The sequence below is a fragment of the Dendrobium catenatum genome, unplaced genomic scaffold (genome assembly GCF_001605985.2).
Source record: "Dendrobium catenatum unplaced genomic scaffold, ASM160598v2 original_scaffold_275918, whole genome shotgun sequence".
Classification (NCBI taxonomy): Eukaryota; Viridiplantae; Streptophyta; class Magnoliopsida; order Asparagales; family Orchidaceae; genus Dendrobium; species Dendrobium catenatum.
The window spans coordinates 298,829-367,725 of record NW_021594313.1 but is presented as its reverse complement, the minus strand read 5'-3'; the positions used below and the strand labels follow the sequence as shown (position 1 = coordinate 367,725).

Genomic DNA, 68,897 nt, shown 5'->3' with positions numbered 1-68,897 from the left:
AAATCGCCAATACCTGTTGTAATTCAACCAAAAGGACTTGGGCCACACAAACTTTTAAGAGCAATGTACTCCGCTTCAGCAGTAGAAAGTGCAACTGAGTTTCTTCCTGCCTAGACCATGAGAAACCAAAGACTTCCCAATGAAATTGACATGTTCCTGAAGTGCTTTTCCCTGTCCACCCTTGCATCCTACATAAATCAAGAGTCAGAAAAATCCAATAATTTCAAAAAGTGTCTGTGTCTCAAGGTGACCAATCCCTAAGCCTTGTGTCCCCAAAAGGTATCTAAAAATTCTCTTAACTGTAGTCAGGTGGGACTCCTTAGGTGTCAGCTTTGAAAATCTAGCACAAAGGCAAACACTAACATATGTCAGTCGGCTTGGCAGTCAAGTAAAAGAAGGATTACATGTAAACACCATCTCAATCTTTTGTGATAACACTAGTGCCATATGCATCTCTAAGAATCTTATCCAACATTCAAGGACTAAAGATATTGATATTAGGCATCACTTTATTAGAGATCATGTGACTAAGGGAGACATTGAGTTACACCATGTAACAACTGAAAACCAACTGACGGACATCTTTATTAAACCACTGGCCTTCGACACTTTCAGTTCTTTAAGGACCAGATTGGGTGTGATTGACATAAATGCATGAAACTTTTTTCTTTTGCTTTTTGTTTTCTTTTTTAATTTTTTGTTGTTTTGACTTTTTAGTGTGTTTTATTTTTCTTTTGTCTCTTTTTACTTAGTTTTCAAAATCATCGCTGATATGGTATTATATTCCTTGTCTTTGTTTTTTTGAAAATTTGTAGTCAATATGTTTTCAATATGACTTTTGATATGGTATTATATTCCTTAATCTCTTAGATGGTAGGAATATTTTGTGATTGTGTCTCTTTCTCTAACCTATTTTAGCGGCATAGTTTTCTTTTCTAATCAAAAGTCTATCTCAAATTAAAAATTGTTTATGAAAGTGAGATCTTTTCTTAAGCTTGCTTAAGCAAATCTATCTTGTATTTATAATGATTAAAGTCTTTTTGTCACATCAAGATCCCTCATTACTCTTGTCTTTAATTATTAATTCTGCTTGTGGTAATTCTTCCTTATGTTAGAGAGAGAGCTCCTATTCTCTAATATCTGAGAAGATATATTCACAACTAAGTTTTTTTTAAAAGATTATAAAAGAGAATATAGCTTGCAAAAATAACAAAATTTGGCCAATGATGCCAACAAAAGAAGCGTAAAGACACCAAAAATTGAAAAATCTATAAAAATATATGCAAAGCGCCACTAAGTTGACAAGAGGCATAAAATGAGCCCACTCAAAAGCAAGTTATTCTCCCTTTTTAAATCTTTTAGAACTTAGAAGTTTTGGTTCTCTAATGCTTGATTTCGATTATCTTGCGATCGTGACAAATTTACTTTACTTCATTATTTTATAAAGATTTTTTTTCTTAAGACAAGTTATGGGTGGATTCTCTCTCTCATATACAATTAATTATTTGAGTTAGGTCATTGATTTCAAAAGACGATTCTACACTAAGAAAATATTTGAGCTAAGGGTAAACCATGAACGGATATTCTACTATTCTATAGATTAATGAGATTGTTAACTCATTAACTAACAAATTTTTTAAATCAATCATATGGAATACTATATCCTTTTCATGCCTTGGTTAAAAAAAAATCATTTGTTATTTGTCTTGTGTTCTCTCCTTTTTGATATGTCAAAAGGGGGAGAAGTTTATGAGGATGCTTTTTTCATCAATCCTGAACTTTTACTGCTAACTGCTTTCGTAGTGTTTTGCCATCATCAAAAAGGGGGAGATTGTTGCAAACCTATTTTCATGGATTATGTTTTGATGATTGACAAACACCATTTCTCTTGGACTGCTTGTTGCTTCTAACTTTTCAGGAATCAAAGATCGGACAATCAAGACGAAGCCGGTTCAGGATTGCATAGGTTTAGGGTTGAGTCAGTCTGTACTTTTGTTTTTCTCTTCTTGAGTCAGTTTGTAATGTTCAAAAGACTGATACTAAGTAACCCTACACACACACACACACTTGAGAGATTTAGAATCTCTATTTTTGCTCACATCGGCTAGGCCGATCCCTTGGATCGTCCAGGCTGATCCCTTGGATCGTCCAGGACGATCTAGTTCAAAACAGAGACTCTAATCAGGATTCTTAATTAAGGCAGCCGACATTAACATATCGGCCTGGACGATACGTGTATCGGCCAGGACGATAAGCTCAAAACAGAAAGAAGTTGCCGCCATAGACAATTAGGTTATACTGCTATTTTTAAATTATCGCCGACCAATCGCTGACGATATTTAACAAATTATGCCTTATTTGATCAGGAAATCAAGAGTAATTAGGATGATTATACGATCATTCATCCTGATGACACGCAGGATCGGCCAGGACGACCAGTAAAAACTTAAGTTACTTCAGGACTGTAAATGTCGGCCAGCTCATATCCAGGCTATGTAGGACCAATTTTCCCATGTTTGAACTAATCGGTCAGACGATGTAGATCGCCTGGGACGATCTAGTCAATCTGTTTGCATCCAGGGCGATGCTCTGGCCCGATCTTCTGATTTGTACTGATCGGCCAGGCCGTTGGGGTCATATTTTAATGGGGCCCCTGGGATCGATTTAAGTCGGCAAACTTGCATTAATGAGCTCCTTTTGAAGCTCTCTATTTTAAGAGCTCTTGTTCTACGTATTTTTAGAACCTTGGCTTGGTGCCTTGACCTGAGAAGACCTGTTGAGGAAGAGAGGAGAGAAGAGAGAGGATTTTTGTTGAGGGGGAGCTTGTGAGGGGATTCTACAAGGGTTGCTCAAGAGGATCGCTCTGCTTCTTTTTTTGTCTAGAGTTTCTCCGTCCGTGGAAGGGTCGTAGAAGGTAAGGGAGTTAGCTTTTGGTTGTGGTCTCTGCCAGCTCAGAGGAATGCAAAAGGAGGTAGGTTCTCTGCCTTGCCGGGGTGGCAAAAAGGAGTTTATTGTATGGGCTGCTCCGCGTAGCCGTGGGGGCTAAAGGAGAGTCACTTTTTGTAGTGCAATACTTGGAGGGTGCCTCCAAGGAGTGGACGTAGGTCGAGTTGACCGAACCACTATAAATTTCTGTGTTCTTATTTTTGCTTTCGCATTTTTTTTTTCCGTATTTATTTTTGTGTTGTGATTTTGGTTTATGCAATTTTTATTATTTGTGAAAAGAAATTTTAAAATACCAATTCACCCCCCCCTCTTGGTTAGCTTGGGACTAAGTTCATAAGGGATTAACATCCCTAACGAACTTTCAGAATCCTCTTTGTTAAATTAGTGCTTTGAGATTTCTTACACTCTCCTTAGGGCTAACTTAATAGCATTATAAACCTGGGTTATCCAGCAATTACCTTAGTTAATTATGCTTGATTGTTGGTTAATTTTTAAAATTATTTGGATTCATTAGAAATGTCTTCAAAGCTTTATTATCTTCCTAAAGGAGGTGAATGTATTGTATGAAAGCCTTTAGTGATTCCCTAAATCCAATGCATATGTATCTTCCAAAATGGAGTTAAAAACAATATATAAGGGTCATTTATTATTTAAAATCAATTAAGGATTCTTAAAATCCAATGCTAATATGTCATCCAAAGAGTCAAATATAAAGCACAAAAGGTCCTTTAATTAATTGTTTAATATTTAATTATAAATTCATTTAATTATATTGAGTTTAATTGTATAAATTAGAAAATCTTGTTTTGTTTGAGATGATTAAAATTTGATTATTGTTCCCTAATTTTTATATACTTTATTTGAATTTTTAACAATTTTTTTAGGTTTTTTTAATTATTTTTTTAATTATTATGTTAGAATTATTTAAGTTTAATTGTCTGGTATTATTTTAATTTCATTTAATTATTAAAGATTTTTTATTTGATTTTTACTTATTTAGATTTTATTATTAATTTATTTAATTAATATTCTTTATTTATTAAAGATTGACAAAATTCAACACATTCATATTTGATTACCTTTTACTATTGTTATGAATATACATTATGATTGTTAATGTGAAAAATTCTAAATGTGGATAATAATCAATAATATACATCCCTAAGCTTGTCACTAACAAAAAATACTACTCACTAACGGGTCAGTCGGTTTGAAAAATTAAATGCAAGGTTTCTATAAGAACTTAAAGTTTAGGGGATCCTAGTCACATGCATGGCTTAAGAGGTCTAGGGGCTCTAAGTTTTAGGTGGTTTACCTCACCGAAGTAAGTCAACGGTTCAACCTACCATAGCATCTCCATTTAAAAGAAATGAATGCCACTGAATGTTTCATAGCTTTGTTATCTAAATTATCTCCAATGTACCTCATAAATAACACGAAGAGAGAAGTATGTGTCATAATACATGTAAACGTAAATGGACTAATTGATACAAGAAACAACCTTGCATATGGTCAATTGATGATGAAATGACTATTCAAACATGTGTATAACTTTCCAATAAATTTATAAACTTTTTAATTTAAATGCATATAAAGTGTGATTGTGTAAAAACATAGGTTTATAATAAACTCTTCATTATAATTATTCACCTTAACATTAAAATGTACTAGTAACTTTACAATATAAAGCATATGGAGTAGTTCAAATGTCATCATAAACTTTTGTAGGCTAACCTATAGAGATCGATTATGGGTTCTTGGAAATATAGTCTTAAGGTAAGAGATATTGCATAAGGCACATTATTTTTTATATATGATTGACCCAGGGAGTAGAAAAGTGTATCATAATTTGAAGCTGATATTTTGATTGCCTGAAATGAAAAGACATGTGTCCAAATTTATTTCAAGATGTTAAGCTTGTTAGATAGTTAAAGCAAAACATCAACAACCTAGTGGTTTACTATAACCTTTGCCCATTCCTAAGTGGAAGTAGGAAGAGGTCACGATTGATTTATCATAGAATTCTTATGGTTTAGGTATGAACATGGTCTAGGCATGGACATAATGTAGTTTGGGTCGTGGTTGATCGATTGAAAAAGTATGTATATTTTCTTCCTATAAGGTCGATAGATCCAGTAGAGAAGTTAGCACAATTATAAGTACATGAGATTGCCTGATTACATGAGATTTGAAGGTTATTATTTATAATCATGATGGTATGTTTACTTCCAAATTATGGAGTGGTATATAGAAGAATATGGGGACTAGAATAAACTTAATTACTACTTTTCACCCAAAGACATGGTCTATTCGAAAGGAATACTCAAGTACTTGAAGATTTACTAAGATTATAATTACTTGATTTTAAAGGAAGTTAGGAGGATCACAAACCTTTGATTCAGTTTAGTTGTTATAATAGCTTCAAGTCATGCATTAGAATGATGTCATATTAGGCTTTAAATGGTCGTAAGTATAAGATGTCTTAGTTTTGGATAGAGGTAGAATAAATAAAACTATTAAGGACAACCTTAATGGATGATGCTACTACAAATATTAGATTTATCAAAGATAGATTGAAAGAAAAATAAGAAGTATTAAGATTCAAAGAAAAAATTGAATTTCAATTTAGTGTTATTCATTTTTGGAAGTTATCTCATTCAAGCGTGCGAGTATATTTGGTAAAGAAGGATGATGAGCCCAAGGTATATTAATTCATTTAAGGTAATAGGCATAATTAGGAAGTTTGCTTATGGATTGCTATTGTGAGGTTATTTGTCAAATATTCAATATGTATTTTATATTTCTTCATCAAGAAAATAGGTTAAATATTTGTAAATACGATCGCATATGATGAATTAGAAGTGCAACCTAATTATACTTATATAAAAGATCTTGAATATATTTCAGCTTATAATGTTAAGAATTTGAAAAAAAAAAAAGCTAAATTCTTATGATGAAAATAAGTTAGAAGCATATTTTTTGATAGAGAAGCCACTTGTGAGAAAGAATTTGAGATGAGACAGCTTTATCCTGACCTGTTTGATTGAATGATTTAAATATTGAAATGTCAAATTTTTCATTTTCTAAGTAGGAGATATAATGACTACTTGTATAGTAATTAAACTTCTTGTAGTGAAAAATTTTGGATCTGGTAAGACTAACATATTTATTTAGTACTTTTTTAAACTTTTATAAATTATCAGAGATATTTTTATATCTAATCACTAAAGAATCTATAATTAAATTTTGGGGAAATTTGTCAAGTGGAAAGAATCCCTTGGTAGCACTTTGGCACAATCTTATTAGTGTTGTAGTACTCATGTCTCAATTTTCGGGTAGAACAAATCCCTTAGGGCATTGTCATATTTGCGTTAGAGTGAAAAGCTCTCTATTTTTAGAAATTAATAAGTGGAAATTATCACATAGGAGCATTGGGAATAATATTATATTAGGCACTACGGTGCTAAGTTCTCTAGTTTCCAGAATAGTGGTCGTCCCTTAGTGGCACTGCGACATTAAAGTATTCGGCATCATGATGCTAAGGAAAATAATTTTTCTATAAATATCCAAATCCACTAATTGTAAGTTATTGATCCCATTACCAGACCTTTAGAGAAACTGGAGAGAGAAAGGGAGAGAAAAAAAATATTATAAAGAGAGAAATTTTTGTTTTAGGGACCTTTGGCCTATATTTATTTGTTGGGCCAATTAGGAAAGTTATTCAACTCGAGATAGGTGATATTTTTACTTCCATTATTTTAATATTTTTTTATTTATGAAATTTTTTGTAATAATTTGTGTAAACTTCACAAAAATCAATATATCTTTATATCCAAAATAATTGTTGTTGAACTTTAGTCTAGCAACCCCACATAGAGGCTTGATGTTGTTGTTGTTGTTGTTGTTGAAATTTTAGTATGTTGTGTTCTAATCATTATGCACATGTGGGTATAATTATTTCAATTTTTCATCAGGTATTTTTGGTTGTGTGGTATTTCAAGTACTTTGACAAGTTTCTAGAAATTTGATAAATATCTATACAATATAGTGATAGCACCTTCACTAAACTATAAATATTATAAATAGTCATATGTAAATCTTGTAAGCTTTAATGTTTTTTTATGCACTATCTCATCCGAAAGCAAAATACTTTGATTCAATTAAATGCTAATTTAGTTTAATGATGTCTTACAAGGCATTTATGCAAGAATTTTTATTGGAATTATAAGTTATTATGAAGTATGTGTACATGTAAAATGCTTGAGAGGCATAAGAGCTTGACATTGTACATGCGAAGCACCTCGAAGGTGTAAGAGCCTAATAATATACACATGAAACGCTTGGGATTGATTCTTTACATGTGAGTTACCTAGGAGGAAAAGGGCTTAATATTGTATATATTATGTAGTAGGGGTCTATAAAGACCTTATATTATATTTACATGTGAAATACTTAAGAGGTATAAATATCTGATACTATATATGTGAAGCATTTGGGACTTATATTATACATGTAAAATACTTGAGAGGTATAAGGGCTTGAGAAAAAAATTTAATTTTTATGTTGACAATTGGCCTGATATATTAGAAAATTTATCATTTTTATATGGTGTTTGCATTTTAGTTATGAGCATGATTATGAAATTTCTACATCTATAACATGTTGTATTGTTTCAATCGTGGTGATAAAATAACTTGTTTATTTATTATATTTTCACATATTAAAATTTTAGATAGGTTTTGGATTACCTATTGAGCGGTTGATGCTCATTCATGCTTATTCTACATGTGCAAATTTTAAGATAGGAAAAGGAAAAGGACATGATAAGTAGAGATAAAAGTGATAGATTCCAGCTTATAAGTATATCTTTTTTCAATTATCATTTTTTCAGTCATGGTGATGTTGTATGATGATGGATAGTCATTGATGTATCATGATTGTTGTAAATATATATTTTGATAATATGGTCACGAGATCTAAATTGATTTGAAGTTGATGATTTTGAATATTATATTTTAATGATATTTATGGCAATGTATTATAAATATTATTAAAATATATGAAAATAAAAAAGATAAGAGAAAAGAATTCCTTTCAATTAGATTTTGGGTATTATTGGTCACCCATCCAACATGAAATAACCCATCTGATATAAGGTTTATGTCATATTGGGTCATGATAATAATCACTATCACTAGTAAATGAGTGAACCACCTTATTGCCAACTCATTGAAGGTTGTGAAAAATAAGGGCATTTTATATTGCTTTCAATATCTAGGAGGGAAGTCATGGATTTAAATGTGAAAACATGGTCCACAAGGTTGGTCCTAACTCTATATGACTCCAAGTGTGGCACTTTGAACCAGGGAGAAGTCTAACCTCTACGATCTCCCATGTAAATGTATTGGTGAGCTTAGTTTCAGTCCATCTAGCTCACTCGGTTAGTGGGTTATAGTCTTCATCACTCATCAGCATACAAGTGGGATCAGGTACTATTGTTAAAGTCATTGCTTGATCATATGTTCTGCTACAATGTACTGTCTAGCTAGACAAACCCTAGGGGGCACTATCCCTTAGTGCTACCTTTGGTAGCCCTTGTAGGGCATCCTAGATTATCTTTGTTATCCTCTTTTTCATCTCTAGTATCTTAGCAAGTCATTTAATTGGTGTTCTCCATGTTCACAGATGGTTGCGAGCACTCAGCACATTTAGACAGCTTGTCTTCTTGCCACTAGCATTAACCCACACTCACCGCACCTTGGAGAATATTGGATTCAAATTTATATATGGATGAAAAACATTATCGGTATACCAACTCTATGAGTGAGTGACATGGAGCCTATATGAGAATGGAGAGAAAGGGGTATGTTAGAGAAAAATTATAATAAAAGTGCTCAAAAGTTTGATTAGTCCAAGATTAATCAACTAATGATCCAAAAGGCGTGAAATGCTCATCTTCACCTTTTATTTATAGGGTTCTGAGGGCTACAAGAATACACATAAAAAGTAAAATCTATAATATCACTCAGACTACTCTAAACACATGACTTCTAATTGGCTGAGAGGGAGCTAGGAGTTGCAGAGCTCTTATGACTTGGCTCTAGACGAGCTCCATAGTGTCAAGCGTCCATTAGGCGAGTTCAATATGTACTGACAAGTTTAGTAGTGATGAATAAAAAGAGAGAGTCTGCGAGCACATACTGAGCAAAGGGCATTCGATGACAAAGCAACGTCAAGGAGTCGGTGGTGACCTATGTTGAGCCTTAGATCAAGAGCCTTAGATCAAAAAACAAATGAACTGAGAGTGCAAAAAAGATGAACTCAATAGCGATTAGTCACGATAGGTCAAGATGAGGGCTCTCTAGGAGGATGCTTTTCTAAGTTGGACTAGGATGTTTTGTGACAAGGCCGGGGAGGGGGTGGGTGATGGAGCGTACCCTCAATGATGGCAAGCCATTGCAATTGCTACCTCCCCTCCATGAGACGAGTGGTGACTTATTTGGCTTACAATCCTCTATGCCTTCGAAGAGGGGCGACCTCTTTCATAGGCCTGAGCTTAAGACGAGTACCTCCATGAGGCCCATTGATGGGAATCAACTTCTCATAACTCATCGACTACCCACTAAATACATATGAGACATATATGACCATACAAATATACTTAAAATAATCTAGTAAAATCACAAAAACTTCCCCCCTAACATCTCAATTCTTCAATTCGACTATTTTTTTAATATTTACGTTGTAAGACTTATTAATAAGATTTTCTTTTTCCCACTGAGAAATTGGATTGACAGTCCAAACTTAATTTCGTGTAACAAGTGATTCTCTTATTCTGTAACGCAAGCTTTCTAGTTTCTTGAGAGAAAAAATTTGCCGGCTTTTTTTTTTTTTAACATGACATTATTCTCGTAGAAAAAAAAAATGAAGACTTACGATATAAAAACATCTGGTGTCAACTAAGAAGCTCGCTCAAAAATTAGCGTATCATGATTAATGTACCCTGAATACAGGTAAACATCGCTGCATAGTATGGAAAAAATAGTTACCTATTTTGAGTACCATCGCAGCAAATCATGAACGGATGAATTCATAATGCCCATAGTACAACTCAAGTGATTATGATGCTAAAATCATGTGCAATGCTGAATTTAAGTTTACTTACCATCGTACACAGCTTAAAGCCTTCACTAACCAGAAAGCATCAGATGCTTTCCTGAAGGGCTAAACACTAACTTAAAGCCTTATAAATGCAAGGAAAGAGGCTCTGCATTCACGTGATGAGTTGAGGGTAAATAGATTAGTTTATTCCTAATGGGATCGAAGCATCTTAACCTTGGGCATTAGCTTCTTCATTTGCCTGGAGCGTTCTTTCTCTTCCTTCTTGCGAATGGCCTCAGCACTCAGCTTGGCTTCAGCCTCCTCAACAATTTTCTTCTTTTCAGCTTTCTTTTTCTGCAGTGTTTCTTGCCTCACACCTTGCATTTCTTTAAATGCCTCTTGTGCCGCTTTTGCTCTGGCAGCTTCAGTTTTTGCACGGGCCTGCAACACATTTAAGAAAAAAAACTTGATCTCCCACTTGACTCGATAGAATAAAAATCTTCATAAAACAATGATTAGCAGATCAATTAAGCATTGAAACATGAGAAGGATGAAAATTGATAAACCTGAGCACTTGGCTTGTAACGTCCAATTAAATCAATGTAGTAAGGTACAAGGTTAACCAATCTTGTCATGTCACTCATGTTATTTGCACCTGGAAGTACGAATTTGAGAACTAGAAGCTTCTTATGAGTGCCTGGGTGTTGATCGGAGAAGTGCAATGAAATGAAACCCTTCCCAATCTTCTCAAATGCCTTCTCACCAAATACCTGTGAGAAAGAGAACCAAACACTACAGGAAGTATCATGATCATATACAAGAAATCTTCACAGGCATTATGAGTGAAATTAAGTGAAGATGAAAGTAGAAAATATAAATGATTCAGTGGCAAACAGGAACATCAATTAAACATTTCGGGAGTAAAACTATAGGCAACAGTATATGGGAAGATCAAGTTTATTTAAGACATGCATTACACACTTAAACATGTGAAACACAAAATGTTTGTATCTATATATCAGACAGCAGGTTCATCCAGTACTTATACAATGAAATGGACATGAATTGAACGCCATGAAAGGTTTTGAAGGTATACAGAAGTTCAACTTCTGTTACTTAAACATAATAACAGTAGAAAATTTCAAATCTATATCATTGCTTGTGAGTCGAAGACTCATCTAGCAAACAAATATAAAAGGACCTTCAGCCACTACCTCTTATATGGCAGTTGCAAATAACTAACAAACCAATATATACCATCAACTCATAACAAACCCATTGCATCTTGATCATACACTTCTAAAGCTATACACTTATATACATACAAATGTATATCATCAAACATTGGAATAAATACATAACAAGAAAAAGGTCAATTACCGTCGGAGATTCTGGCGGATCTATATACGCCGGTAACTACGGCGTTTTTAAGGGCGTCGTATGCAACAGAAATATTACGGCGGAGTTACCGGTGGAAATGGCGCCGTTAAATTTCCGATGCCGATTATGCCGGTTTATATGTTGTAATCTGTAAGCATATTGTATAATGCGGCGCATTTTACGCCGGAAATTTCCGGCGTATTTACCGACGAATAGGACGCTGGTCATTTTAAACAAAACAAAATATTATTGTTGTAATAAACGAAGGAAAGACTTCCAGCGTCTTATCCGCCAAAAAATCCGTCAGTGGAAGCCCTATTTCAAACCCGAGGCCGTCTGGCTTATTATTTCATTCTGTCATTTCGTTTGGGTCTCCGCTCGCCTCCGTCCCCCCAGTGTCACCCCATCGAACCTCACCGCTGCCAAGACGTCCAGACTTCCATGAAGTTCGCCGATGCTCACCGCCTCTGTCGCCGGCGAAACACAATAGTTTTTAGGAAAATCCACCGTAAGTTTTTTATTTTTTCGCTGATTTTCTTAGAAGAAATTTGAATAGAATGGTGAGGACCTTGTTTTATACGTGATAAGCCTGGAGTAGCTCCACCGCTGCGAAGATCGTTCAACCTAGTTTGCCGACGTTCGCCACCTCAATCGCCGACTTCGTCTACTGTAAGATTTTATTTTTTTTTCTTGTATTTTTTCATCAGACATTTGCAAGAGGATGTGCCTTGGTGTATAATTTTTTATGATCATATTATTCATGTTGATACGACTAGAGAGAGATGAAGTACTAGACCTAGTGAGAGGATTGTGACTTTGGGCGAGCAAGTCGTTAATAAGAGTACATGTTTTAGATATCTTGGATCTATTGTTCATAGTGTTGTAGAGATGAGGATACTCAGGTGGATGAGTGGTTTTACCCTTAGAGATATTTCCGAAATGAGCATATACATGATAAGGTTGGATTAGCTCCATTGGAAGATAAAATTAGAGGAAAAACATTTTAGATATTAAAAAAATATTTATAACGATGAAGGAAATGTCTGAAGATATGATGTGATGTTTGGAGCCTCGTATTTGGGCACATAAAAAGACAATAATTATAGGAAAAACATAATTAAGCGTTTGTGTTTAGAAGGAGAGTAGACGGGCGATGGAAGTCGGAAGGATCGTAGTCAAGTTGTCAAGTTGCCAACTATTGTCATCTCCTTATATACATTATATAACATACATTGCTCGACTTATGTCTACCAATAATCTTTATCTGACAATTGTCACAAAATCATTATAATCTATTAATTATCTGCTCCATATTATATGTAGGTTATGGATATTAGAAATCAAAGAAGATGGATGTATAACCAATAGGCGCAAGGACGAAAGACATTAATAAATAAATTCATTAATGGGGTGACTATTTTCATTCAGACAACGAAACAACTATCTATCTTCATATCAGATGGAATGTTTCGATGACCATGTTCTAAACATAAAAATCAAGTGCACCTAAAATCAGATGATGTAATTGTTGATCTATATCGCAGAGGGTTTATGCCATAATATTGGTGTTGGACTTCTCATGGTGAGTACGAGCCACATTTTAATTCTCGATATGGTACATCTACAAATAGTAATATAGCTGAGGATGAAAATATCTGAACAAATCTTGAGGAATTAGTTCATGCTACAACTGGAATATAATCTGAATAATACACAGAAGAGTTACCAAATAAGGAGGCACAGAATTTTTATGATTTGTTGCATGCTACCCAACAACCAATATGAAAGGGGTACACCACTCACTCAGAGTTATCTGTTGTTATGAAAATGTTAAGCATCAAGGCAGAATATAATGTTGCTCGTGAATGTTTTAATCAATTCATTGGGCTGCTTAAGAAAACCAACCCAACATATAATATAATTCCTACAGATCTATATCGGATAAAGAAGATAGTTTCCAAACTTGGTTTGACATACATAAAGATAGATTGTAGTGTTAATGAATGCATGTTATACTTTAAAGAAGATTTATCAGATATTGCATGCCGTCATTGCAATGCATAAAGAATTAAACCAAAGTCTAGAAATAAAAGAAAGCTGAAGGAAGTACATGTCAGTATGATGTTTTACTTGCTAATAATTTCTAGACTATAATGGCTATATGCATCCATGAGATCTACTGCACATATAAGATGGCATAATGATCACATTCTGCAAGGTGTTATTACACATCCATCAGAACCAGAGGCTTAGAGACACTTTGATCGTACACATCACACATTCGCGACAGAAACAAGAAATATATGATTAGATTTATGCGCAGATAGTTTTACTCTGTTAAGTTAGTCTACTTCATCTTACTCATATTGGCCCATGATACTCACCCCTTACAATCTTCCTCTAGAGTTGTGTATGACTACTTCTTATATGTTTTTGACACTTATCATTCCAGGGTCACATAATCCAAAAGTAAAGATTGATGTATTATTATAACCGTTAATTGATGATTTAAGTTTATTATGGGAAGAGAGAATAAGTACATATAATATTTCCACCAAACAGAACTTCATAATGAGAGCAGCATTATTTTGAACAATTGGTGACTTTCCTGCATATGATATGCTCTCAGGTTGGAACACTTCCGGCAAGTTAGCTTGTCCATATTGTATGGAATATACAAAATCACTCACTTAAATGTATGAAAGGAAGAACACTTTGTTCGATTGTCATCACATGTTTTTACATCCAAGTCATTCTTTTAGGTGAAATAAAGATGCCTTTATTAAAAAAAATGATGATGTTGCAACCTCCTCCAAGATTAAGTAGTAAGGAAATATTTGAAAGAATAAGTTTCATGCCCATAATAATTGATTTACCAACATTACCTGAGTATAGATTGTCAGGATATGGTGTCAACCATAATTGGACCAAGAAAAGTATTTTTTTGTCATTGTTATATTGGAGAATAAATCTGATTTGACATAATTTGGATGTCATGCATATAAAGAAAAATATTTTTGATAACATTTTCAATACAGTCATAGACATCAAAGATAAATTTAAAAATAATATAAAAGCAATGATGAAATTAAAGAAGATTTGTATATGGAAAGCATTAGAATTAAAGGATGGTGGAGGTGAAAAACTTCTCAAACCAAAAACTCCATTCACATTAACTTTAGAGCAAAGATGAGTAATTTGTGAATGGGTAAAGACCCTACGGGTACCAGATGGATATTCTTCCAATCTAAGTAGGTGTGTTGACATAAGATCAGGGAGATTGTTTGGATTGAAAAATCATGATTATCATTTTTTCATACAATGTCTACTACCAACTGCTTTTAGTTATCTATAAGATCAAATTTTAAAGCCCTTGATCGAGCTAAGTGTCTTCTTCAAAGATTCATGCTCCTCTAAACTAAATGTAGAGAATTTGATTCTTATGGAGCAGCAAATTCCTTTTTTCTGTGTCAACTTGAGAAAATATTTCCTCTAGGATTTTTTGACTCTATGGAGCATCTACTAGTGCATTTACCATATGAGGCTATAGTCGGTGGACCTGTTCAGTATCTGTTGATGTATCCTTTTGAGAGATATTTAAATAAATTTAAGAAGACAGCTAAGAATAAAGCACATCCCAAATGTTTTATATGTGAAGCATATTTAATGTACGAGACAACTCAGTTTTGCTCGTATTACTTTGAAACAACGTCACAATCATGTAGAAGTATTGCACCTCAAAATGTGGATAAATCCTCTAATATATCTGTATTCAGTGGAAGTGGTGAACTTGTAGGCGCTAATACCGTGCGTTATTTGACCGATAAGAAGATGAGAGTTGTTACACTGTATATCTTGTTTAACTGTGATGAAGTTGAGCAGTATCTCGAGTAAGTACGAGTTAGTTTGTTCATATATTTATTATTCATAACTTTGTTTTAAACCCTAAAGTTTGTAGGAGGTTCATTGATGGTTTAAGTACATCAGAACCAGGAAAAGTCTAGAAGATAGTGGAGAAAGAATTTACTACTTGGTTTAAAAATATGGTGTATTTCTCGACTATTCATTTTGAATAATTTGTCTTAATTAGTTAACATAGCATGCAATAAATATGCTAATAATATAATCTAATTCATTGAAAGATTCACATTGAAGACAGTGATTCGCAGTATCAAGGGCCACTTGACCTAGCTTGGGGACCAAATAGATTAGTTAAATGTTATCAAATATTTTTTGTTAATGGTTATAAATTCCAAACAAAAAATTGATGTGAAGATAGGAAGACAGAAAATTCTGGTATATGTGTATGACGGAAAACACATATATGGGATGATTCTGAATACTACGGGGTATTTACAAGAAATATTAGAGGTGGAATATCCCGATCACGGGAATATTATGTATCTATTCAATTGTGAATTGTTTGATTCAGTACAAAACAGAGACACAATAGTACATCTGATTTACAGTATAACAGAAGTAAAGCGGGGTAGGAGATATGGAAAGTTTGATCCATTTGTCATTGCTAGTGCGGCAAGTCAAGTCTATTATGCTAACTATCCAAGCATATTACGAGACAAACAAGATTGGCTTGTACTTATGAAGACAAAACCAAGAGGAGTATTTGAGAAAACCACTTCACTGTCATCAGCACATCAAGAAGAGTTTATGTCAAATTTAAAAAATCTTCCAATCGATGTGAATGAACAAATTCGACTTAATGAGAGCGACTTGCAATTAGAGGAAGTAGATTTAAACATAGAGGAAAGTCATGAGGAATCTGATATTGCTGGAAATATATCATCATATGAAAGTGAATGAACAAATGATGAGTTAATATAAGATTTTTTTTTTACTTTTTTTTGACATTTTTATTTTATTGTTGTTGCACTACATTTATTTAATTGTTGAATTATTTTATATTAAATTTTTATTAAAATTCATGTTTCTAATATTTCTTATTTTCTGTGCATAGGGCTTCAGGTGAAGAGCCTAACAAAGGATTGATCAAAAATATTTTTAATATGCGCAGCAAAAAAATCACTACAGCTAGACCACTAGGCCTGTACATATGGAGGGGACCACTTCATCTCAACCTGCCACTCATAATTAGCCTACCACTCATAGTCAGCCTACCATACCTTTATCCACTCTTGGAGCCAGTAGCCCACAGTTCTACTCACCAGACCCCCGATTTCCTTCACCAGACCCCCGCTTTCCTTCACCAGACCCCACCTAGAGTACCCCCTTCTACCCTTACTACCCACCCCCACCTTATGGTGCCCGTCCTACTTATCCATATCCACCAAATTTTCTGTCATACTATCCCCCACCACCCCATCAATTCGCTACAGGTGGACCTTCAACCTCAGCTGTACCAGAGTAGGCGACAGATGGTCGAATATTGATTGCATCTAATTGTGACACGTACATACATTCTCTTTTACTTAAGCTAACAAACATATTTATTCTATATTGTATGTTTTTCTCGCCTAACATATTTTTTGTAGGTTTCACCCATCAAAATAACTGACACATAAAATGCAACACATAATACAAAACAAGTATGATGCTCCTTTGGTTTCTTGGAAGAAAGTCCTGAAATAAGTTTGGGAAATATGGTTTAGAGAGTTTGAGGTATGTGTTCAATATTTTATGATATGTCTAAATAAATGGTATATTTTTTTTTACTTAAGCTAACAAACATATATATTCTATATTGTATGTTTTTAAATGTATAGAGATTTTTGTTGGCTGCCCCAGTACAATGATAAAATTAGAATGAATTTTGAGAAGCGTGGGTCCACTCGGATGTGTAACATGTTTACATACATTAGAAAAACTGGCGAGCGGCCATTATGGATTGGAGAGACTGTATGGGCTGAGTTGAACACTGCTTGAGGAAGCGTAGAGTAGAGCATGAGAGATCAAAATTGACAGAACAGAGCTTCTAATGTTGGGGGCATAGGTAGTTCCCTTTATACTGGGGCTCAGTTCCACATACTGAGCACAGACGACATTTGGTAATAAATTTTAAAAGTTTTTTAAAAATTTTCTTTATGAGAAATATTAATAGAATTCTAGTACAGAAAGAGATGTTGGGTAGAGAACCAACTCCTATGGAATTGCATAGTCATACCCATAAACGATAGGACTAACAATGGGTTGATGAGCGAGCAAGAAAAGCCCATGTAAGTATATGTGTTTAATAATTTTTATTTTATGTATAAATAAATTGCTTAAATTTTTATTAACTTTCATAGGAGTATACACGGCTTCGAGAGAGTCAAGCCGCAACAGGTGAGGGTTCTTCTAGCGGCTCTGTAGTGTATTCTAAGTACCGCCTCTGGTCGCAAGCCGTAGGAGGAATACAATATGGCAGGGTTTATGGTTTAGGTTCGCAAGCCCAGGCATATGAGGGGATGACCTCTAGTGGATCCAACTTCGCATCAAGTTCACAGGAGTCCTTACAAAGTCAACAGATAAATGCCCTTCAAGCAGAGTTAGAACAAGTAAGAAAATCACAAGCTAATTGGCAAGTGCGGTTGCAGGCACAAATATAGATGCATATGCATGAGCAACACAATCATATGTTGGATAAAATGCGAAAAATGAGAGAGCAGTTGAGTGGAAAAGAGGTAGCTCCAACGGAGGAGGAGTCGATCGATTCAGAGTAATTTAATTTTTTCAATTTCATATGAACTTTTATCAGTTTTTGAATATTTGATGAATTTTATGAATATTTGTTGATATTAATGAATAATTTGTGATGTTTTTGAATATTTGGTGATGTTTTTTATTATTTTGTAATATTTATGTTTATGTTTATATTTGCTTTGAGTATTTGGTGAAGTTGTTGAAATCTATGCTGTGAAAATCTGTGTTGTTGAGTAATTATTCTTGTATAATTATAATTGTAAATTGCATGTGTGAAAATCTGATTGCTGCCTGGAAAGGTTATTTTTTTATTTCTGCTATAGGTTTTCGGCGGATAAAACGCCGGTAATCTGTCGGAAATGACAATACAACGAATTCAGTATCGATTTCTGACATCTTTGATACGCCGGTATTTCAGGCAGAAACTACGCCGGTAATCTCTGTCGTTTTGTTTCCGGCATATTTAGCGATGTTTGTTCCGCTGGTATTACCGACTGATATGTACACCGATAATTCTGGCTTATTTAGCGCCGGAATAAGCAACTATAAAACGACATTACTTGTACCCAATTTTTCGTCGGTTCAGCGCCGGAAAGGTTTCCGTTGTATTATTTAAGTCGGAAACTTTTTTCTGACGCGCGAATTACCTTCGTATGAATATCAAACGAAAATTCAACGGAAAAATGCTCTTTCCATCGAAATTTTCATGTTACATGCAAATTCTATCCACCGGTAATACTGGGTTTTCTTGTAGTGATGCAAGCTTTACATCTATGCAGAAACTTTCTGCTCTATTCTTATTCTTCTTTACAATACTCTGTATCGTTGCTTGAAGTATTTTTACGTCTCTATATGCTTCTTGCCTTCATGGTATCAAAGTAGGTGCAGTAAGCAAGTGTACTCTCCTCAATGGCTCAATCATCGGCCTCCAAATTGCCAAACACACCACCGAAACCCCCTCTAAGCTCCAACAAATTCCCTCCTCCCTCAAACTAGTCCTCTCCAACATAAAGACCATTATTCCCTTACAGCTCTCCAACGACAACTATCCTTACGGAGATCCTAAATCCTCAAACTTTTCTAGGTGAATGGCTTCGTCAAATACTTAGACAGCTCCACTGCAAAAACCTCTCTGCCTCATCCCGTAATTTGATAACACCACCATACCAAACCCTAGCTACAACCAGTGGCTCTTTGTGGATATGAATCTTGTTGTCGCTCTCTGTTTGACAATCTCGGCATCCATTCTCCCCTACGTCCTCCACCTCGACTGCTGCTTCGACATATGGCACACTCAATAACAGCGACTACAAGCATCAAACCGCTCCCGAGTCATACAATAGAAGAATGACCTTCACAACATCTCTATGAAAAATCTCAGCATGACACAGTACCCCAGCGCCATTAAAACCCTCATCGACAACATTGTTGCAGCTAGTTTCCAAGTCGACCTTGAGGACATAATATTGTACATACTCAATAGCCTACGACAATCATATCAAGCCTTCAAGACCTCCATCCGCACAAAGCTCTCACCAATCAGTCTAAACAACCTGTACTCCCTCCTCATCAGTGAGGAAATCAACATAGCATTAGAATCATCCAAAGAATACCACTCTGCTGACTCTCACAAAGCACTGTACTCCTACCACGGTCGAGGTCGGCACCGTCGTGGTTACTTCACACCTGGATCACCCACACTCTCATCTACCGCATGTTAGATCTGCAACAAACGTGGGCACTCCGCAGCTCAATGTTGGCACTATCTCAACATTCACTACACACCCTCACCATCCACAACATCATCCAAGGAAATGGTGGCGGAAACTTCCTCTCCATCGATCATTGGTACATCGACTCGGGCGAGTCGTCACATCTCATACCCAACCTGGACAACTTAGTGCAACCCATCTTGTATAAGGGAACGGATAAAATCACAGTTGGCGACAGAGAGACTCTTCCTATTGTCCACTCAGGTGCCGGACTCCTTCCCACTCCAACCCATAAGCTATCACTTCCTCAAATATATCAAGTTCCAAATCTTTCCCACAACCTCTTATCCATTTCTAACCTAACTAATGACAACAATGTTTCAATCTCATTTTCCTCCTATGGCTTCTCCATCACGGATCTGCAGACAAACCAACTTCTCCTCCAGGGCCCTGCCGAAATGGCCTCTACACCATTAAAATTCCACCTCTAGCTCATCAACCAAAAAGCCCTCTCAACTACCTCCTCTATCTCTCTCCACTGGCACAACAGATTAGGCCACCCGCATCATCAAGTTCTCACAACTATATCAAGACATAGCAAGGATTTAGTTATTCCCACTTCTATACTTTTTTGTTAAAATTCTAAGGTCTCTAAAGGCCACAAAGTAGTTTTCATTCGCCCTACTAACTCTATATCTACTCCCTTAGCTTTAATCCATTCAGATGTATGGGGACCCTCCCCAGTTATATCTAATCAAGGATATAAATACTATCTTTTGTTCATCGATGATTTCACAAAGTTTACTTGGATATTTCCCATGCTATTTAAAAATGAAGTGTCCACAACGTTCATTAAATTTAAAACATTCATCGAACAACAGCTTTCTCACAAAATCAAATGTCTTCACACTGATGGTGGCACATAATACCTTAACCACGAACTCACCTCCTTCCTTCAGCATCGTGGCAATCAATATTAGATCACTTTCCCATATTCACCCGAGCAAAATAGAACGGTCGAGCGCAAACACCGACACAACATAGAAACTACACGAATGCTCCTACACACCGCCCAACTACCGTACACCTCAAAGAAACTACATGAACGCTCCTTTCTCACAACAATCTCAAAGAAACAACCCCATGGCTTCGAAAACACACTATATCTGAACCATGTGTGCCTTCTCCATAAGGCCATTTACGGCCTCAAACAGGAACCCCGACAATAGTTCACACATTTTCCAACCACCTCCAATCTCTCGGCTTCCTTCACAGCAAAGCTAATCACTCACTCCTCATCTTCTCCAAAGACCACATCCAAATATATCTCCTCATCTAAGCCAATGACATACTTCTCACAGCAACAATCCCACGGCTCTTAACAAACTAATCCAACTACTCAGCCAAAAATTTACCATGAAACATCTCAAATCAGCCCACAACTTCCTTGGCATCCAAATACAAACCTGCTCCAACATCTATTTATTCTCCCAAGCCTCCTATGCCACCTCCATAATCACGCAAGCAAGTCTACAACACTGCAATCCTCTATCAACTCCCACATCCACAAAACTTATAACAGCACCCTTCAACGATATGATCCAATCCTCACACCTATCACCAAATAAGTGGCTCTTTGGAGTATCTCATGATCAAAATACCCGACATTGCATACTTCATCAACATTCTCAGCCATCATATACATGATCCCCAACCTCCAAAGTTCCATCAACTCAAATGCCTCCTACGTTACCTCAAAGGCACTATCAGCTATGGCCTTTCCATTTCACCCAGCCCACTACACCTCACCTCTCTCTCTCCGATGCCGACAAGGTCAATGATACAACCTCTCACCAATCTACATCAAGTTATTGATCTTTCCTCAGCAACACCCTCATATCCTGGAGCATCAAGAAACAACACACAATTGCACGCTCAATCGAAGTAGAATACAAAGCTCTGGCAACAGCTACAGCCGAAGTCATCTGGCTTCGTTGACTTTTGACCGACTTTAAGTTGTCTCTCTCAACTAAACACCATATACTGTAACAACATCTCCACCATTGCTCTTGCCAATAACCCAGTTTTTCAAGTAATAACAAAGCACATAGAGATTGACTATCACTTCATCATAGATCACATACAAGAAAACACCATTCAAATTGCCCCAATCAGCATCACCAATCAAGTAGCAGATATCCTAACCAAATTGTTATCCACCAAACGGTTTCAAACACTCAAATTCAAATTGACAGTTCAACAAGCACCACCAATTTTCGAGGGAGTAAAATGACCTTCAGCCACTAACTCTGACATGGAAGCTGCAAATAACTAACAAACCAATATCCACCATCAACTCATAACAAACACATTGCATCTTGATCATACACGTGTAAAGTTAAACACTTATATACATACAAATGTATATCATCAAACAATGGAATGAATACAAGCTTTACATCTATGCAGAAACTTTCTGCTATGTTCTTATTCTTCTTTATTATACTCAGTATCACTGCTTGAAGTACTATTACGTCTCTGTATCAAAGCCCTGCATTGGGTATCCATACCCATGGTTTAAAATTACGCAATATGAGGCTCGCCTTGAGGCCCGCCTTTGTGCAATTTTAGTAAAAAGCGCCTCAATGCTTATGCCTCGAGTTTTTTTTATGAGGCTTGCGCCTCAACTTGGTTGAGGCTCGCCTTGTGGCCCGCCTCGCCTCACTGGCATGAGGCTTACGCCTCATGCTATATATATTAAAACTTACATATATCTTGAAGTAAATGCCTGACGTTTGACTCTATAGGAGAGGAGGAAGGGGAGAGAGCAGTTCATCATAATGACGATTCAAATGAAAAACCCCTTAGTGATGACAGTGCTGATGACTTATGAGTTCTTAAGTGATATGTCATTGTTATTTATTTTTGGAAATTGGAATTATATGTTAATGAAAAGAATACTAGGATTTGAGAAAGATAGAATTTTGAGTTGAACAATATTTCATGATCTTATTATTGGGATATTTTGATTTCACTTCATATCTTATGCTTTTTTATGTTTTATATTGTTCACTCATTAGTATATAAAAAATTTATCATTTTATGTTTACGCAATCTTTTGATTTTGAGGCTTATGCCTCACCTCACGAATGAAAAACGCCTCAATACCCAAATACGCAATTTTAAACATTGCCCATACTCTACGCAATTTTAAACATTGCCCATACCCAATGGGTATGGGTGGGTATGGGTACGCCCATGGTCTTGTGGATGGGTATGGGTGGGTACTCAACTTCGAGGGATAAACTGATTTACATTGCTAATCATCGTATGTCTTATATTATTGCAATCCTTACTACGTAGTGTGCGTCACTTAACCACGCTGCGATTACGGATAATTCTGATATGCGGCTTGAAAGTTTGCAATCAGAGCAAAGGGAAACAAGCCTCAAGGCCATCAGTCCATGGTAGACTGCGTTCAAAAAGCATAGAAAGTTGGTGGGTATAGGTGGGTACGGCATCCCGAAAGTCACCATGGGTGGGCATGGGTAGGCGAAGCCCATCCGAGTAAAGCATGGGTACCCAATGGGTACTCAACTAGGACCCCATGTAGGGCTTTGCTCTGTATGCTTCTTGTCTTCAAAATACTATACCAAATGCCACAATCTGTACAACTTCATAATTAAAAACTGAGAGAGAACTACGTAATGGGTAGTTCCCAATCAAACAAGGTTAGCATTGATCCTCTGTTTCACATCTTACAATCTCTTCTAGCGCCACTCTTTATAAAAGAAAACTAGAGAAAGATATTACCAAAATTAAGTGAGGGAGTTTTCTAATATAACTAAAGAAAGGTGTTACAATCTCTTCGAAGCACCACTGTCAAGACGTGAGTGTCCCGAATACCAGAGCAAATGAAAGATATTATCAAGTATTTTGTTTTCATTACAAGAGGGTATATAATATATAATAATTTTTAAATTAACTATTATTATCTCTAGATTTTTTTACCAAAATCATTACAAATAAGGTTGCGTAAGACTCACATTGTCAATCTAGAAAACTTAAAACCTCCTACATTCTTTTGTCAAATTCTCCCGAGATAAAAAAATTCACAAACCAACTTTTATTTTTAATATTTCTAATAATTTGATCACAACTGTTGTAAAATGCATGGGTTAACTATCATACAAAAATCATTATAAGAAAATATACAAAAAACATGGCAACAAAGGAATTTTGATCTTTCAGCAACTAAGAACTAAATTTTATATGTAAGTTCTTATTCCCGATTGAAAGGAATAAATACCCTTCGAGGGTCTCAAGCATAATTAAAGTTGATTATCATCATAATCTACTTCTGCATTCGAAGCACAATGAGCAAGGTAAGAAATTATATATAGATATACACTTATGCAGAAAATTAAGAAAAAATAAATTAAATAAATAAATAATCTTAACCATTAAGTATGTATATTGACAGCAAACCTAATATTTTTTAGGTAAGTCTTTTGTTTTCACAACATATTGGCAAATAGTTATGATAAAGATTGAATGATGAAATTTAAGTGCCAAAAACATATAATCCTTTTTCCCAGACAATATGTATAATCTTAGAATAAAATAAAATAAATGTATTAAATTAGAAATTATGATTACTATCCCTCCATTTTTTAACTCATCGAAGGAGATTATCATATGATATTAGCTTTTTTTTCTAGTTCTTCAAAATGGGGCCCTGAGAGAGCTGAGGGTTCCTAGGGTTCACAGATTATTACATAAGATTTGTGAGAGGATACAATATCATAGCCTGACCACTGACGGAGCAGTTGAAAAAGAATAATTTCTTGTGGGAAGAGGCAGCTACCCGAGCCTTTGAGAGATTGAAGTAGGCCATGACCATAGTCCAAGTGTTGGCCCTACCAGATTTAAGGCAAGTTTTTTTGTAGTAGAGGCTGATGCCTTAGGGTATGGATTAGGGGAAGTACTTATGCAGAATCACAGACCCATAGCCTACTTAATCCAAGTATTGACAGCCAGAGAGAAGCTGAAGTCAATCTATGAGAGAGAGAGAGAGAGAGTTGATGGCCATAGTTTTAACAATTAAAAAGTGGTGACCTTCCTTATTGGGCCGACATTTTATCGTCAGGACGGATCAAAGTAGCTTGAAATACTTGTTAGAGCAGAGAATAGTGACCAAGGAGCATCAGTGGTAGCTGTCCAAACTGCTGGGCTATGACTTTGAGATCCAATACATGCCAGGATTGGAGAATAAGGCGGTTGATTCCTTATCTAGATGTGCGGTGGAGCTCCAGAAGATGGCCATTTTGGTACCCTTCATAAAAAATTAGGGGGGGGGGGGTATCAAAGAAGAAAGTGTCTAAGATGAGGAGCTGAGGAAGATTAGGATTAATCTACAAAAGGATGAGAGCAGCCACCCAGGCTATTCTCTAAAGCGAGAGAGAGACTATACCAAGTGAGCTTTATGATGCCACAGACCTCAGTTCATATTTCCCACTTCCTACAGGCATTCCATGGGAACGCGGTAGAAGGTCATTCAGGTGTGCAGAATACAAACATAAGGTTGGAAGCATAATTGCATTGGAAGGGTATGCATAAGGATGTGGAGGAGATGGTGGCTAGTGTGAGGTATGCTAGAGAAAAAAGTACATGGCTATGGTTCAAAGGAGATTACTTCAACCCTTGGGTCTTCCAGACAGTGTGGGAAGAGGTTACCATGGATTTCATAAATGGGTTACCATAATCTGAGGGGTTCATAGTGTTTCTAATGGTGGTTAACAGGTTCAGTAAGTATGCTCACTTCATCCCTTTAGGACATCCCTACACAGTAGTCACAATAGCAACAGCACTCATCAAATAGGTGGTTAGATTGCACGGAATCATGGAGTCGATAGTATTTGATAGAGATAAGGTGTTTCTTAGTCAGCTCTGGAGGGAGACGTTCAGGCTATAAGGAACAGTTCTCAAGAGAAGTGCCGCTTATCATCGTTAGACAGATGGGCAGACAGAGGTAGTCAACAAAAGCCTGGAGACTTGCCTGTGGTTTTTCTTCTTCAGAGACACCTCGGTTGTTGGCCAAGTGACTAGCGTGGGCAGAGTAATGGTACAATACTTCATATCCCTCAGCTTCTAAGATGACCCCTTTTAAAGTGTAAAACCCGAAAACATCGTTTTAGGCTTCGCACGCTTTTCAAAGCGCGTCGACGAGTTTTAAGTGAAAATTTCAATGTTGTCGGATTTTGACGGGATTATTGGTGCACTTTGGGGAAGGGAGCACACTAGTCTCTTCAGTAGAGCATTACTTGGAGGATAGAGATAAGGTGTTAGAGGATTACCAATTGAGGGCTCAGAAAATTATGAAGAAATAGGAGGATGGATATAAGAAGAACATCCAAATCGCAGTTGGGGATAGAGTAATCTTGAAGCTCCTCCCTTACAGATAGACGATAGTAGCAAATATGAGGAATGAAAAACTGGCATCAAGGTACTTTGGCCCATACGAGATATTGGAGAGAATCGGAGTTGTGGCTTACCGATTGAGATTACCCCCGACCGCTACCATACACTTGATGTTCTACGTTTCTCAGTTTCCATCCTTCCACCTTGAGGACAAGTTAAGTCTTTGGGAGGGAAGTATCGATGGATCGATCATTAAACCACTTCAGCCGATCCGCACGGGACCGGCCCTGATCTACCCGAGGCGGAACAAAGTTCCTCCTCCTGCATGTGTCGCTCAAACTGTGGGCTCCAATAGCGCCGATTAGGAAGGTTAGAGATTTAGGAGGGAAATTTGAAAGTAGGGGTTATTTAGAGATCTTCTTTTAGATTGTATGCATTGAGTAGGTTTTCCGGAGGATTAAGGCCTCGGGAATTTGGTAGAGTATTGTTGTTCTTGTTGTTTTTGGGCTCTAAGAGCGACTAGAGAGTTGGGAGAGCTGGATCTTCCTCTCCAATTGAAGATTAAATTGTATCTTGTGCCTTTCTTCTAGTAATTATCAATTACAAAGATTTCTTCTTGGTTATTTCCTCTATTTTCTCTCAAATTTGTTTTTATCGAGAGCTGAATTTCAAATTCAGACGGGAGAGCTTGTGTTTCTACAAGTGTTACTTATAGGTCTACCTCAACCTTTCTAAATAGAAGTCAAATCTAATACCTGAACATTCCTAACTGGATCATCGGAAGGCCTCCGTTTAATGTGACCAAACCATCTAAGGCGACTCTCTCTAATCTTATATTCCACTGGAGCTACTCCAACCTTTTCAAATATATTCTCATTTCGTATCTTGTCTCTAATAGTAAAGCCACTCATCCAGCTGAGCATCCCCAACTCTGCAACACTTAACTTAATATTATACTTCTCTTTTAATGGCCAACATTCTACACAATAAAGCATTAAAGGTCTCACAACCATCTTAAGGAATTTTCCCTTAAGTTTGAGGGGGACTTTTCTATCACACAATAAGCCTGATGTATTTCTCCACTACAACCATCTAACTTAAATTCTACTAATAATATTCCCATCTATTTCACCATCACTTGAATGATAGACCCAAGATATTTAAAACGTCTACCCTTATAAATGACTTGATCGCCCAAAGTCACAATCCTTCCACAAGATCTATTACTACTAAAATTACACACTATATATTCAGTTTTAGATTTACTCAAATGAAAACTTTTAGACTCTAAGGTTGACCTTCATAATTGAAGTATACGTTCAACTCCCTCTCTAGTCTTATCAATAAGAAGAATATCATACATCAGACTAAAGTGAGGTTAAAGCTATATGTAAGAAATTTTAATAAAGAGGCTTTACTCCTATGACAATTCCACCACCTTAACTGTCGCCCTGCATAATAAACACATGCCACTGCCACCACTCATATGCTCCAAAACTCCTTTCATATCATTGATATCTATTTTAATCAAACTTAATGATGGAGGAAAAAGGTTAAGAGCAAAAACCATTGGAATTAAAAATTGAAATTCAATGGTTTAACTATAGTCACATAATGTTTTGTCAGCGAACTTTGCATAAGGATCCTATGCAAAATGCATATGACCACAACCCTATTGTCCAATCATACATTGCTATGTATGTAGGCTCACAGTCCAATCTGTAATGCTAAATGTTTAAAATAATTTAAGCGATATAGTTAATTACCATTACTTATAATATTTTGAAAAATACTAAATAAAGTTTGATAAAGTTTAAAAAATAGTCCACTTTCTAAGAATAAAAAAAATGCTTTTATACAACTAACTCTTTTTACATAAGTTTTAAAAAATCATTAATTATTAAAAATAAAAATTGTTATTTAAAAATTACAGAAACTTTTGATTTATAATTATATAAAATATTTAATTATTAAATCTATATAGGGTTAGTTAACCTATACCTCAAATTAGAGCCTATCTTTTAAGAGAGAATTCCTCTTAGAATAATTTCCCTTCCTTAGGTTACACGTCATTTTTCACAAGGATAGTCTTCCTTAACTATAGGATAGAAAACTTCATCATTAGTATAGCATGTTTTAGCACCAAGACAAAGCGCAAGGACAAAGTTACAAACGAAGAAGTATTAAGATTTTGAGTCATTTATAACGCACTACTCTCCATATAAGCTCATAAACAACTCATAATCTCTCTTAAATCATTTGAGACATAATTAAAATGTTTAATTTAAAAACTTTTAATAGGTGGATCATATTAGTCAAGGAAGCAAAAAAGTAATAAAAATTTAATTTTAGGACCACTACTAGCCTTATTGACCAATTTAAATTTTCATGTATTTAAAAGTTTTAAATTTTATTTTATTTGTCTTGCTTTATTTCCCTCTATATTATGACAAGTCATCAATCTATGAAATAATACTTTACTGGTTCCTAAGGTTTTTCAAATTTATCTAAACTTTGAAAATGGCTGTAGATAGAAGAATATTGCCTTGTACTTTTGGATTCACTGAATAAAAATAATTTTTACTTGTGCAAATTTTATCTGAAAAGATATTTGGCTGCTCTAATTTCTTGATGGTTTATCTCATAAGACTTTGCTAAGTCTTTAATCTCACTCTTCTTTCACATCTTTCCCAATATAATTCCCATCTAATAGCCTCAACATAACTTTATAACATACATATATTCTCTTTTCCTCTAACTCTCTTCTAAAATATTTCCATTTCATCCTTTTATCATTCATTATTTGAAAAAAATATATTGCACTCAGAATATCAACATGACTCCTAAAGCTGCCATCATCAATTAATTTGCATAATTTAAAATTAATGTGAACAATTTTCATCAAATTAAATCGAAAATTTTAGATAATATTGATAAAAAGTTTAATATATTTTCAAATATGCTCCAAACTCCTCGAGATTAACCATAAAACTTGACTGTTATATTTCAAACCCACCTGAACCTACACCTAGAAATGACCAATTAGAGGACTCCCTCTCCAAAGACATTAACTAAGTCAGCTTCAAGGCCTTGATAATCGTTTAAAATAAGATTAGAAGCTCAACTTTTGATGAAATACATGATCCTAATATATTTATAGACTGGTTAACCCAAATAAAGTATTTCTTCGATTGGTAGAATATAGATTATTATAAGTGAATAAATTTTGCCAAGATGAATTTTATACTACTACAACAACAACAACAACATCAAGCTTTTGTCCCACTACGTGGGGTCGGATACATGAATCCTTTTTTTCCATTGTGTCATGTTAAAAGTCAAATTGTCATTTAAATCTAATAGAAAAAGATCATTTCTAAAATTTTCTAACCAAGTCTTTTTAGGTCTACCTCTACCTTTCTTAACATAAGTCAAATCTTAATACCTCAACTTTCCTAACCGGATCATCGGAAGGCCTCCGTTTAATGTGACCAAACCATTCTAAGGCGACTCTCTCTAATCTTATCTTCCAGTAGAGCTACTACAATCTTTTCACGTATATGCTCATTTCGTATCCTATCTCTAAGGGTAAAGCCACTCATCCACCTAAGCATCATCATATCTACAACACTTAACTTAGTATTATGTTTCTCTTTTAATGGCCAACATTTGGCACCATAAAGCATTGCAGGTCACACCAACATCTTATAAAATTTTCCGTTAAATTTGAGGGGGACTTTTTTATCACACAATAAGCCCGATGCATTCCTCCACTTCAACCATCCAACTTAAATTATGATGATAATATCCACATTTATTTCATCATCAATCTGAACAATAGATCCAATATATCTAAAACATGTACTTATTAATGACTTGATCGCCCAAAGTCACAATTCCCAGACTAGGTCTATTGCTACTAAAATTACACTTCATATATTCAATTTTAGATATACTAAAGCGAAAACCATTAGACTCCAAGGTTGACCTCCATAATTCAAGTTTACCTTCAACTCACTCTCTAGTCTTATTAACAAGAAGAATATTAACAACAAAAAGCATACACCATGATGAAATTTATAAGACATGCTAAAACCTAGTAGACAAACATATAACCAAAAAACTTAGGAATAGTAAAACTCATTAGATATGGGTTGAGATGAAAAAACTTTTAAAGATCAAATATCTCCCTACGTTTTATGACAAACATTTATTAGCCAAATCCTAATGTGTTGAACGATTATGCGGTTACCTTAGTCAAAAGTTTTGCTTCCATTGCTTCCCAATTACTACATTACTTCATAAAGACACATTTCATTGGACTACTAAATCGTCTGCATTCTTTAAAGCCCTTAAATAAATTCTTAACATCCCGCCATGATGAGCTCTTTCTGACTTTATCAAACCATTCATTATAAAAACCAGTGAGCCGCATACAAGCATTGATGTAGTTTTAACCCTACGCAAACAACCAACTGCTTTTTTTTAGTAAAATGCTATATGTAAAAAGCCTCTACATATTTATGAGAACTTTTTACCATCACCAAATCTAAATATAAATGCCATCAATATCTTTTAGGAAATCGTGTGCCCTTTAAAATAGATCAATGTAGTATTCATGAGATGATGAACCAACCAATTACGCTAAAGCAATGTTCCTTGGTTAAACTACTTGGATTCATCCATACCATTGAGTATATAATCCGAGAACCTCTATTAAAGTGGTTGATGCCCTATCTCATATTCACAATGACGTGTCTTGCTTATTACCACTAATGATTTCAACTATTACTGATTCTCTTCTTGCAGATATCTAACAAGTTACATCAATGATCCTAACTGTTAAAATTACATGAGCATTGCTTCATCCGAATTGCATTCCGACTTAAAGCTAGAAAGATGGCTTTTTTTTTTCTTTTTGGAAAAATTTATGCTCCTAAGATTTCACAACAAACTTTATTTGTTTAGCATGAATTTCATTCTACTGTAATTAGCAGTCATGCGGGTGTTAACATTACTCTCTGTTACAAACTACCTACTTTTGGCTAACACAATGAAACAACATTAAAGATTTCATCAAAACTGATGAGGGCATCAGACCATGGAGAGTTTATCAGAGACGGGGCCGAAGATCTACGGCCACGATCGCACCGATTTATTTTTTAGTTATTATATGTATTTGATTTATTTATGTATTTTTTCGTTTCTACCCTCACTTGAGGGAATAGTTCTTTGTGACCCTTCAGGTCATTTGTGTCTTTTATTTCTTCATTGTAACATTAGCTATTTATATCCCCTCCTCCCCTTTAGAGAAGGAAATGAACATTATTACAAGAAATTTATGCACGTATGTTTTGGGAGAGCTTGAGAGTTCTTGGAGAGATTGGAGACCCTAGGTGAGGGCATCGCAATACCCACCAACCGCAGGAAGCATCCTGGTTCGTGGTCGACCTCCTCTTTCCCCCTTCCTCCCCTCTCTCCCCCACAAACCACCGGCCATATCTCCCTCCCTCCCTCTCTCGGTCGAACCCCACCACCACCACACCCCGGCCGGCCATCCCATCTCCCACCTCCAAACCGCCGGCCATAAGGCCCATCCCCTCCTCTCCAAACCGTCGGCTTCAAGGCTTCCTTCCTCCTCCAAACCGCCGGCCCCAACCCTAACCCTAACCATAGCTGTCGGCCTCCTTCCCCTCTCATTACCTGCAAAATTCAAATCCCTATTTAGTACTTTCCATTTATTAAACATCTTAAATTAGAATATTTATTGATTTCAATTTCCAATCAATTTGAATTTGAAATTATTTCCTAAGATATGATGATTTATTTTAGGAAAGTTACTTAAATCAAGTCTAATTAAATTTCAAATTGGATTTGATTTAAATCAATTATTCATAATTTGAGATTCTTGATAAGGCAAGCCTTAACTCCCCTCCCCACAAGCCCTACTACACCTAAGCATGCCGCCAGCCCCTCCCTCCTTCCCTCTCTATTCCCATGTTAAATTCCTTCCTTTTTGGAGCCTCAATCAACTCTTTCATTAAGGAGTGTCTTTCATTTCCCTCCCCTTACTTGAAATTCAAAATTCATAACCCTAATCCCCTCCTACTCAAATATGAAATTCAACTTCATATTTTGTGAAAAGAACTTCCCCTCCTAGTCTTTGCCGACCACCCACTCCTCTCTCCACCATTGTCCTTGGCTTGATACGTCACCTAAGGAAGAAAGGAGAGCAAAAGCAACACTACTCCCTTTCCAATATTTTAATAAACTTCTCTACCCATATATGGTGGATCCAGAACTTGATCACGGGTTTGTGTACAATGATCAAGGGCAAATCAACATTCTCAATTCTTCATTCTTTGATGTCAACTTGGAGATTGATCAAATCGTAGAAGAATACATTGAGAGGATCGTCTTCACCCTCGCCGTCCCTATCGACAAACAACTCTCTTCCGTCCAGTGGCAGATTATTTCTAACTCTTGGTCAAGGTGAATCTCCTCCAAATCTCTTGCTTTTTTAAGTCTTCCTGTAAATTTGTGGCATCATAAAGGGTTGTGCAACCTATTTCGGTCTAGCCCATATCAAGGGTGCAAGTGAGTAGGATCTAAGTAGTGCTCAATCTTATTGTTAATTCAGGGATTTCCTTTGAAAATCCCAAATGATATTCTAATCTTGATTATGATTGATTATTCAAGATAATATCCGCTTCAAACTTCCTTCGAACACGCTAAGATGAGGGACTCTGTTAGGCCGGCACCTGAGCCGGCTGGACCGGTCCACACCTATTCGAGGCGGAACCGAACAGGGCGGGCGGAACCGAGCGGAACGAGCACATCCGACGGGGGCCAAGGAGGAGTTTTGGGAGGGAAATTTTGAATGCGAGGGGCTGTTTAGACATTTTGTAAAACTCCTTTATGGTTATTTAGGAGGTTAGGAGGAAAGGGGGAATCATCTTGAATTTGAATGTCAATTTGAGATCTAGGGTTTTCTTTGTTTTGGGCTCTTGGCATCGCCGGAGATTGGAGAGTAGTTCTTCCTCTCGGATTGAAGAACGATTGTATCTTTGCTGAGTTTTATTCTCTACTAGTGGAATACAAGTGTTTGTGTGGTTTTCTCTCAGTTTTCTAGCTGTTTCCTCTGATTTTGTGCTGATTTCTGCTGTAAATAGCAGAAATCCTGCTGTTTGTTCATCCGTTTGGCTTGGGAGTGCTTGCGAACTCAAGTATTACCTTAGGGTTACTTGCGGACTCAAGTATTTCCTATCAGATACCTTTGGCTTGTGGGTAAATTAACATATGTAGTCATGCCACTCAAATCTTCATTATTTTCATATTTGACACTCTACATAAACAAATGAATTAACAAACTCATGCATTTGTTCATGTCATGACCAACTTGCTGAGAATTTAATGAAAGCGAAAAATACAAGTTGGAGTTATGTTGTGCTCTTCGAGATTTGGCTAATATTATTACAAATGGAGGTTGTTGGATGTTTGTTTTTTAAATATGTAAATTTTGGGTGTTACATACGTATTTGGCCCTATATATTTAATGTAAACCCTAGTTTACATCCCACTATATTTTTTATTTTATTACTCAACTATCTAATAAATGTGATCCCTTTATAGAGCATTTATCTCTTCTCGCATAATTTTCTTATAATTTTCTATTTATTCAGGAAACTAAATGTGTTGGAGAAAAAACTAAGGAAATTGATAGTTTTTTATTTAAATTATGGTATTCAAGAATGAGTTGTATTAGAAATGTTGTGGGTGTGATTATAAATAAGAGTTTGAATAATATGGTAGAAATTAATAGAATTGGAGATAGAATTATAACATTAAAGATTGATGTTGATGTTAAGATTATTAATATTATAAGTGTTTTTTCTTCGCAAGTTGGTTTGGATATGTATTCAAAATTAAAATATTGGAATGATTTTCGAGAATTATTAATATAAATGATACTTCTTGAATAAATAATTTTTATTAGATGAGTTTTAAATGAATATACTAATAGAGTGATAAAAGATTTTAAAAGCCTTTATGGTAGTTATGAATTTAGAGCAACTAATGAAGGTGGCAGGATCATATTATATTTTGTTCTAATTTATGATTTTGTAATTGTTAATACCTTATTTCAGAAAAGAAATGAGCACCTCATCACTTATAAGAATGGATATAGTAAAATTTAGATTGATTTTTTTATACAGAAAAATAGATCATTTAGATTGCAAAAATTATTAAATCATTCATAGTGAAAGTTTATGTATCTAATATCACTTATTAGTTTGGACTTTAAAATGAAGGCGTGAAATATAAAAATAAAGTAAAATGTTATCCTAGTATTAGATGATGGCATTTAAAGAAATGCTAATAAATATATTTTGGAGAGTAAGATTCATGATTTTGGTTGTTCATGAGGAAGCTAATGTTATGTGCAAAAAAGTAGCTAATGATATTAAAAATATTGCAAAGTATGTACTTCAAGTATAAAAAAGAAAATGTTATCATAGTAAAAATAATTAGTGATGAAATCAAAATGTTTAAGAAAATATAAAATTATGAAGCTTTGTTATGAAATTTAGTTTATATATAAAAGCTCATAAATTTGAGAAAGGTATAGAAGGGCTTATAGGGAGTATAAAAAGTTAATATGCGATGCAAAGTATTTAGCTTATAGTGATTTATATAATAAATTAGAAATTAAGGAGGACAAAATATGTATGTATAAGTTAGTCAAGCAAAGAAATGGGAAAATAAGGATCTAGTTAAATGTAGTGCATTATGAATGAATATCAAAAAGTACTTTTCTTAGAAGATGATGTTTTTCATAGGTGGATGAGATATGTTGCTAAGCTTTTCAATGATGATTGTGAGAATATGATTGATTTTAGTGACCTTAACACTCTAAACAAAAATAAATATTTTTTGTTTTTATTGTCGTATTAGTAAAATTGAAGTTAGAGATGCTTTAAAGAGAATGAAGTTAGGAAAAACTGTTGAATCTGATGATGTTCAATAGAGGTGTAAAATGCTTAGGAGATGAAAGAATTTATTGGCTTAATAAAGATTTTAATATTATTTTGAATACTAAAAAAATGTCAGATGAGTGGAGGAGCGTGTTGGTTCCTATTTTTAGGAATAAAGATGATGCATAAGAGTGTGCGAATTATAGATGAATTAAGTTAATGTGTCATACATTAAAATTATGGAGAGAATAATTGAGCTTGAGATATGACTTAAATACTTATGTTTCTCAAAATCAGTTTGGATTCATGCCGAGTAAGACTACCATGGAAACTATATAGAGATTCTGTGTGGATTACAGGACTCTGAATAAGGGCACTGTACCAGACAAGTTCCCAATTCCGATGATTGATGAGTTACTTGATGAGTTGCATGGGGCCGTGTTGTTCTCTAAGTTGGATTTAAAATCGGGTTACCATCAGATCAGGATGAAGGAAACCGATGTGCAAAAAATAGCATTCAGGACACACAAAGGACATTATGAGTTTCTTGTGATGCCCTTTGGGTTGACTAATGCTCCGGCTACTTTCCAATCCTTGATGAACAGAGCATTTAAGCAGTACCTCAGAAAGTTCATCCTGATATTCATTGATGACATCTTGGTGTACAGCAAAACTGTAGGGGAACATTTGGAACACTTGAGGGTGGTTCTAGAAGTCCTACAGGAGCACCAGTTAAAAGCTAATCTAAAGAAGTGCAGCTTTGCCCAGACCAGTGTGGAATACTTGGGGCATGTGGTGTCCCAAGGAGTGGCGGCAGATCTGAGTAAAATTGAGGCAATGCAGAAATGGCCGCTACCTAGGAACCTCAGGGAACTGAGGGGATTTCTAGGGTTGACTGGATACTACAGGAAGTTTGTGAAAGGATACAGTACCATTGCCTGGCCTTTGACTGAGCAGCTGAAGGACAATTTTTGCTGGGGAGAGGAAGTCACACAGTTGTTCGAGAGGTTAAAGGAAGCCATGACGACTGTTCCTGTTCTAGCCCTGCCAGACTTTAGTCAAGCATTTGTGGTAGAGACCGACGCGTCAGGATATGGGTTGGGAGCAGTGTTGATGCAGAACCACAAGCCTGTAGCATACTTCAGTCAAGTGCTATCAACCAGGGCAAGACTGAAATCAGTGTACGAGAGAGAGCTGATGGCGATTGTCTTGGCCATTCAGAAGTGACGCCCCTACCTTTTGGGGCAACATTTCATTGTCCGTACTGATCAGAGAGTTTAAAGTATCTACTGGAGAAAAGAATGGTGACTGAGGAGCATCAGAGGTGGCTCTCCAAACTATTGGGCTACGACTTCGAGATCCAGTACAAGCCGGGTTTGGAAAATAAAGTAGCTGACGCTCTATCCAGATGTGTTGGGGAGCTCCAGGAGCCAACTCTGTCAGTACCATTGATGGTCGATTGGGGGGTCATCAAGGAAGAAAGCAGGCTAAATGAAGAATTGGGGAAGATCAGGGAGGACCTACAGAAAGACAAGAGTAGCCATCCGGGCTACTGCATTGAGGGGGAGAGATTATTGTATCAAGGGAGGTTTGTGATGCCACGAACGTCCGTACATATCCCCCACCTGTTGCAGGAGTTCCATGGCAGTGCAGTTGGAGGCCATTCAGGAGTCCAGAAGAACTATAGGAGGCTTGCAGCGGAGCTTTATTGGAAGGGCATGCACAAGGATGTCGAGGAGTTGGTGGCAAGGTGTGAGGTGTGCCAGAGGAATAAATACATGGCAATGGCACCAGGAGGGTTACTCCAACCATTGGCACTTCCAAACAAAGTTTGGGAGGAAGTGTCTATGGATTTCATCGACGGCCTACCCCGTTCAGAGGGTTACACAGTCATTTTGGTAGTGGTGGATCGCCTCAGTAAGTATGCACATTTCATCCTTCTACGACACCCGTACACCGCGGTATCAGTGGCAGCAGCTTTTATCAGGGAAGTGGTGAGATTACACGGGCTACCGAAATCAATTGTGTCCGATAGAGACAAAGTGTTCCTTAGTCAGTTTTGGAAGGAACTGTTTCGAATGCAGGTCACTGTTCTCAAGAGAAGTACCGCTTATCATCCTCAGACAGATGGACAGACAGAGGTAGTAAATCGGAGCTTGGAAACATACTTGAGGTGTTTTGCTTCAGAAACACCACGAAAGTGGGCAAAATGGTTATCTTGGGCAGAATATTGGTACAACACTTCGTACCATTCTGCAGCTCAAATGACCCCTTTCAAAGTGCTCTACGGGAGAGACCCCCCACACTTAGTGCATTATGAGAGGGGAAACACACCAATATCTTCAGTAGAGCAGTACCTAGAGGAGAGGGATCATGTGCTAGAAGAATTAAAGAAACATCTTGGAAGGGCACAACAAATCATGAAGGAGCGAGCCGATGCACACAGGAAAGATATACAGTATGAAGTAGGGGAGAAGGTCTACTTGAAGATAAGGCCCTACAGGCAGAAATCAGTGGCACACAGGAAGAATGAGAAATTAGCCCCGAGGTACTTTGGCCCATATGAGATCTTGGGAAAGATTGGAGCGGTGGCTTATCGTCTGAAATTACCCCCCTCCGCTACCATTCACCCAGTGTTCCACGTGTCCCAGCTGAGGAGAGCACTAGGGGAGCTGGGGGAGCATGCAGTGAGCCCAGAGCTGCCCAGCACATTGAGGGAGGACATGGAAGTGACATTGGAGCCACTAGCGGTAGAAGGAGTGCGCATCAATGAGAAGGGGGAAAAGGAGGTGAAGATTAGGTAGAGCGGCCTTCCAGACTACGAGGCCACTTGGGAACCCTATGAGATGGTCAGGCAACAGTTCTCTGACTTTCACCTTGAGGACAAGGTGAGTTTTTGAGAGGGGAGTAATGTTAGGCCGGCACTTGAGCCGGCTGGATTGGTCCAACCCGGACCGGTCCACACCTACTCGAGGCGGAAGAAAACAGGGCGGGCGGAACCGAGCAGGGCGAGCGCAGACGACGGGGGCCAAGGAGGAGTTTTGGGAGGGAAATTTTGAATGCGAGGGGCTGTTTAGACATTTTGTAAAACTCCTTTATGGTTAATTAGGAGGTTAGGAGGAAAGGGGGGGAGGATGTTGAATTTGAATTAGTTTGAGATCTAGGGTTTGTTGTTCTTGGGCTCTTGGCGTTGCCGGAGATCGTTGGAGAGTTTTTCTTTCCTCTCGAATTGAAGGAAAGTTGTATCTTGCAAGTGCTTTTCATCCTTTATTGAAATAAAAGTGTTTGCATCGTTTTTCTACGTATCTCCCTACGTTTTTCTCTCAGTTTTTTTGGAGTTTTGCTGTTTTTCCACTGTGGACAGCAATAATCTATTGGATCTACTTCGGTTTTGGTGAGCTATCAGACCATTATTCACAATAGCAAATGACAAAGTAGGTTTCATCGATTTTTATTTTAATGGAATACATCAACCTTATATGCAATGGCGTGCATCAAAGTTTTTAGCAACAAACAAAGTTGGAGGGCACATGTGTTGGTGTAGATGGCATACACATAGATCTTATAGGCAATGATGTGCATCAATGTTGTTTTCAATGAAGTATATGAAAGGTAATAATTAGGTGACACTGATTGGTAAATCATAATTGAACAATTGTAGAACATAGTCAGATGATTGTGATTAGGATATCTTAATCGAGCCACAATAGTAGGACACTGATCGGGAGATCATAGCCAGGCAACAGTGGCCAGGAGATCATAGTCGGGTGATACTAGATAAGTGACCATGTTTCAGAGATTGTAGTAAGGTGACTGTAGTTGGACAACAATATTCAGGATACCTTCGTCAAGCAATAATGGTCAGGAAATTATAGTCGCATGACAGTGGTTAAAAGACAATGGTTGAGCGAAGGCAAATTGTTGACAATAGTCATCAGTGTTGATTGTTCAGCAAAGCTTTCTCCATTTCCAAATCCGACTTTTGCTCAAAACTTCCATCCCACTTTTATATAGAGAATAAGAGTATATTTATAGCTTGTTGAGTGCATTTTAATAAATGTAGCAAAATACACAAACAATTTATTAGATAACCCATATTGATTCCTTTAATTGTAGAATATGTGTTAGCATTTAAGCATCTTAACAGCATCAAAATTGTATGATCTTAGACTTATTAGATTCCTTACATCAGGACACTCGTTTTGATTAAAAGCACGCAAGATGTGGAGATTGATTGGCCCTTCAAATAATATATCAGCATTCTCAATTGCTCTTCGGGTGCTTGATTTGGACTCATTTGGATTCAAGTTGGATTTCAATTATAAATTTACTGAAATCGGAATTCAAATTATCCCGACTTTAATTCTAGAAGATTTTAATTCAAAAATTGTCTCAAGATTCATACTTGCTTGATAGGATTTGCAAGTGATGTGCCAATAATAATAATTAGCACATGTACTACTGGAAATACTCTAATTTAAGCCTAAACAATAGCAACTGTAAATAACAATGCCCAACTCAGTCGACATTGCAAAATGAATTCAACTCTAACAGAGAATTCAGTTCTTCACACGGAAAACTGAATTGCAGATATGCAGATCATACTTCAATGGCTTTAGTATACAACAGATTACTACCAAGGCAACTTAATATTTGATGTGCAAAGTGAGTTTCATATGTCATTATACATTAGGACCAAATGTTTTAATGACATAACATCCACAAAGCATTCAGGATAACCTCTGATTTTGTGCTGATTTCTGCTGTAAATAGCAGAAATCCTACTGTTTGTTCATCCGTTTGGCTTGGGAGTGCTTGCGAACTCAAGTATTACCTTAGGGTTACTTGCGGACTCTAGTATTTCCTATCAGACTCTCGCCTAGCCGAGAAGATGTAGGTAGGCTCGATCTCCCTCTCTTATGTGCTCAACCTTCTCTGGATTGCTCTAAGACGCACGAATAAAGGGAGAAGGACGAAGGAGGTTCTCAACTCTCTAGACTAGCTGCACGAGGAGATACTGGCCTCTCTTGCTCATGCTCTCCCTCTCAGGGTGGACGAACCGCATGCGAGCAGAGAAATTGCTCTCGCTCCCTCTCTGACCTCTTTTAGTCTATACCGCACACACATAGAAGATGAATGAAAAATAAAAAAGAATGGAAGAAGCCGGAAGTGGAGAATACCCAAGACGCTTAATTTTATGGATTTGGAAGGATCTTCTGCTCAATTGTGTACTGCTACAGGATTTGACGGAAAGGCAGCGCGCACAAGGAGCAAAATTCAAGAGAACCGGAGCATATTTGGTCTCAAATTGAGTTTGATTTGAATTTCTTTGAGCTCGATTTAATTTGATCGAGTCAATTTGATGAAATTGTACTTGAATTGACTTGATTGATTTAATTTGGTTTCAATTGAGCTTAATTGGACTAAATTTGTGTCTGATTTGAGTCGATTTAGGTTCGACGAAGCTCGATCGAGTTGATCAAGTACGTTCGAGCCCAATTGGGCTCAAATCGGCTCGATCGGAGTCAGATCGACACTAAAATTATGTCAATATAACATTGAGGAAAAATAACTCGTATCAGAAATTACTCATAAAATTTGATCTTTATTAGAAATAGTAGGATGGGTAAGTTTTGCAAACATTGGAAAAAAAATAGATGCAATTTTAAAAGCATTGAAATGCATGGACAAAGCAAAGAAATGAACATTTTTAGAAAGATGATCAACAATCATCATGATGGCTTTTTTACCCCCTGATTTGGTAACCCTGTGAAGAATTCATAGAGTCATCTTCCCAAAATTTAGATGGTGATAATGGTTGAAGTATACTGATCGATAAGAATTGTTGATATTTGGTTACTCAGAAGATTAGAATGTTTTTGACGTAGAACTAAATGCAAGAGAAATTATGCAATGTTAAAATTACACGACTTTGAATTAGAGTAATAATAATTACGTTAGCTTCTAGCAATTTAAATAAGTATTAAAACAATAGAGAGATGATTAAAGCTTAAGTCAAATTACATGTAAGCGTTAGAATCATGAATAATCAATCATAATCAAGATTAGCATAGCATGAGAGATTTTCAAAGGAAATCCCTGAATTAACAATAAGATTAAGCAATACTTGGATCTTACTCACTTGCACTCTTGATATGGGCTAAACGGATATAGGTTGCACAGCCCTTTATGACGCCACAAATTAACGGGAATGCATAGAAAAGCAAGAGATTTGGAGAAGAAATTCACCTTGATCAAGATTTAGAAATAATCTACCACTGGACGGAAGAGAGTTATTCGTCGATAGAGGCAATGAGGGTGAAGACAATCCTTTCAACGTATTATTCTACAGTTTAATCAATCTCCAAGTTGACGTCAAAGAACAAATAATTGACAATGTTGATTTGCCCTTGATCGTTGTGCACAAACCAGTGATCAAGTCCTGGATCCGTCATACATGGGTAGAGAAGTTTATTAAATCATTGGAGAGGGAGTGGTGTTGCTTCTTCTCTCCTTTCTTCCTTAGGTGATGTATCAAGCCAAGGACAACGATGGAGAAAGGAATGGGTGGTCGGCCAAGACTAGGAGGGGAAGTTCTTTTCACAAAATCTGAAGTTGAATTTCATATTTGAATAGTAGGGGATTAGGGTTTTGAATTTTGAATTTCATGTAAGGGAAGGGAAAGGAAAGAAACTCTTTAATAAAAGAATTGATTGAGGCTCCAAGAAGGAAGGAATTTAATGTGGGAAAGAGAGGGATGGAGGGAGGGGCCGGCGGCATGCTTCGGTGTAGTGGGGCTTGGGGGGAGGGGAGTTAAGGCTTGCCTTATCAAGAATCTCAAATTGGAAATAATTGATTTAAATCAAATCCAATTTGAAATTTAATTAGACTTGATTTAAGTAACTTTCCTAAAATAAATTATTGTATCTTAGAAAATTATTTCAAATTCAAATTCATTGAAATTGAAATCAATAACTTTCCTAATTTAATGTTTAATAAATGGAAAGCACTAAAAAGGGATTTGATTGATCGAAGCTATAACTTGATTTTAGTTTCTTCAAAAATATATTTAATGATCCTGAAGCTTGATTATTGATCATTCAAAGGTCCATGTCATTCTACATTTTGTTTAGATCCAATATCCAAATCCATATTTGAATCTAGTTCAAGTTCATCTGGTATGCATATTCAAATTCTAGATTGGGTTTGAGTAGAAGTTTAGGTCTCCTGAAGCCTTTGGAGATTAAAGCCTCTTGTGGTCCGGTTGAGCTCAGATTCTTCATTGTTCATGTCAAGTTCAAGTATGAGTTCAGAGTCTTCTGAAGTCCTTGCAAGTTTAATTTCATATTCATATTGACTTGAGTTTGGTTCTAGTTTGATTTCATTTCATTTGAGTTTTGGCCTTTAGAAATCATTTGAGTTTTGTTCAAGTTTAGGTCCACAGGTCCACTGTTCTTGTTTGAGTACAAGTTTTTTATGGTCCAAGTCAAATCTCTGCTCAAGTTCAAATGTTCAAGTCATTGTTCATCTGAGTTCGGGTTCTTGTTCTTTTGAGTTCAAACAGGTCCGAGTGAAGTTGTATGTTCACCCGAAATTTCGGCAGCCTCCCGGCGTCTCCCCCGTTTAGGGGAAAACTACAAGAAATTGGGCCTTCCCACCACGCGCAATAAAGGCGTGTATAGTAAGTGTCCTCGGACGAGGACACTGCGGCCGTTATCTTTCCTCCCAACACGCGCAATAAAGGCGTGTATGGGGTCTTCGATACCAATTTAAAAAGACAATTTTCTTTCCCCCCGCTCAGGGGTACTTATGAGTGACCCCGCCTCGCCGTAGGCGCCGCACCGAGGTCCCTTCCCACCATGCGCAATAAAGGCGGTTTTCTGGTGCGCCACGAGCGCCAAAGTAGAGTTTAGGTGATTGCTCGCCTCGTCGTAGGCGTCGGACTAGGGTCCCATCCCACCACGCACAATAAAGGCTTGTATAGGCAATTTTCCGGTCCGCCGCATACAACTAAAGCGAGAATCTGAGTTTAGAAAATCCGTACATTTGCGAGGTTGTCGATGTGGAGGGCTCGTGGGGGAGGATGCACATTTTTTATTAATTATAATCAATATCAATTAAATACAATTAATTAAATAATTATTTTAATTAATCATTTGTAATTAATTAAAATAATTAATTAAAATTTATTAAAATTAATTAAACAAATAAGTTATAATTAATTTAAAATTAATTATAACTTAATATTAATTAATTCTAATAAAATATAATTAATTAATAATAATTAGTTTACAAATTATGATTAATTAAAAAATAATAATTATAATTAATTATACTTGATTAATATAATTATAATTAAAATTATTTTATATTATTTTTATATATAAAAAAAATTAACTTGAAACCTAAAGGAAAGCATGGTGCGGGTTATTTGCAAAGATTATTGCTTATTCAAGATTTGCAAATCCATAAACATGTTTATTTAATTTGTAAGTGCTTTTAAAAGTAAAAGTGGAGTATTCTATAGTTTTAATGGCATATAGATCATACTACACCATACATTGAAATTATCTAAGAATGATTAGTGCAATTTGCATGTTGAAATGTTGAGGGCAATAACAAGTAATTTAAGCATTTAATAATCTCCTAAAATGATAAACCATCTCATGCATGCTCCTAGGTTCATCTTAGATCATGACAAAATTGATCTTTAGAATTCATTTAGACACATTTAAATCAACTCTCGAATTCAAATGGGTCAAAAACACTCTAACAAAAGTAGGGATCTCTCTTTCAAATCTATTTTTCCCTCATGTGTGACATTTTGGAGCCTCCCCTAAGACTCCAAACATCCAATTATATGAATTATTGAATCTTAGAACTAAAGTCTACGTCATCCACCTCATTTGTTGGAACAAAAAACTATTAAATAATCTCCTAGACATAGAACCAAATCCTAGTCTTCTTCACCTGCTTAGCCGAAATTAAGCAAGTAATTATCATTTTTAAACACCAAAAGTTCAAAGAAACCTTTCCAAATTTGCAACCCTTAAGTTGCATTATTCCCTCTTTTTTTACAATGCCAAAAATTGTAGAAAATCCCATGTTTTTCCTACCTCCTTGTTTGATGCCTTCCCTAAACTTATATAAAAGTTCCCAAATGACTTTAGAAAGTTTAGGAGATATTAGCAAATCATATGAATCAAAATCCTATATCCATTTCATTCTCCCAACCTAAGTTGGATGAATGGACACCTCTCTTTAAACAACTAAAAGTTCAAAGAAACTCATTGATTTGTAATACAAATCTATATGTCACCCTCTTATATTTGTTCTACCTATATTTAGCAAACTAAGCTTCCATCAGTGAATAAAAAATTCAATGATAATTCTCATAGTTTGTAATCTCAAAGTTGCAAATCATCTATCTCACCTCTTGAGCCAAAATCAATTGGCAACCACTCTAGCCATCAAACATAGGACCCGAAATCCTAACTTTCATTCGCTTAGCCCAAATTAAGCAAATGAATTCCCCTCTTTGAATACACAAAATCAAAGGAGATCCTTTTTATTTGTAGCCCCATAAGTTAAATCTTCTATCATTTTTGTAGGCACCAAAAGTCCTAAAAAAATCCCCAATTCCTTAGCTCAAAGCTATAGACCTCATCTCATCTCCTCCAACCTCAAAGTTGTAGGAGATTTCCCATTCCTTAGCTCCAAAAGCTGAATAGAATATTTTAATCCGTTAGTTCCAAAGCTGAGTATTTCATTTTCATCAATTTTGATCCCCAATCAAATAAGTGAAATCTCTACTTAGACTCAAACTCTAAGTTTCTTATCACATAACTAAAATAAGTGATTTTTTCTCTTATGACATTTAAAACATAATCCTCATTAAATTCAAAGAATTGGAAAGGGAAAAGACTATTAAATTTATTATACAAAATTATCTCTATTTATAGAGATACAAGGTAACTTAATAAGAAACAAATAATTACGGAATCATGCCTAATTGCCCTATAATATAATTCTTCTTAAATCAGCCACCCGAATATGGAAAGAGATCAGCGTGATCCAGGTGAGCCTACCATGGATCCCCATGTTGGCCATTAGGATCAAGAGGTTAAGGAACGGCTAGGATGGCTGGGACGGTATTTGACACTAACCCTCAATCTGGGGAATATAAATCTGTCATTCCCAGCTAGGTAATCAATCACAGAAAAGTAGAACTATATTAAGCATAGCAGCAATAAAGGTTGTGTTGATTATAAATATGATAACTCCATTAAGGGAAGGCCTAAAATGAAGGCACGACAGTAGAAAGGAAAAAATATATTTTTAAGATTGCATGAAGCTTCAAGTACATAAGTAGAAAAAATACGTCTCAAGCGGCTCAGCACTCGGCATGCACATCTCCTCCCATCCAACCGAGCCAGCCTTCGGCCCAATACAAATCGGTCGTCCAACTCTACCCTAACAGACTCATGTTCAATCAGCCCTGTATAGACACACGGAAGGTCTCTGATCCCTAGTTTGATCACAAAAAGGAGCGCAGGTCTCGAACTCTTACTTGTCCCGGCCTTAGACCCGCATGAAAGGGAACTCTCACCTCTTTTTAGAAGCACGTAGGAGGACGTCCTGAGCTAGGCTTCTCTCACTTGTACTCGGTTGACTCTGGATGTCAAACGTAGGAAAGAAAACCAGTATTCCTTAGAACCGACAATGAAGGCTGGTGGAAGACCCAGTATTCCTTAAAATTTCGACAATAAAGGCCGGTAGTGGGAAACTGTATTTCTCATAATTCGGGCAATGAAGGTTGGTGGTGGGAACCTAAACAACCAGCAAGCACCAACTCCTTCAGGGTAGGATAAAGTGCTTCTAATCTCTCTGTAGCCTTCACTCGAGTAGAGGGGACAGGAAATATAATAGCTCATATTTTGACCAAGGCAAATAAATTTTTCAGAAGTCATTATAAGTCAAATTTGAAAACCATCTTCGTCATAAGATATATAGTATTGTGTTTTAATTATAGGAATGTTTTTATAATTTTTGGGCACCAGTGAAAATCCTTAAGAAATTAACATCTGTCGGTACAAGTGGGGATTTTGGGACCGATAGGTGTCGTTTTACAACCTAATTTCACCAATATTTTCTAAATAAAATGATTTATTTATGAATATTTTTTATAATTTTTAAAGCCCCAAAAGAATTTATATGAATTTTATATAAAAAATTGATCAAATTAATTACATAATATTAAATTATTATTTTAATTAAAATATCCTTAGTACCTAAAATGTTTTTAAAAGCTTTTTCCTATTCAAATCAGCTAACAGAGAAATGAATTAGAGAATTGGAGAAAAATTTAAGAGAAAAAAAAAAGAAATCTAGGATATGGAGATCGCATAGCAATTTTCGTCAGTCGGACCAGTTGGAAGATTTACTCATCTTGCAGTAAGAAATCTTTACCCAATTAATAATTTCAAGGTTTTTATATTTTTATATTTTTCTAAACAAATTTGTGTTTCCATTACCGAAAAACGAGAATAACTTTGTATTTTTAAAACTTTCTCCATGCAACTTTTTATATATTATAAAGATTAAGATTATGAATGTTTTGAGTATTTATTTGAGATTTTCCACCGAGTGATTTTGAAAATACAGTGATTTTTGTCTACTTTGAAATTTATTTTGACGTCTAAAAATAGTGATTTAATTCAACTAAAACTTCATAATATTACTTTATGAAATGTTTGGAAAATTTGGTTAAATTTTAAAAATGTGAATATTTGTTCAGTATGCTTTTTGTTGTCTACTGTTAGGATATTTTGACATTTTTTGAATTAAGCTCAATTATGTTTTAGAATTACAATACATTGAAAATGAATGTAGATATGTGATTGAGTAATAGTTGGTCGCTATTACTATTATAGTACAGTGATAATAATTTGTGTAAAAGATAGATAAAGACTAGCTGACCCATTGGTTAGAGACTGATTGACTTGTACATGTTGGTGGGCCAACATGCTCTCCTTTAAATATTATGGTTTGATGTTATGATCTGCTAACTCACATAATATATTGATTGAGAGTTATAAACAGATGATTACTGTGCCGATAGGCAAAAAGTGACGACTCTATTTACTGAGTCTACGGTTATTGATACTAGTACTGATACTGAAAAACACCATGATAGCTAGAATTTTTACTTGTTTAGTATGACCACTGAAATGAATGTTATTGAGACATTGTTCATATTATTGTATGGATTTATTATTAACACTTTTACTGACTTATTGATACAAAAAAGCATAATATACTCATTGAGCATGTAATATACAAGATAATTTGAGCATGTGATTAAGATATTGATTTAATAATGATATAAAATAACTGGATAACATGTGTACATTCACATATGATTTTACTACATTGATTTGATTTCAATAGTTTTTACTGATGTATTGATTCGATGCTTTATCTGATTTTTATACTTATTGGTATTATTGATACGAATATTACTTTATACATTTGACACTTGTACTGGTTCACTATTTTACTGGCTTTCATACGTAGTGTTTTATTATTTATAGATTCTACTACAACTGCACATGAATTTTATTGTTTCTACACTTATTCAATGATCATATGAATGCTACTGCTATGATTTGATCTCGACATGTATATTGCTCCTTTGTCGTGCTTTGAATTCAGTTGTAAGTTTTTGTGACCTGCTGGGCTTTTTAGCTCATTATATGTGATTAATTGATTTCAAGTAATTGCACAAGATCACGAATATGAGGCAAATCAGGATTCTTCATATTTTGCTTCATTTTATTCTAATTATTCTTTTGTACTCATGAGAGAGTAGTTATGATATGATTATGTAGATCATGAGTATTGTATATAATTTTTGGGATTAAATACAAATGTATATATTGATATTTTTTATTATAGAATTTGTTTCCGTTGTTTATTACTGATAGATGATATTTGATAGCTCTGGTTATTGTTTATTAAAAGATAAAAGAATAATTATTCCAAATTAGATTCTAAGGCATCACAGGAAAAATAACTTGTATTAATATTATCAAGTGCAAAAGGTGGGACAATGCGCTCTCATTTTCTAATAGCACCGATTCTTAGAATATAACTAGATTTAGGCTTTGCAAAGCCAAACCCCTCGTCTGTAGATTAGTGCTTTTCCAATGATTAGTGGCAACAAGTAATGAGCCCTGACATGCATCCCAACCACCAGATCCCCTTAAGAAACCTGAAAAATAGTCAAAATAATTAAAGGAACCAACTCTGGTCCTTGATATTGTGGATTGTCTCTCAGTTTTGGTAGAAGATTGCTAAGCACCTCGAGTTTTCTGTATGAATTTTCTAGAGCCTTTAACAATATCATGCTGAATTGCAAGATCAACAAGATTGCAATCTAGGCACCATAAAATCAGCAAGAGCCTCGGGTGATTTTGCAGCAATCTGATTAACTGAAGTCAAGTAAATTGGTTCTGAAATATGAGATAAGGAGATTTCAATGTTTTAGCAATATGTGACTCCTTGAATAGCTTCGTCCAAGGGAATTGCGAGGCATTAACACCGAAAATGCTTGCCAAAAGTAGTCCGCGAATCGTATCAGCTGGATATCATACTGGGACTCATAAGAAACTAACAACTTTACAAGGCTTGCAGCTAGACCTGATGCGTCAATCTTAGAGGCTGCCTCATGTACCATCACCTTTGGTTTCTTAGGCTTATGTTGCTTGACCTTTTTCACCAACTCTTCCCCCTTCTCCTGTCCCGCTCCCTTAACTTTGCTATCATCCTCATTCTCATCGGAAGTAGTTGTAATGGTCGGTGACCTCAACTCAGAGGTGGCAATGCAGTGGATTCAATGGTGACAGTGGCTTTCTAGAACTTTATGCTCAACCAATACAAAAATATTGGGGTGCTCGACAAGGGAGATGCCATTTGATAGTTGATGCTCGACGAGGAAAGGGGGATGGATGGCTGATTATGATGACGATGACGCTTGTGGTAAGTTACCTTCTGCCATCTATGGTTGGATACGGTGGCGGAAGACCCACCGGAATGGTCTACGATGGCATCAGCGGCAGAGTGGGAGCCTGTAGCAGTGTCCATGCTGGTAGGATTTAACGCAGATGCGGAGGACACGAGAAATTTAGTGGCAAGAGGAAAAAGACTTTTAAATTTATTATATAAAATTATTCTTATTTATAAATCAATACAATATATCTTAATAGATAAACAAATAATTACGGAATCCTAATAATAATCCTTCCTAAATCAACCACCCGAATATGGAAGGAGATCGGTGTGATCCAGGTGAGCCTCCCCATAGATCCCCATGATGATCATAGGATCAAGATGTAAGCAACGATTAGGATGGCTGCGACGATATTTGATAATCCATAGAAGTCCTTTAGGACTTTAGGAGTTTCCCTTCTGTTGGAATTCACCTTAGCATAATAGGTGAATTTTACAAAGTCCTAAGCCAAACTCTTAGGCATGTTTACCTTATTCTATTAGGGAAATATCTCCCTCTTATCCAAACATTAAAAGAAATCTAAAAAATACCTAAAAATTACTTCGGTTCCTCTTGATTCAATAATAAATCATTTCACCGCAAAAGGTGGAATGTTACATCATTGGATCTTAAGATATAATGAGTACTAGACTTGCCTCAAAATAAGCAGTAGCTACTCTATGGGTTCTTTATAACCCTTCTAAATATGAAACACTTAAAAATCAAATTAAAAACTGTCACAAACAACTTAAAATGAAACTACCCCTGGATTAAAATTAAACATCTATATTCCACAATAAAATAAGATACTACTTGTAGTGTGACTTACCACACAGTCGGCACACATATAGGTGCACAGGCCCTCAGCATGCTAGGATTAAGCTTTTTTTGGAAGTGGTTGATGTTTTGGTGTGATTTTTTTGGATTATTTGTGTTGTAGGTATTTGACCTTAAGTGGTTAGGATAGAGACAATGCTCTTTTCTACAGGTGGCCATATCCAAGAGTGGGTTCAAATAAGTCTTAATTATTTAACACTGTTTATTTATCGGAGCTGCTTAAAATCCTCCAATGAGGCATAGCCAATGGGATAGACATAGTGCTTGACACCTCAAGTGTCAAACAATTCTGGGATGTCTTATTCTTTCATATAAATTATTTCTTAATCTCTTCCTGTTTTGCAGACTTAAGTATTTTCATTTTTCAAAATATATTTGATAAACTTAAGCTTGTGAGATGCAACTATGGGAGAGATGAACCATACGGATGAACCTTCTTAAGTAAAGCCCTGAATGCATCTAAAAGCCAAAGCTTGAAGACCCCATAGGCTAAGTCGGTAAAAATTTATCTAGGTTGTATAAGGTAGATAAATCAGCTGCCAATTATAATTGTAATAATTGGACATTACTTTCCTACATTTGTTGATTTATATATACACATATTTTGTTTATTGAGTGTGCGTTATAAACGATTATTTTTCCTAAGTTTGTTCACTTGCTTAGGCTCTTAGAACAAAATTAAGATTTCTACCAATAAAAAAATCAACAATAGGATAATATGCCTTTTTCTACAAAAATTATATGGCTTATTCAAATAAGCCAAACTTTCAAATAAAAAAATTGAAATGATTATACATGGCCAGTGGATCTTATATAAAATGTACTTACTTAATGATCATATAACAAAAAAATACATTCAATGTGTCAGCATATGCATATTCATATGGTTAAGCATCTTAGCCCAAAAATCAATTTGTAGGTCTTATCTTCTAAATCAAAATTGTCTCCATAATCTTGATAGCATTGAGACCAAACCTTATCATTTTAAAAGCATTTTGCTGATAAAGCTTTTTAGGCAGTGTTGTAAATCCAGAGGTCATACTGACTAATATATTATGTAAGGTTTAGGTTTGTAAATTCCTTACACTCCGTTAGACTTAGGTTCGGGACATTATATCTCTGTACTCTGTAGTCCTCACTTTAGTTATAGTATCTAAGGTTATTGCTGATACCAGTCACCTCAGAAGCCCTCACCTTCCTGGCATTTCCTTTAACCTATATTGTTGGAATATCAGCCCTAATTTTCTAAATCATATAGATTACTTAAATAAAAATCTAATTTTAAAATATTAAGCCCAACATATGATAGTTTGAACACCTCTGAGTTTCTCATAATCAGGTGCTCCTACATTTTTCTCCCTTTGACTCTCATTCCTAAAATCTGATTTAAAGTTGATCGCATCTCCCTTAATATCCCTAAAAACTAATTCTTTGAATAAGAAATTCTCAAATTTTAAAAAATTAAAATATTAATAAATGTCTTAATGACTCTAAAGAAACTACTAGTTTAATCAAAATTATTTTCAAATAATAAGTGTTTGAGAAGTAATAAACCATATACAGGCTTACTCCTAACGAGGATTTGTACCATATAATAAAATAAATCATATTCAACTAAATATTGAATAAGAAAAAACTTCTATTAAAATACAAATTGTGAGTTTTCTTATTGAGTCCATAGCAAAATAATATTTTTACCCTTTGGGATAATATATTATTTCTATATCATACTCGACACAAAATATTACAATCCATTGAGGATGATAAAATTTCTCCAACATGGTAGTGTGCTACATTTTAAGATCACATCATCTACAAATCAATGAGCAAATGGAAGTCAACAATTAAATCCTTGAGCAATATCTCTTTTGTTATACCATGAATGCACCTTCTAACAGGCTACAAGTCCTTGGGCCGAGTTCTCTTACAGCATAACACATTACTCCATCAAGAATACTCTATTCCAAATTGTTTATGCAATGTTGCCTCCAATCGTATCTTTTTTGATGTACCACCATGGAGACAAGGTTTCTTTTCTTACGGAGGAAGGAATTGCTATGGGCACTTGAGTTGAGCAATCACCACAACGCCATCCAAGCCCTGACAAAGGACCACCAATATGGCTCAAGGACTAGGTCTATTGTACTAGTATTACCGTAGTAGTATAAATAACCCTTGTATTAAACAAATGGATTGATGAAAAAAGTTATTCCTTTTTTCTGATTCTATCCACTTCTCCACATTCCCAAATTCCTTCGAGTTCTACAAAATGGATCCTTTGAGTGCAATCAATCACATGCATAAATAAAATTTACAACACAATTTTAATTGAGACAATTATTCATAATTTTAGAAATTATAGAAAATAAGCAAAATTTATATAACAACAACAAGCCTTTATCCAACAACGTGAGGTCGGCTACATGAATCTTTTTTTTTTCCATTATGTTCTATTAAGAGTAAAATTTTCATTTAGACCAAGACTTTTTAGGTCTACTTCTCCCTTCCTTAACATAAGCTGGATTTAATAATCTACTCGCCTAACAAGATCATTGGAAGTCTAACGTTTTATGCTACCAAACCATCTAAGGTGGCTCTCTCTAATCTTATCTCCCATTGAAGCTACTCCAACCTCTTCACATATATACTTGTTTTGCATTTTGTGTCTAAGTCCAAAGCCACTCATCCGCCTAAGCATACTTATCTCTACAATACTTAAATTTTATGATTCTCTTTTAATGGCCAACATTCTATGCCACTAAGCATTGTAGGTCTCACCACCATCTTATACTTTCATAAATTTGAGGGGTACATTTCTATCACATAATAGGCCTAATAAATTCATACACTTCAACTATCCAACTTGAATTCTACTAATAATGTCCCCATCTCTTTCACCATCACTTTGAAAAATAGACCCAAGATATCTATAATACTCTTTTTTAATGACATGATCATCTAATGTCTCAATCCCACCACTAGATTTATCACTATTAAAATTACACTCCATATATCGAATTTTAGATCTACACAAACAAAAACATTTAAACTCTAAGGTTGACCTAACATAAATTTTACAAATAAAATAACTATTGTGAAAGTCATACATTGATTGAAGCTTACACCATAATAAAAAAATTCATATAGTATAAATCCACCATGCAAACAAAGCTATAACTAAATATTACATGATAAAAATGTGCGAAAGTAATAAATCATCAAGATAAGAATTTAAGCTTTATGTTAGTACAAGAAGATATATTCCTACAAAATATTCACGCAAATAACATTAGGCATAAAATAATCATATTCAATCCAACATTCAAGCCAAATGAAAAAAATAACTTGAGAAACATTATTGGAACTTGTTTTTAAATCATTTCAGGTACCCTTATAATCATAAGACTTATCCCTCAAAAAAAGAAAAATCAAAGATGGTATTGACAACAATATCCAAAAAAACCATTGAAATATCATAGACGGAATTCGCAAGCAACAAATCCACTAACTATAATAATCAACTACAAAAGTTACACGATGAACAAAAAAATGGCAATTCACACGCATAACTTACGGTGTTGAATTTGCAAGTCATGTATAAAATTAGAGTTAGAAATCAGTCAAAAGCGCCACAAATCAAAGAAAAGGCTATATCATAATAGTAACCGATTCCAAATCATGTGAAGGAGCTGCACGAAAGTTTCATATCAGTAATTTTATCTAACCATCAAATAGGTGCATTTTCTATCATTCACAATAATAGTCCAAATCACTTAAGTCTATTTTCAACCTCACCTTTAATAATTATAATTCCAAGTATTCATCTAATATATTAATTCATTAATCTATCATTCTTAATTTTGCACACATGCATATTAAAATCTCAATCCTACAATGCATAACTTATTCATCAATGATTTTTTACTACCTGACATTCAAATACATTCAACATAGCCAATCTAAATTTGGCTATGTTGCTCTCTTATGAAATCCTCTCTTTTATCATATGATGCTCTCTTAATCCATTTCTCCATTTAGCAACATAACCTTAAGTTAAGTAGTTATATTATGATGTATATCTCCATTCTTAGGAATACCAAATCCAAGATATTTAAACCTATCACAGCAAGATTTTTTTTATCTTTTAATAATATTGACAGATAATTCTTAATATCACGCCAACTAAAATAATATATTATATACGGATCCTTTGTTTTACTAATTCTATGACATTTATCATTTAAATTTACAACATATACACACACACAACATGAAGACATGCTTTTACAAATTTGATCAGATTTTTTCTTCATTGGTTCAAATAAGAAAATGAAGACATATATTTAAGGAATGTCAATCATTCTAAAAAATTTTCCATGTTTTCTGGTTTATAGCTCGATATTCTTCCCATTCCTTTGTTAAAACACCTAACTATCTTTTACTAACTTTATTCTTCATGTTAATAGAAATCCTTAAAATTTAAATTTTGGGTATAAGACTGGATCTAGAATTTATAAAAACTAAATGATCAATTAATTAAAACTTAACTTTGAGCTTGAAGGAAAAAAAAATCACAGTTTCCCTATCTCCTTCTCTTGAGCTGTAATAAGCGACACCAACTAACATTAGTTCAATAGATCCAATGCTTACCAGTTCTTTTTATTTTCCAAATTAAAAACATAAATTATCAAAAACTATAGCCTTTGCTATACTTACTACAATTTTATAAGACTTCTACTGTATTTCTAATCATTGCAAGCTTTGATAGTATTTAACTTGTGTCACTCAAAAGATATTTTTCTCTTATAAACTCACCCTCTTATAATTTATACAATAATATTCTTAATGAAACTAGTCATCTTACTCCTCCACACCAGGTATGGCTCAACTAAACAATTCAAATTTGTTTCTCTCCACCACTTATATTTTTAGGCAAATAATTTCTCACATTTTGAATTTCACCACATTATTATAGGGCAATGATTTCTTCTAATAGTTTTCTCTCTTACCTATAAGTTATACATAGCAATTAATGTATGTTGTATGATCAATTAGAATTTAATTTATAATCTTTGTAAAAATATCTTCACTCCTTCAATTAAAGGACATTTATTTGTAATTAGTGGCTCCACTTTTAAAGGTAATTAAGTTCTCTTATCATTTTTTAAGTATGTGCTTGTTACTGCAAGATTATTATCTATTATAAAATTAACCATAACTTTTTCCATTGTATTTCTCTCTCTTAGTTTATATTAAGCATAAATAGTCTCATAGCCCATCATATTAGAACATATTAGTACAATTAAGACACCAAAAAAAAAAAATCAACTCCTCCCCAGGTATGTGTCGCTATAGTTCATCTATCTCTTCCCAAAATTGATTGTTTAGCATATCATCTAATCCTACTCAAGGACGATAGGTACAATAACTTCAAAAATTTCCTCATTAATAACTATCATAATTGTAAATATCTTCTCACTTACCATATCCACCTAAATAATTTTATCTTTCCACTCATTACTTACAACTATCTATCATATTTCTGTTGTTAATCTTAGCAACCCATAATAATTTATAAACTTCTCCATCGTCCTTAAATTTGTTTTCCTGTTTTGTTTCTTGTAAACAAGAAATAATTATTCCTCTTCTAATCACAATGTCCTCTAATTTTATGGACTTCCCATTTAAAATTCTAAAATTTAATGTAGTAAATCAAGTCATAATTTTAGATAAATTCAAATTACTGACTCTAATAAATCAAGCAAATAGAAAAACTACGTCTATAAATAACTTAAACCATAAAAAGAACTCACCTGATCAATAACAACATCTGTTATCAAATCACCTGCAATCTCTTTCGACTCTGTGACCACCAACAAATCCTCAGCAACCCACCTTCTCCCGGAAGGAGCCGTTGACATCACTGTGGCAAACCTTTGGAGATCCCTGCACTCCTTGTGCATTGACTTCGCCAATTTCTTTCTTGCAACCGCGAGGACAACATGGTCCATGGCGTCCTCGCTCATCACAACCTCAAATGTGATTGTATCCTTCTTGTTGAACAGCAGATTTGTCAACCTTGCAATCAAATCATGCCGGCTCCGAAGCTCCATGGTAGCAAGCAGACCCTGACAGAACCTCCGCCCGCTGGCATAGAACTTGAATACGTCCTGCCCCTCCTTGAGCAGCAGGGGAGCGTCCTCCTTGCCGTCTCCAGTCCCCAATAGACTAAAATTCTTATCAAATATCGAATCTTTGGTGGCAAAGTGAGAAGCCCAACAAAGCGCGACCAACTCGTTCTGTCGTTTTCCGATTAAAAAATTGATAGCGAAGGCGATGAGAAAACTAATACACACTATTTCAATCGCGTACGAGCTCAGGGAAAAGGGCTGACGAGGGATTGGAACAGGGTATCCAGCAACAGCTTCGGCAGATGCGGGCGGCTCCAATGGCGCAGCCGGCGAATCAGGGCTTGGATCGGCGATTTGAAAGGGAATACCCTCGAACTCTTCCTCGTCCCAGAACTCTAGAGTAGAAGGCGCATAGGTTTTTCCGCCATGTTCGACGCCGTAGGCGGGGGGATCTTCGATAATTGATGGTTGCGGGGGCTCGTGGTGGGATTCGGCGGTGGAGGATTGGGTGAGGGAGGTGGCGGCAGGAGGGGATGGGTTTATGGACTGGGCGTGGATGGCATCGTTGGCGTCTTCTTCGTATTCGAATTCGTCGGTATCGAACCCCTCGAAGTCGGCAGCGATGACATAGCTGCGAGAGAGCTCGTTGGTAACGAGGGAGACGACGGAGACAATGGCAAGGAGAAAGAGCAAGGAGTCACCACGCAGAAAGATAATGGACGGCACGGCCGGCAACCAACGGCTGGAGCCCTGTTTCACCATCACTAGAGCAGGATCGTGGGAGGGAGACGGGATCGCACTGTTTATGGAATCCAAAGTAGAAGAAAACAGAAAATATGTGGAAGACCGTATGGGGGCGGACAGCACCTCCGCGAATGAACAATAATTAGGTGACCTGCTCTAAGTTAATACATCAATAATATAAGTTCATATGTCAATAATATTTTGTCACGGTCTTCTTTTTTTTACCACGTGGCCCAACGACCTGATTCGGATCGAAACCCGAAATTACTATGTTCGCGTATTGCTCGGTATTACTAGGTATTTCTCGTTATTGCTAGGTATTGGTCTTCACAGAATGGTATGAGAAATACCGCTCTGTGAAGAGCAATACCGAGTATCGATATTGCTCGGTATTGCTAGGTATTGGTCTTCACAGAATGGTATTTTTCATTATTGTTGAACAAAATCAACTAATACCTAGCAATACCGAGCAATACGCGAACATAGCAATCTCGGGTCCGTTCCGATCGGGTTGTCGGGCCGCGCAGTAAATAGTGAGAATACGTGGCACTAATTTACTTGCGTCCGAACGTAGAGCTACGTTAAGTGATCGGACCAAATAAAATATAAACTTATAAATTTAATAAATGTCATTGCTATTTAATTTATATGTCTAATTAAAATTTATATATATATAGCAACTAAAATACAAGACCTTAAAAACTTAAACTAATTAAAAAAAAAACAATTAAAATTTTATTTTTAAAATTTGTAATATATGTGAGCAACTTAGAAAACTTGAATTAAGTTATTTAGTCTCAAATCATTTGTAAGCTTTATTTTTATCTCATTTATATACATTTTTTTTAATTTATATGAGTTCGGAACTTGCATAGGGTGATGCAACTATGTGGATATACTTTATTGATGCTTAGTTGATAAATTATCATTATAAAAATGTAATGCTAATTATTAAATTAAAACAAATTAAATTTATAATAATTTATTAAAATAAATATTTAATTTAATTATGTATACCATATTTTAAATTAATTTTTTAATTATTTAAATTTGATTTTTAAGTTGAATCAAATTGGCAATATTACTGGTTATAGTTAAACAAATCTAACTGGTATATTTATTTATTATTTATTTTTCAAAGGAATATTTTTCATTTATTTATTTTTCTATAAACAAATTTAAACTCTGATGTAAATAAAATTGGATCGATTAAGGTTTGAACGGGGTTGGAAACACATTCAAATATTGTTTGAATCATGTTCCAACATTTTCAGCATTTTCATTGTAACAAATTATAAGGTAGATATAAAGGAGTGCATTACGACAACTATAACATAATATCTTACTCTTTGATTAAAAAATAGCTCTTCTTTCATGATTAAGAAAATAGGGGATGCATGGCAGCTTCGTTGCCAAACATTCTTCTAGCCTAACAAGTTTGGTAGTTAGATCTACGGTATTTTTAGGTGTCTCAAAATGGGTTCTCAGGTCGAGTTTGGGTCCAACCTGAAACTGAAACACCTTCAACTAATCAAACCCAAACTCGACTCGATTAGATAAATGGGAGAGGAATTCAAACACCAATCTGACCTGTTGGGTTGCCGAGTTGACCCGACTCGACCCACTAATTCTGATTACGAGCTGGAAAATAGGCCATTGAGGATGCAAGCACTGAGGGTGATTGTGCAAGCGTAGGTACTATGTGCGAGGATGCAACTTCGAGCTACAAGAGACACATATGTGCAATGCAAGCACATGTGAGGGGGTGCGAGCATATGTACTATGTGCGAGGCTATGGGTTCGAGCTACAAGAGACACAAATGTGGGTGTTGAACATGTTGAGTGCCGGTTCAAATGCGTAGGCAGCACAGCGGAGCCTATGCAAGCTGAGATAATGCTATTGTATAGATGTAACTCGGGTCAAATTCAGGTTAACGGGTTGACCGAACCTTACATAATTTTTCAAATGAGTCATAAATTGGAAGCTTAACATGATATGTTTTTTAAACGAGTTAACATGAACCCGAATTATTCAGGCAGGTTATCGGGTCAGGATAATAATTAACACCCTAGATATTTTTGCATCTTTAATCATTAACTCTTGGGGTTAGCAACTTCTAGCTCATTTGAAGCCATAGTTGTTGGAATCAAAGGAGGACCTAAAGCTATTAGTTATAAACCAAGATCCCGAGCTCATGATTTTGATAATAACAAATATTATTTGGATTCTATTTTGGTTCTCCTAATATTATTATTAGATATTTATTTTTATTCATAATAATATTTTAGGTACATCGAACACCATGCAAAAGGCTCATCTCAAGACTAGGTAGAATATGTTTGATATTTTTGCAAAGAGTCAATATTTTTTATTTATTTAATTTTTATATTTTTTAAGTCAAAAGTCCTGTAAAAAGGTGTACGATATTTTAGCAATCGTGCACATACACTAGCGAGAAAAATTAAATGTTTTAAATTTTGTGAATATCGTACTATATGATATGAATTGTACTTTATGATATGTGTAAAATAGTTATTGATTAAACACTTAATTAAGGAATTTTGAATTTAAACAAATTAAATTGTACGATATATATCGTACAAGACAATCTATAGAAATAGAGTTTCCTACCACCAATCACAAATTAAGCAATAATTTGAAATTTAAATTTTGAATTAATCACATAGTACAATGCCAATCATAATGAACGATATTAACCAATCTTGCTTAATTTAATCATGTGATTAGGTAATTTAATCAAAATTAATTAATTAATTAGATCATGTTGTACAATGAACCCCATCATATTGTATGACCCAATTTGATCCTAGGACAATAACTAACCACCAGCGATCATACTAGGAAAAAATCTTATCTGATTGAACTAATCATATTATATGACTCCTAATATCGTATAGAACAATCAATTCAAACTAATTGAACTAGTCGTGCATATCCTTGTTCATCGTACAATATTAAAAGGATGAAATGGACTAATCATATTGTACGATCAGAAGTGACAATTAAATTTTTAAAGGTTTTTTAAGCCCTTTATTTATGCTTTCTCATTAGGCTTTGTAAGAGTCTTTTTGGTAGTCATTGGGTTGTTTCTTTTAAGAGAAAGCTTGAAGAGAGAGCCTAGAGCTTGGGAGAGAAAGGGTAAAGTTTGTGAGAGAGGGAGAAGATCCTTGTGGGATTCAAGGGAGTGTGAGAAAGAAATTCATATGATTTCTTTGGGAGCTTGCACCTGAGTTCCTCCACGCATCATAGTTTGTATTGAAGGAAGCTTTGAGAAGAAGATCTCTTTAGTGTCAAAGGCCTCAGCTACTCCTTCACACCAAGGAAGGTATAAGTGATTTGGTTCTATGCCTTCACCAAGAGGGTGAAAAAGTGTTTGAAGGGAAAATGGATTCGAGATTCTCTTCCTTCACTGGGATGGTGAAAAAAGATTCAAGGTACTCTGCATTCACCATGAGGGTGAAAAGATGTATTAGGTTATATGCCTCCCTAGAAGGGTGAAAAAGATTTTGGTACTCTACCGCTTCGGGTTGATAGAAGAAAATCTTATAAGAGCTTCTCTGCCAAACTGTGGGGCTAAATGAGAGTCACTGAGTGTTTAGTATAATGCATAGAGAGGAGGACTCCGGTGAGTGGACGTAGGTCAAGGTTGACCGAACAACTATAAAATTTTAGTGTACTTATTTCTTATTATTTTTTCTTATATTTTTTTTTATTTCTGTACTTTAATTTTATCCAAATTATTTTCTTGCAAAATTTATGCTTTGAATGTTGTGATTATTTGGATTAATTTAGAATAAAAAGAATAATATATTTTCAAGTTCATCACTTGAGTTCTCTAAGAAATGAAAAATTATTACATTGACTAGATTCAACATATTGACCTCATTTGAAAAAAAATTAGATGATTTTCTCCCCTCTCTCCCAGCTCCCAGGCAAAACTACAGTGATTCTAGGGTTTCCCTATAGGCGCCTCCTTCTGGCTAATTATGGATTTTTTTTTGTTTTGATTTTTCTGGATTGTGTTTTTTCTAGTTGTTTCTTCATTTTCATGTATTTGATTAGTTAATTTCCCATTTTTTGTGGGCTTTGGGCGATGATAACATCGTTGTCATTGAACCCTTGGATCTCTTCGATGGTTTATGGTAAATCTCGCCCTTTTAAAGATGTTCTTGTCGGTGATTCTTCCTCTTCATCTGCTAAGTTGGATTTGGTTCACACTTCCTTTAAAGGCTCCCAACTTTGATGTTTAATGATAAAGTGGTTTTTCATTTACCTGCTCCCTTTCCTTTAACTTCAGTTGGAAAATTTATTCTACGTCACCTAATCTTGATGTGATAAGGAAGTTCTTTCTCAACCTGAAACTTTCTGGAAGTTTTTTTTGTTGGCTTGATGGACCAACGTCTTGTTGTGATTCAACTCTCTAACGATTTAGACAACAGTCACATTTTTTCTTGAAGAACATACTATATTCTTGGTTGTCAAATGTGTTTATTGAAGTGGACTCCTGATTTTGATGTGAGAAAGGAATCACTAATAGCTCCTGTGTGGAACTTTTTTTTCTAATCTAAGACTAAATTTTTTTAACTATCAAAACATTTTTACGTTAGCTTCCATCTTTAGCAGACCTTTACAAAAGGACCAAGAGACTGCTTCTGTATCTCGTGAAATTACTAGATGCGCCAAGAGGGTGTGAATTCGATGATATTTAAAAACTTCTTTAACTAAAAAAAATTATCTTTTTATAACTTCATGCGGAAGCGAATTTCATTCACAATAAAAAGATAAATTGTTAATCAATTTCACCCACGCAAATAATCACAATAAAAATGAATGCAGAAATCAAGTGTGGAAATGATAAAGGAAAGAACACACCGATTTATAGTGGTTCGGTCAAACCATGACCTACGTCGAGGAGAGGCACCCTACGAGTATTACACTAAACCCTTTAGTGATTATCCTTTAGCCTCCACAGCTAGGCGGAGAAGCCCTTACAAAATCACTTCCACCTTCCCTGGTACGGCGGAGGAGTCGGGTCATTTGACACCAACGAGATCTTCTTCTTCCAAAAACTTCCTTCAAGACAAACCTTGAATCCGATGGTACTGAGATGAAAGCTCGCCGGAGCAACCGTGTGAACTCTCCTTCACACTCCCTTGAAACCCCTCCAAGTTTCTTCTCCCTCTCTCAAACTTCACCCTTTCCTCTCTCCCTTTCAAGTCCTCTCTTCAAGTTTTCTCCAAAAGAATGAAGACACAATGGCTTCCAAAGACTCTTACAAAGTCTTATGAGAGTGCTTAAATAGATGGCTAAAAAAACCCTAAAAAAACTCAATTCGGGCGTCAAATATTGTACCGTACGATCTCAATATCGTCCAGTACGATGTGCAGAAATTGACATGTTAGTACTGTACGATGTCCAGTTAGTACTGTACGAACAGTTCAGTTGAAGTTCGTACTATACGATGTTCAGTACGAATAGTTCAATAAACGGGCAGTTCGCCAAAATTATCTCTATTGATTGTATAGTACGATACAGTTCGTACATTATGATCAACATATCAAAATTAAGTCGTTTTGATTAAATAATCACAGGATTAAATTAGGCAATGTTTTAAACATAGTACAGTACGATTAGGATCATACAGTACGATTCAAACAACTTTTCAAAATTTAAATCTTTGCCTAATTTAATGGACATCGAGCTTTCTAATTATAACAGATCGTACAGTATGATATGGTGATCGTACAGTACGATTAGTTATATTCAAAAATAATTTTTCCAGGAAAAATAAAATATTTTAATTTATTTCTGTTGCACCAGATCATACAGTACGAAATAAATTTGTACAGTACGATGAACAGAAAAGTTAAAATATTTATAATCATTTTTTGCCCACTCTATGTGTGTGCATGATCAACAAACTAACATACATCATTACAAGACTTGACTCAATAAATGAAAATTACAGACTCATTTAATACGACCAATTCAATGTAATCTTGAGCCTTGAATCTTCAAAGAATGGTGCATGATGTACCTGAAATATTAATCAACATAGAATGAAATATGCACTATAAATACTAGGAGAAATAAGAGATTAATAAATATTATTTGTTATCATCAAAATTATAATCTCGAAAGCCCGAGTTGCAACATCTCGTCCATCCGTGGCTCACTTTTTGGTTTAAATATATATTTCAAAGAAACATACTAATGAAATATGGATTGGGCCGGAGGTTAATGGGTATAAAAAAAGTATAATTTGAAAATTTTCCCAACTTCTGTAACCATTGTAAGATGAATGGCCACTATAATTCAAAATTTTTTATTTTATACCGTCATTTACATAATAATAAGGATACGAACAATGTTTATAAGGGAAAAAATATTTTAGTGATCAAATATCAAATGAGATTTCTTACCCAGTGCAGGAAGCTTTGGCGAAGGAAAACCCTTCCCATGACTACTAATCATCCTCAATTTTGGTGAATGAGGATCATGTACTTCCTATGGAGATTAGCTATGCTAGACAGGATAATAAGAATGTGCATGATAAAACCTTGATTTTGCGAGAGGGTTTAATGACCCTCCTCATGTTTTACTATAATCTAATAATCATGTTTCTAATGTATTTGAGAATGCGCATCAACAAATGGTGGCATTTTTGTTCAGACGAAATTCTTTTCCAACTACTTCTTATGTGTCATGTGATACTAACAAAAAATTATTTAACTTGGACTATTTTGCAATTAATGATAATTGTGCTAATAACAATTCTTTTCATTTTTCACTGAATGACCATGATAATTGTTCAAAAGGGAGTTTGGAAGAAGGATAATTTATGGAGGAAGAGTTGGCCGAGCATGTTAGTACCCAAGAAAATGGCATTGTTTGTCAAATTAATGGCAATGATCTAGCCGAGAAGCCTTGGGGCCTGGAGGATGATAACGGTATAACTAATAAGGTTTCATCTTCTATTAATCATGATGCAAGTGATATTACTAATGCTACTAAAGATTTTTCTAATGAAAAACATGATTTCACTTAGCCAAAAGCAAGAAAAATAAAAAATTAAAAAACTTGAATGTCCAATCTCCTAGAAGTACAAGTTCTTAAACTTTCATTAAATTTCTATCTAATGATTAAGATGATCATTTGGAATATTAGGGGTATTTGTTGCCCATCTTCGAGAATTAGGGTTAGAAAGTTATGTCGTGTTCATAATATTTTTTGTCTTACTTTACTTGAATCTCTTATTTCCATTACTAAGCTGGGTGAAATGGCTAGAGCCTTTGGTTTTAATCACAGTATGGGAAATGTGTCTAATAAAATATGGCTTTTTTTTTGAAAGATCTGGTCTCCATTTATGTCATTAGAGATCTCTCACAAATTTTGCACTGTAAAATTAAGTTTATGCAGTTTGAGTTCTATGCTTCTTCCTCCTATTTTATTAGAATGGTTCTATGGAATCAGTTTATTGCTTTTAGTAGTTTAATTAACTCCTCTTAGTTAGTTGGTGGTGGCTTTAATACTATTTCTAGTCCTTCTGAAAGGTTGGTGGCTCTAATCCAGTTTACCAATCTATGTAAGATTTTAATAGCATTATAATGGAGTGTAATTTGGTTGATATTGGTTTCAATGGTATTCCTTTTACTTGGAATAGTGGTAATTTGTGGCAACGGTTAGATTTTATGCTTTTTAATGATTTATGGCTTAACTCTAGTAGTAACACGTTTATTGAACACTTAAGTAAAACTTGATCTGATCATTCTCCCTTACTTATTGGTATTAATTCTATGCAGCATAACTCTGTTCCTACTTTCAGATTTCAAAATATGTGATTGTTATATAACTCTTTCAATGATTTGGTCAAAGATAATTGGGAGGCTCCTCTACATCCTAATAATAATGTTGTTTGTATGACTAGATTGTGGATCAAACTCATAAGACGTAAATATAAAATTAACTAGTGGAATAGAAATGATTTCAAAAATATTTTTACTAATATTTTAGGTGCTGAGGAGAAAGTCATTACTTGTGAGAGTAAATGCCAAACTAATCCTTCTAATGTTAATTATATTAACTTGAAAGAGGATAAGAATTCCTTGTTCAAACTTTAAGAGTAAGAAGAGGTTTACTGGAAATAAAAATTTGCTTCAAAACATCGTATTGAAGGAGATAATAATATTAAGTATTTCCATTCTTTGGTGAAGAAAAATAGAGCTAAAATTTTTATTCACAAAATACATCTTCATGATGGGCCCTCGATTGAGGAGGAGGGCATTGCTAAATCTGTTGTAGAGCACTTTACTAATAGGTTTAATAAAAATTTTGAACCTCTCCCTATTGATCACTATGTTCTTATTCTTTGCATCATCAATGAGGTGGATAATAGTATTCTTACTATGTTTCCTTCATTTGGAGGAAGTCAAAAAGATTATTTTTGCTATGAATGCTGATTTTGTGGCTGAGCCTGATAGTATTACTACTAAATTTTTCTAAAAATACTTGGAATATTATTTGTGATGATTTATTTACTGCTATTTTACATTTTTTCAATAGTAATCATATTCCTAAGTTTTTTTAGTACTTATATTGTGCTTATCCCGAAAAAGGTGGATGTTAATAAGTGGGATGACTTTCGTCCTATTAGTCTATGTTCCTTTTTTAGTAAACTGGTTTCAAAAATCTTGATGGAACGATTGTCCCCTTTTCTTTCTAAAATAATTTCTCCTCATCAACTAGGTTTTTTCAAAGGTAGAACTATTTATGATAACATTTTATTGGCACAATAGCTTGTTCATGATATGGACCTCAAAGTGAGAGGTGGTAATCTTATTTTAAAATTAGATATTGTTAAATCTTATGATAACATAAATTGGAAATTTTTATATCACATTTAAATGCATTTAGGTTTTAACCCTAACTTTATTACCTTGATTCAAAACTATATTGAAGGTTCTTACTTTTTTATTATCGTTAATGGCAAAAGTAATGGTTTCTTTAAATCTTCTCATGACATCATACAAGGGGACCCTATCTACCCTGCTTTGTTCATTATAGTGACTAAATATCTTTCCAGAGTTCTTACCCACCTCTATGATAACCACCCTAACCTTTATTATAGAACACATGGTAGCATGCCTATCCCTCATTTATGCTTTGCTGATGAGGTTAGCATTTGTTTCTAATGGTTTTGTGAATATGGTTAGTGTTCTTATCCATTTTTTTAACAAGTTTGAATTGTTGAGTGATTTAAATCTTAATAAAAATAAGTGTTGTTTTATCCCCTCTAAAAATATTAATGTTGATCGTATTAATGTTATTAAGGGCATTTCTAGATTTTTACAAAGTTATCTACCCTTAAAATATTTAAGTGTTCCTCTTTTCAAAGGTTGTAAGAGATCTTTCCTCTTTGACAATCATATTATTTCTATGAATAATAGACTTAATTCTTGGGATTTTAACTTCCTTAGCTTTGGTGGTAGATTGGTAATCATTAAGAGTGTTTTTTATTCCCTACCTATTTATATCTTTCAATCTATTCAGCCTACTATTGTTGTTTGTAATAGACTTGAAAAAATGATCAATAATTTTTTTTGAAATATAAAAGAGATAATTCTAAAATCATTTGGACTTGTTGGATAAATTCATGTGGTGTGTTGGAGGAAGGTACTTTAAGGTGTAAGGATATGGCAGAGTTAGCCCATTATGGTTTAATTTTTGTGTTAAAACTAGTCTTTGGTCCAAGTTTATGACTATTAAATAATGTGTTGGCAAACATGCTACACCATGTACCTATAACAAGGGGGGCTCTAGAGTTTGGAAAAGACTTTGTAATATCAAATGGGAATTGGAGCCTTATATTAATTGGGGTATTTGTTGTGCTAATCTTTTCTTTTGGTATGATTAGAGGTTGGATCAAACCTCCATTGATCATATCCTTCACTCAGTCTCCACTTCTGCTATCAAGGTTAACTTTTTTATTGAGAACAATAGTTGGAATTAATGAAACTTACTCAAGTTATTCATGAATCCACTACTGCTCAGATCATGCAATTTTCGTTAAATATTGATGCAGATAATTTTTTATTATCTAATATGGCTAACAGTGGCATTTTTAAAATCAAGGATGCTTGGAATATTATTAGATCTAAACATTCTACTTCTAATGTCTTTTCCATGATTTGGCATAAAAGCATCCCTACTACTATTACTACATTTATTTGGAGAATTATACATATGTACCTACGGATGATATGTTAATGAATAGAGGTTTTATTTTACCTTCCAAGTGTCAATGTTGTTATCATGTGGAGAATATCCATCATGTTTTTATATCCGGGCCTATTGCTTCTAAGATTTGGATTCATTTCAAGGGTATCTTCAATATTAATCATTATTATGGTAACCTTTCTATCAAGGATATCCTTAATCTTTGGTTCACTAACTCACGCAGTCATATCTCCAATCTCATTCTATTTCTTATTATTTGGTACATCTGGATTGCTAGGAATAACTCTCTTTTCAATAATATTGCTATGAATCTTGATCAAATTATTCATAACATTAATGATAAAGTTAGTAAGCTGTTTAATGCCAATCTTTTGAATTCTAAGAATTTTAAAGATTTTCTTATGTTGCTAAGGAATTTGGGATTGTGCTTCAAGATAACTATAACAATGGTGTTCCTAAGTTGATTTCTTAGATTAAACCTCCCCAAAACATGTTCAAACTAAATATTGATGGATTTATTAAAGGGATATCTTGTGGATATGGTGGTGACATTATATATTTTAATGGTTATTTTTTTTATGGCTTATGTTATCCCCTTATCTAACTGTTATGTTAATTTGGCTGAGTTATCATCTATTCTAAGTGGTCTTAAATTATGTCTTTCTCTGGGTAATATAAACATTTGGATCAAATTTGTTGCTTTACACATGCTTTTTTACCTCAAAGAGAGTGAGGATTAGATTTGTAATTTTGAATTATTTTATTTGATTAGCAAAATTAAGCAACTATTTATCTTTTTCAATGTCAAGTTGACTCACATTCATAGAGAAGGAAATTATTGTGTTGATTGGCTTGCTAATCATGGTTCTAATCTCCAATTTCTTACTAATTATTCATATATCCAGTTTCCTTCATATGTTAAAGGCATCATCATATTAGACAAGATTGGTCTTCCTTATGTTAGATCTTCCTTTTAATTTTGTTGGTTCAAATTTTAGTTTTATTGGTTGTGTTGTTTGGTTGTTGCATATTTCAGTTTGGCTATGTTACTTTGGTGGTTATCTTCTACTTCTAGAGATTCATTATGTTTGTTCTGGTTTTTTTTTGCTATGATTATATTCATAGGGAATCTTGACCTTGGCTCATTTGTTGCTCTTTTCTAGTTACTTTTGGTGATAGAGCGAGTTGGCAAATTGTGAAGGTTGACATGCTTCAGCTTTATGCTCATAAGATATGGTATTCTCAACAGTTATCTAGCGCTGATATAGTGGGTTACTTTTGGACAACTTATACATAATTGGTTGGGTATTTCTTTTTGATTAGTATGGGCTCTCTTTGTTCAACGATTGTGTTAGAGATTGATTGGTGTAGCTATGCTTTAGCGTCAATGCTTGCTATTGGTGGTGTGTTAATTTGCTTTGGATTATTGAGTCTTGCTTGAGAATTAGGCGACATGTGGGCTTTCGGGTTCATGTTTTCTTGGATTCTTTGCACTTGAGCCAGAATCAACTTCTTGATTTCCAAGATTATTATTTTGGGTGTTGTGACGAGTTCTTGTTTTCTAGCTACTGGATGAGGTGTTATTGTGTTTATCCTAATGATTTATTTATTGATTATTTACTCTTTTACTTCTACTCTTGGGTTTATATTTATCATTTTAGTTTTATTGATCCATGTAGAAGTTTT

The 68,897-nt window shown here is 35.0% G+C and overlaps 1 protein-coding gene across 1 annotated transcript; it reads right to left on the bottom strand.

Annotated features, from left to right (window-relative positions):
* Positions 1-9,886: 9,886 nt before the first annotated feature.
* LOC110110466 (uncharacterized protein At5g49945) lies at positions 9,887-57,101 on the bottom strand. Its single transcript, XM_020841955.2, has 3 exons — positions 55,892-57,101; positions 10,614-10,817; positions 9,887-10,488 (listed from the first exon to the last, which is right to left on the bottom strand). The coding sequence occupies exons 1-3, from the start codon at positions 56,969-56,971 to the stop codon at positions 10,258-10,260; spliced, it is 1,515 nt and encodes a 504-aa protein (XP_020697614.1). The 5' UTR covers positions 56,972-57,101; the 3' UTR covers positions 9,887-10,257.
* Between the last annotated feature and the right edge of the window lie 11,796 nt (positions 57,102-68,897).

Excerpts from the sequence above, each read along its gene's own strand:
- LOC110110466 (XM_020841955.2), bottom strand. The coding sequence starts at position 56,971 with ATGGTGAAACAGGGCTCCAGCCGTTGGTTGCCGGCCGTGCCGTCCATT. Across the intron at positions 10,818-55,891 it reads CAGATGTTGTTATTGATCAG|GTATTTGGTGAGAAGGCATT; the intron begins GTGAGTTCTTTT and ends TCTTTCTCACAG. Across the intron at positions 10,489-10,613 it reads GTTACAAGCCAAGTGCTCAG|GCCCGTGCAAAAACTGAAGC; the intron begins GTTTATCAATTT and ends AATGTGTTGCAG.